The sequence below is a fragment of the Megalobrama amblycephala genome, linkage group LG3 (genome assembly GCF_018812025.1).
Source record: "Megalobrama amblycephala isolate DHTTF-2021 linkage group LG3, ASM1881202v1, whole genome shotgun sequence".
Classification (NCBI taxonomy): domain Eukaryota; kingdom Metazoa; phylum Chordata; class Actinopteri; order Cypriniformes; family Xenocyprididae; genus Megalobrama; species Megalobrama amblycephala.
In genome coordinates this window covers 2,816,998-2,889,086 of record NC_063046.1, presented here as the reverse complement: position 1 = coordinate 2,889,086, position 72,089 = coordinate 2,816,998, and the positions used below count along the sequence as shown (strand labels likewise).

The 72,089-nt window shown below is 40.7% G+C and overlaps 2 protein-coding genes and 1 long non-coding RNA gene across 11 annotated transcripts; 1 reads left to right on the top strand and 2 right to left on the bottom strand.

Moving 5' to 3' along the window:
• Positions 1-13,642: 13,642 nt before the first annotated feature.
• On the bottom strand, positions 13,643-43,516 carry LOC125264290 (adenylate cyclase type 4-like). Of its 8 annotated transcripts, none has more exons than XM_048183514.1 (28): positions 40,577-40,662; positions 40,346-40,470; positions 36,431-36,579; positions 35,814-36,319; positions 34,683-34,880; positions 33,232-33,393; positions 32,947-33,096; positions 25,543-25,688; positions 24,319-24,430; positions 24,119-24,246; positions 23,829-23,987; positions 23,586-23,739; positions 20,967-21,152; positions 20,839-20,864; positions 20,551-20,610; positions 20,419-20,479; positions 20,237-20,334; positions 19,462-19,546; positions 19,158-19,295; positions 18,048-18,128; positions 17,755-17,933; positions 16,798-16,882; positions 16,302-16,460; positions 15,264-15,413; positions 15,079-15,186; positions 14,860-14,974; positions 14,594-14,718; positions 13,643-13,898 (listed from the first exon to the last, which is right to left on the bottom strand). In XM_048183514.1, exons 4-28 carry the CDS (start codon positions 36,291-36,293, stop codon positions 13,767-13,769), a joined length of 3,477 nt encoding a protein of 1,158 aa, XP_048039471.1. In that variant the 5' UTR covers positions 36,294-36,319; positions 36,431-36,579; positions 40,346-40,470; positions 40,577-40,662; the 3' UTR covers positions 13,643-13,766. The 8 variants fall into 8 exon arrangements, with proteins under 8 accessions (XP_048039471.1, XP_048039474.1, XP_048039473.1 ...); XM_048183517.1 differs by having other exon boundaries at positions 36,431-36,538; XM_048183516.1 differs by lacking the exons at positions 40,346-40,470; positions 40,577-40,662 and adding an exon at positions 43,388-43,516 and having other exon boundaries at positions 36,431-36,538.
• Positions 14,165-23,754, top strand: LOC125264313. Of its 2 annotated transcripts, none has more exons than XR_007184054.1 (3): positions 14,165-14,451; positions 14,609-15,215; positions 23,618-23,754. It is a non-coding gene; the product is annotated as an uncharacterized LOC125264313 (long non-coding RNA). The 2 variants fall into 2 exon arrangements; XR_007184053.1 differs by lacking the exon at positions 23,618-23,754 and having other exon boundaries at positions 14,175-14,451; positions 14,609-14,784; positions 14,909-15,084.
• A 13,999-nt stretch (positions 43,517-57,515) lies between the features above and the next one.
• On the bottom strand, positions 57,516-62,416 carry LOC125264304 (C-type mannose receptor 2-like). Its single transcript, XM_048183545.1, has 5 exons — positions 62,307-62,416; positions 62,196-62,234; positions 61,744-62,103; positions 58,159-58,503; positions 57,516-57,994 (listed from the first exon to the last, which is right to left on the bottom strand). Exons 2-5 carry the CDS (start codon positions 62,230-62,232, stop codon positions 57,633-57,635), a joined length of 1,104 nt encoding a protein of 367 aa, XP_048039502.1. The 5' UTR covers positions 62,233-62,234; positions 62,307-62,416; the 3' UTR covers positions 57,516-57,632.
• Positions 62,417-72,089: the final 9,673 nt, after the last annotated feature.

The following is a 72,089-nucleotide window of genomic DNA, read 5'->3' as shown; positions in this document are numbered from 1 at the left end:
ACTGGTTCCAATGGGTTATGCGAGCAGCGCATTTTGCAGAAAAAAGTTTATGGTATGTGTAAAAATGACTACCACCGAAAGAGAGGCTGAGCTCGGCTATAATGGAGAGATAGTCATTTAACTCTTTGCGTCTTGTGGGAAAGATGGCGCATATGATATCTGTTAGTCTACTGAAAGCAATGCAGAATTCTGAAAAGGTGAGTACTCGTTTGGTGGTGGGGATGGAGTCTTTAAGGTGTATGGTTAAGGGGCCGCATTCGAAAGAACGATGGGATTCATTGATAGGAACTGATGTAAGAAGAGAAGGAAGATCTATATCTGCACCTGCTAGGATTAGTGAGCGAAGTTGAGAAGACACTGGAGGAGGTTCCTGGGCTACCGCATGAGGAGGAGGTGGAAGATGTTCCGCTGACGCAAGGGAATGAGATGGCCAGCGAGCTGGGGCTGTAGACGTAGAGGGCTGAGGGTCTTGATTAGTATGAGTTGCAGCAGGTGGAAAAGAGTGGAAAATAGGAAGAGATATAGGTGGGACTGACTGCGGAGGCATCCTCACGCTGTGGTCGTCACCAGAAGAAAAAGGAAAAGGGAGAGGGGGCGGAACATTCAGTGGAGGCAGCCTCACACTGGATTCCACACCTTTTTGAGAATTAGGAAGGAAAGACAGAACAGAAGAGAAAGGAATTAAATGAGAAGGTATTTCTGTGTCATGCTTGGAGGATCTTGAACCTGAAAATAAAACTTGAGGGTTATTTGGAGCCGGAGCCGCTGGAGAACTGTGTTCAGCAGCCGCTGTTGCTGGCCGGGACGAGACGGGAGCGAACGAGGAAGTACGAGCGGTCGGATTAGCGCGCTCGTGCTGGTGGCGAGTTTGGCGACTACTCTGCTGCCGCGGGGAAGAACAGATAGTTGAGATGCGATGAATTTTGTTTTTAGGATTTTTTGATTGAAGTTCGGGCTGGCTGGGAGAATTTTGGGAACTCGTCAGAAGCTCGTATAGTTGGATCTTTGATGATCTGCGTGGGAAATGGACACCGGAATTAGCCAGTGCTTGACGGAGGCTGTTTACAGTCCATTTTGAAATAGGGGGGATTAACGGAACGTCCTGGCGAGTAGTTTGAGATAAAGAAAGAGGAGGAGGAGGAGGAGAAGGAGAACTGGAGACGGAGGAAGATGACGGTCTTGATGGAGGAGGAGAGAGCGGTCTTCTTGAGCGCGGCTTGTACGAGCGCTGGAGCTGACGTCCTGTGCGATTCGGCAGTGGATCACAATCCAATGTGGAACGACCTGGTTTGGGTTGGAGATGAAGAGCGGGTGTCTCTGGGACGCTGGAGAATTCATCGTCTGACGGTAATAGCTGGAGTTCGGACATGTTTCGATAACGGACGCATCCGGATGATATCGAAACAACTGATGCCAGAGCAGGGTGAGTAGCTGCTTATATGCTCTGGATGTAATTGAAAGATTAGGGTTCCCTCCTCTTGAGATTATGTTTGAGTTTCACTAATTGAAAGATTAGATGGGTTCACTCCTCCCGAAATTACGTTGTGAACTTCACTTATTTATGGTAACTTGTAAGACACATTACTGTACTTACTAATTGTGTTAATATGCTTAAGCTTATTATTACAAAGGTTAAAGAGCTGGTAATTCCTATGTAATGTTTATGTACAAGGGTGCACTTTATTTTACAGTCCTATTTCCATGTACTTATTATGAACGTACTAGTGAATATACCAGTTAGTTAATGTGTAAGTTACACCTGGTAAGAGCTGGTAATTCCTATGTAATGTTTATGTACAAGGGTTCACTTTATTTTACAGTCCTATTTCCATGTACTTACTCTGAATGTACTAGTGACTATACCAGTTAATTACCAGTATACCAGTTAATGTGTAAGTTACACCTGGTAAGAGCATATGTAGCTTTCAAAGACACAAAACATAAATTTTTGTAAATGAAAATGATAATTTTATTAAAACGATATTTTGAGCTGCTAATCCTACACCTACCTTTAAAGTAACCCATAAACATTTATTAAAACTCCATACCATTTTAAATAAAAGAATGACAGACAAACAAGCGTAATCACAAATGATGATGAATTGCAGTCGCAGTCCTCTCTGGCGTTAAATAATAGCTTTTTACAGAGTAGAATATGATGAATCCGGCTTCTCTACGTGAAGGCGCGCACTCATTCAAATGTCAATCCACTGAAACACGGCATGTCGCAATCTGTGACGAAGCAGGTGAGAGCCAATGAGCGTTTGATATCAGTGCCGTAAACCATGTCGTAACGCTTCTCGAGGGTGGCGCTCATAGACATATAATAAACATTTATTTAATTTAAGGGCTCACTTTATTTTACAGTCCTATTTCCATGTACTTATTATGAACGTACTAGTGAATATACCAGTTAGTTAATGCGTAAATTACACATTACTTAGGGTGGGGTATGAGCATGGTACAAGATACTTCTTGAGTACTGGATGATATACTTTTGCGGTTCAACTTGCCTAATCTTTACAGGACAATAATTCACTTAATAGGGGTATTTTGATGACATACATACAGATCAGTAACACTACTGTACTTGGTATACTCAGTTGTCATGTGTCAAAAGCCTTGCTTAAAAGGTCTACTTGATAAGTATTAACACTATGAAGTGCTGTATAGTTACTGCAGTGTATCATTTTGGTAAGCACATTTGTTTCACAGTAGTTAAATAAGTGTCTGTTATTTGTGTCCACACTTGTCCGTGAGTACAACATAGTTACCATGTATATACCACTAGTAAGTACAGTAATGTGTCTTACTAGTTACCACACATAAGTGCCTGTTATTACCCACACTTGTCTGTAAGTACAAAATATTCACCATGCACGTACTATTAGTAAGTACAGTAATGTGTCTGTTAGTTACCATATACAGACACTATAAGTAAGCACCTGTTATAACCCAACACTTGTCTATAGGTACAAAGTAGTTACCATGTATGTACCATTGGAAAGTACAGCAGTGTTTCTTATTAGTTTCCATGTACATACATGTCAGGTAAGTACCTTGTGTTACCACTCTTTTACCTGTATGTACAGCATAATTGCTACATATGTACCAGGAAAGTACACGTACTGTAAAATAAAGTGCTACCAGTATTTTTTTCTCCTTCCTCAAACCATTCGGCCCTTGACCTCACATAGGCTCCTTTGGCTAAATCCGAATACAGGTTATCTATTTCTAGACTGAGTTTATGTATTTTAGTATTTTCATCTTCTGACAGAGAGTTTTTTTTTAATTAAAGTGTTAAGTTCTTCTGTTATCTCTGTAATTTTTTTGAATTTGTTTTTCTTTAACTCTTTGCCCCTTCTCATAGCAGTTTCTCTGATCTTAAATTTAAATAGCTCCCACTGTTGTATACAACTTAAATTTTTGTTTTCAAAAATTTTTGCTAACTATTTAACCTGTTCCACAAAATAATTCTCAGAGAGCAGAGAGTTGTTTAATTTCCAGTATCCTCGATTCACATTACCTTTATCCATACTTCCATCAAAGGAAATCGATATCAATTTGTGATAGAGGTGCACAAGTTATTTTTGTGTCAGATACATACTGAATTAAATTATGAGGAATTAGCCAATAATCTATTCTTGATTTTAAAGACAGAGAGGAATTATTCCATGTGTAATCACAACAGTTAGGGTTTAAATACCTCCACACATCAATAACTTGTAACTTGTCAGTTATAAAAGAAAACAAGTCTGAGATTTGTGAACTGGTGTTTTTGGGTGGAAAGCGGTCAGCTGAATCATCTGGAGCGTCATTAAAGTCACCACCTATAATTATATATCCTTCCTTGTACTTCTTTTTTAGGTCTGTTAATTTTCCGCAAATAACTTAGGGTTATAGGATTAGTTTCGAGTTGACAAAACCAAACCACTCCAATCCGGCTTTGTTGGTACCATGATGCTGATCATCAACTTTCTCTGTCAACTCAGGCTTTGATCCTGAGTTTGTGGAGCACGTGCACATGAATCCGTGACATCAGTGGCAAACAGCCAATCACATGCCTTGCAACAGAAATAAACTGTGAAATAAAATTCACTTCTCGCGAGAGAGCCAGTGCGATTCAAAACTCTTGCTGAAAATGAAGAATTTAAACGCATTTACACTAATGGAAAATACTTGTCTGTGAAAGAGGACAAACAAAAGAAATGATCTTTCTCTATCAGTGCAAGTGAAAGTTGTGAAGTTAGTTTATATAGTTGATAATATATAGTGATAGAGACTCAAACATACAAGGTCACGTAGTAATTTTTAAAGAGTATATTTACTCCTTATTTAGGCCTATATTACATATGATCTATATATATTAATATCCATTGAAAATAAGTGCTTAATAACTACTGTTACACTAAACTTGCGTCTGTGTAATGGATTAATAAAAATATAGATCATATAATTATACAAATCATATAAATTATATTATCATTAAAACCAGACAATTTCACTGTTAAATATTTGTTTTTAATATATAATGACCTTTAATTTAGAGGAAGAGAAACTGGGGGAGTGACTTTATTGCATTGGATGTGTCAGTGTCACTTAGCTTACATCTGATTGGTCCAATCCCAGAGCATAACCTGCCCCGGAGCAGGTTAGCTGTGGAGCGTAAGTTACCATGGCGATGAACACCGCTAAAAGTCAAGTTACTTTCATGGTACCTAAAGCCCAGGATTGGCGCAAACTAATCTGAAACTTCTCTGGCTAGCCAGCTAATCCAGCTTCATGGTACAGGCCCCAGGATTATTGTTGGGAACCCCTGGTTTAAATGACTGTTTCAAAACGAATGCAGTAGCAGTAGGGTTGAGACCCTACTGAGCTATGAAAATATTTTCTTTTTAATAAACAAATTTAGCTGTGAGATACATAACACTAGTGCATTAACATGCAGCAAAAAGTTTGAACCATATTATAGGGCCTTTAAAATTAAGATTACAAAATAAAAGTTAAAAGTATTAAGAATGAGAATATAGATGGATATTGAGATATCTTTAATACTTTTAGAATTACAGGCACACAAACTTAGTATTTATAGTACTATTTATGGCACTCAGACAGGAATGTTCAGTTGTGTTGATAGAAAAAATACAATATACATTTTTTCTTTCAACATTATTTGTTCTTCAGAAAAATAATTGAGAATGTACCAATTTACTCATGGAGGCACATTCAGATCCCTCTCTCTGGAAATGAACCATATTTGGCCTTAAAAATTAAGAAAAGAAAAGTTTAAGAATTAGAATCTAAAAGGATATTAGATATCTGTAATATGAGTTACAGAAATGCAAACTTTGAACGAAAAACACAAGAAGTGCTTTTTGCCATTTTTGAACTTTTGGCATATAATGCAACAAAGATTGCTAACATCAACAGATTTAACTAACAGGCCTACCAGTCTCTGTCTAAAAATAAAATAATGATGTTGTTCTAAAGTAATTTTACTCCCCTGTAATCTGACTCCAAATCTGACTCCAAAATATTTGATTACTCAGTAAATATACATCCATTACACTTAATACTTTGGCTTTCTTCTTCATTTATGTTTGTCTCTCCTCCAGAAAAAGTAAATTGAAATTTGAGCAGGGAAAGTTTCTGAAATGTGGATGATGATGAAATTACCCAAACATGTATATGTCTGAGAACCTTTTATACATATTTTATACACACTTAACTGCAGATACTGAAATGACATACACTGTGTGGTACAGTACAAATATTCTGAGTGTCCCTTATTTTCCTATAAAGAACCACTATTGTCCCTTATTTTCCTTTCCAGAAGTTGGCTAAGAAGTCTAAACAGATAATGAATGTGAGAGAGATCGACTGAGTGTATATGCGTTTACCTGAATCTGTCCTTCAGGCCGAGACAAATATATTTGTGAAAAAAAGTCATCATGTCCAAGGAAAGCAAAATCTCTGTCTTGCATCGACGCATTGCTGGTCAGCTGAACCTTCTAAAATGGTGCTCAAAGTTAAAATGATTTCAACAGCTTGTTTCATTACATCGCTCTATGAATGAATTGGCTTTTTTGTATGTGTAGTTGAATGAATGGTTTAAATATGGAGCTAGTATTATGACAATAATGTGGTTTATCGCCTCACTGCGAACACTGCATTCAGGCAAAAAACAAAACAAAAAACACTAAAACAGCCACTGAAGTTGTTTTAAGAACACAGTAAAATGTACTCGGTTACGTACGTAACCTCGGTTCCCTGAGATACGGGAACGAGTACTGCGTATGGGGAAAAGCTCCTTTTTCCTCCTCGCTGAAGCCTTTTTCAATAGCGCAGTGTAACTACACGTCTATTGGCTCAAAGGAATGAAACTCTTTGAACCAATGACGGCGCGGTGTAGTCGCGCGAGCCTATGGCAAAACAGCGCGCCAACAAGCCCGCCAAAACGGGCGTGGCTTATAGCTATATAAGCCGGTGTTTCGCCATGGAATTCAGTTTAAACTCGACTGAAGCGACGACACTGAGCCGCAGTGTCGAGGCACGGCATAAAACGCAGTATTCGTTCCCGTATCTCAGGGAACCGAGGTTACGTACGTAACCGAGTACGTTCCCTTTCGATACTCTCACTCATACTGCGTATGGGGAACGAATACAATCACGCCGTGCCACGACAGGGAACGACAAAAAACATATCATGGGTGCGAGGGGGCCCAGAGGATACGTGAGGGGCCAAGGCCGTCGAACCCTAGGTACACAGGAGCAGGGAGACCCCTGAGGAGGCGTGACGACGGGGCTCGAAGAGGCCGTCGTATCACACCGAAAGGAACCGAGCATGTAAGGTCGGGATGTCCAAGTTGTAAAACCTGACAAAAGTGGACGACGAGGACCAGCCGGCCGCCTCACAGATGTCTTTGAGAGAAACGCCACTAGACCACGCCCAGGATGAGGCCATGCCTCCAGTGGAATGGGCTCTTACTCTCATGGGGCAGTCCAGGCCCATAGAGGAGTAATATAGAGCAATCGCGTCGACTATCCAACGCGAGAGGCGTTGCTTTGAGACCGGAGACCCCTTGGTGCGGCCACCAAAGCAGACAAAGAGCTGGTCCGATTGCCTGAACGGCTCGGACCGCTCAGTATAGACCCTCAATGCCCTGACAGGGCAGAGCAATTGCACCTCTCGCTCATCCAAAGAAGGAGGTAGCGCCGAGAGGGAAATGATCTGTGCTCTGAACGGGGTCGAGAGCACCTTGGGGATATAGCCATGTCTGGGTTTCAGAACGACCTTAGAGTCGTTGGGCCCGAACTCAAGGCATGCAGGGCTCACAGAGAGGGCCTGCAGGTTGCCGACACGCTTAACCAATGCTAGTGCGAGTAGCAGAGTGGTTTTGAGCATTAAGGGCCGGAGATCAGCTGACCGCAGTGGCTCAAAGGGCGGACTTTTGAGGGCTGCAAGGACAGTGGAGAGGTCCCAAGAGGGAACGGTAAGTGGTCTAGGGGGGTTAAGACGCCTAGCACCTCTTAGGAAACGAACAATGAGTCAGCGATAGGGGCGTGAAACGCTCCAATGGCTTCAACGTAGACCTTGAGCGTGGAAGGGGTGAGACCTCTGTCCAGCCGTTCTTGGAGGAAAGACAGTATCTGAGATATGTCACTCTCCACAGGGTCGACGCTGCGCGTTGAGCACCAGTCAACGAAGACCGACCATCTCTGAGCATAGAGACGCCTGGTAGATGGAGCTCTAGCTTGAGAAATGGTGTGCAGAATGTTCCCGGGGAGACTTATCGGCTCCCATTGAGGGACCACAGGTGCAGAGCCCATAGCTCGGGCTGGGGGTGCCAGATCATCCTGTTTGCCTGAGAGAGGAGGTCTCGTCTCAGGGGGATTGGCCATGGGGCTCTCGTGGAGAGCCTGAACAGCTCCGAGGACCAGATTTGGGTCCTCCAGAATGGGGCCACCAGGAGGACTCTGTGTCTGTCTTCCCTGATCCGTCTGATGACACAAGGAATCATCGCGATCGGGGGAAAGGCATAAAGGAGGAGCCTGGGCCAGTCGTGGGCCAGCGCATACATTTCATTTGAAAAGAAGGTTGGGCAGTGAGAGCTGTCTTCTGAGGCAAAGAGGTCTACCTCTGCCTTCCCGAAGATCTCCCATATCTTTTGTACCGTCTGGGGATGGAGCATCCACTCGTCTGAGGGGACATTGCTCCGTGACAGCATGTCTGCCCCTAGGTTCGATTTCCCAGGTATGTGCGTCGCTCTGAGCGACCGTAGCCTGGGCGCTGCCCATTCGAGGAGGCGCTTTGTCAGGGCACAAAGGCGGCTGGACGACAGGCCTCCCTGGTGGTTTATATATGACACGACCGTCATGCTGTCCGATTGGACCAGGACGTGGTGTCCTTTCAGGAACTTCTGGAACGCGGCCAGGACGCGTTCTACTGCCAGCATCTCGAGGCAGTTGATGTGCAGATGGCTCTGCTCGTGGGTCCACGAGCCGAAGGCCGGTCTGCCCTCGAAAACGGCTCCCCAACCCGTGTTGGAGGCGTCTGTCGAGAGCACCTTCCTTCTTGACACCGCCTGAAGGGGAACTCCACGCTTGAACCAGCTGGGGTTTGTCCAAGGTCTCAGAGCTGTGACACAGGCCTGATTGACCCTGACTAAGAAGCGGCCATGCCGCCAAGCATGCAGTGGAACCCTGAGTTTCAGCCAGTATTGCAGAGGTATTGATAGGCCACACCCTCGAAGGCGAATCTCAAGAATCGCCTGTGGTGGGGGGCTATCTGGATGTGAAAGTATGCGTCTTTCAGGTCCAGTGAGAAGAACCAGTCCTCGGGGTGGATCTGCGCAAGGATCTGCTTCAATGTTAGCATTCTGAACTTCCGTCTCATGAGGGAGAGGTTCAGAAGCCTGAGATCTAAGATGGGTCTGAGACCGCCATCTTTCTTGGGGACAACAAAGTAGCGGCTGTAGAAGCCCGACTCACTCTCTGCGGGGGGAACAATTTCTATGGCTCCCTTCTGTAACAGAGACGTCACTTCTGCACGGAGGACATGCGCGTCGTCCGCTTTGACTGAAGTGGTGACCACACCGCTGAAGCGCGGGGGCCTTCGGGCGAACTGCAGGGAGTAGCCGCGGGATATGGTCCCGATGACCCACTGTGACACTCCGGGGATGGCTTGCCAGGCCTCGACCCGTGTGACCAGGGGCTGAATAGCGTCCGGTGACAGACCGCTGTGCAGGGGTCTTTGCACCGTCGTTACAGGATGAGGAAATTTGCTCTCTTTTTGGGAATTTAAAAATATTGGGTTCGCTGTTAAAACGGCGGTTTGTGTGGGCGCAACCTCTGTGGGCCCAGGTCACGTAACCCGATGATTCCCGACACCCGGAACTAAGCGAGGTGGCGGGGAATGCGTGCGAGAGAGCTTTTGGGGTGGTCCGGCCGTGGCGAGACCTGACCCCATCCTCTTTCTTCCTACTTGATCAGGAAGACGCCGGAGGCGTCGGGTCCAGCACTATCCTAAGCCGGGGACCCTGGCATCTCGGGAGTGTGGAGCGCTTCGCAGGGCGGGCCCGCTGGCGCTGCTCCTTAGGTGGCGCTGCTTGAGATGCGGAAGGGGCGGGTTTGCTCTGGAGCTGGGTCGGCGCAGGTTTGGACCGACTTGCAGCGGATGAAGAGCTGGAGCACTTTGGCAAGAAATGTCGCATTGCTTGGGACGATTTCTGCACAGCGGAGAAGCGCTCGGTGAACCCTTCCACAGCTGGCCCGAAGAGACCTGAGGGTGAGACAGGGGCGTCCAAGAAGGCCATCTTGTCTGCTTCCTTGATCTCTGTGAGGTTGAGCCAGAGATGGCGCTCCAAAATGACCAGGTTGGCCATGGACCTTCCTATGGCTTGGGCCGTGGTCTTCGTGGCGCGCAGGGCCAGGTCAGTGGCGCTGCGTAGGTCACGGAAGGCTGGCGTGTCGATTACAGACTCGTCCAGGGTACGGAGGAGTTTGGCCTGGAAGACTTGAAGGATGGCCATCGTGTGGAGCGCTGATGCAGCTTGTCCCGCTGAGGAGTACGCTCGGCCGGCAATGGCGGAGGTCGTACGGCAGGGCTTTTAGGGAAGGGCCCTCTTGCTTTTCCAGCCCACGGCCGCGGGCGGGCAGAGGTGAGCGGCCACGGCCTCGTCCAGCGGCGGCATCTGCTCGTAGCCCTTCTCACGTGAGCCGTCAACCGAGGTGAGAGCCGCGGGTGAAGAAGTGCGAAGGCGGGCGGAGTATGGAGCGCGCTATGACTTTGTGAGCTCCGCGTGGACCTCAGGAAAGAAGGGCGCAGATCGCTGGCGAGGGGTCTGGCGGGGCCCCGGCAGATACCACTCGTCCAGCCTACTGCGAGTCGGCTCCTCAGGTGCAGCCCATTCTAGGTCGAGCTCCTCAACGGCCTTGGAGAGGATGCGGATTAATTCGCCGTCCGTTCCTGGCCTGGAGTCAATGGGCTCTAGTGACGGCAGGGGGGCGGGCTCCTCCCCGCCAACCCACTCCTCCGCTTCAGACGCTGCGAGCGACATGGAGTCGTCGAGCTGCTCATCCTCTGAGCCGCCGAAGGAGACGAGGTCGCTCGCTTCTGCTGAGGGACGCTGCTCCGGGGCGTGCAAAAAGGACGGGGGACGGCTCTCTTGCGGGAGAGGGAGAGGTAGGCGGGCGCTGGGCCGGCGTAAGCTCCCCCAACTCCGAGCGCTGAGCTCCTCTGCCTCGCTGTCTCTTCCTGGCCGGCTCGCGGGAGGAAGAAGACGGGAAGGCGCGGGAGGCGGAGCCGCTTTCAGGGAAGAAAGCGATCCGAGCGCGGAGAGAAGCGAGACTCATGCACTCGCAGTGCGGGCATGAAGTCTCGGTGAGCGCGGCTTCTGCATGGGGCTTGCCCAGACATCCGACGCACTCACCGTGGCCGTCGTCTTCCTGCAGAGGGGCTCTGCAGGTGCCACAAGCTTGGCACGGCATTATAACAACGCCACCGCCGTTAAAACGGCGCTTGGGTGGGCTCTTTTAGAGCGGTATAGACCGCGGAAGAAGCTCTTTTAGCAGCGGCGGAGAACCACTTGAAGGCGCTTTAAAAGCTCGCCGGATGGCAGCAGGAGACTCGCTGAGAGCGAAACCGGAAGCTCGCGGCAGGCGGTCGAGACCGGTCTTCAGCTGTCCTCTGCGAAGCCTCTTCTACGGCGGAGAGAGAGCTCGTTCCAGCGGTGAAGGCGATCAGCAGGAATCCAGCGAAGCGTAGTCGTCGCTGAAGGAGAGAGAACTGAATTCCATGGCGAAACACCGGCTTATATAGCCATAAGCCACGCCCGTTTTGGCGGGCTTGTTGGCGCGCTGTTTCGCCATAGGCTCGCGCGACTACGCCGCACCGTCATTGGTTCAAAGAGTTTCATTCCTTTGAGCCAATAGACGTGCAGTAACACTGCGCTATTGAAAAAGGCTTCAGCGAGGAGGAAAAAGGAGCTTTTCCCCATACGCAGTATGAGTGAGAGTATCGAAAGGGAACAAACACACATCACACAGTTTTAACCAGCATGCAAGTTCGCCAGGTCAATCCTACCAAAGTGGTCAAGGGGCCATGTCCGGTCACCACAATAACCAATCGGTTGTCAGGTTGGAAACAGCCATCAATATTACAAAAAAAGAGACATACAAAACAACAACCTCACAGCAAACCATGCAAAATGAAGAATATAATAACAAAAAATCCTTAAATCAATCAATCAGCTTGATTGTTATTTAGTTATCATTATATCATATTTACAATCAAATAACACTACTGAACTGTTAACCGTTGTCCTCTATTGTTTTCTAGAATAGTATTGTCTATATCAGCGGTTCTCAAACTTTTTGGGGCCAGGGACCCCTTAGATAGGAGAAACTTTTCCAAGGACCACATCATAAAAGTGATTTGCTGCAGTTTGTACTATTGTAATAAAAAAAACATGTTTAATTAATTTAAATTATACAACATATACAATTTATTAATGATTTATTAAAAGTTTAACAAAAAAATGTTAGCTATATGAAATCCATTTGATCTTTTTTTTTCTTCCAATTTTATGGTGTAATGAAATTTTAATAATCAAGAAGCATGTCTAATCAATTGAATTTATAAAACTAGAAATTTGTTGTCTTTGAACTTTTATGGATTTAAGATTTTTTACAAATTTATTATCCCAAAAGGTAGTTATGTAATCAAGGCAAGAAACATTACAAATTTAAAAATTCAGATTTTTGTTTCAGGAATTGGAATTGTTAAAAATAACAATTTAACATTAACAATACATTTTATTGTTGGCAAACAGTGCTGCACAACATGTTTACTTTTAAAATTAAAGCACTGAAGAAAAACTGTGATTATTCCTTAAAAAACTAAAGTATTATTATTAATTGTAGATATCTTGAATTGAATTTTTGCTTAGCCAAAACTAAAGAGATTTCTTTAATTGGAATTCTTCCTAGTCAAATCTCAAAGATATCTGCAAATCAATTATGGAACTTGGAAACTGTTGTCATCTGCCATTTTGTCTTAGAATTGTATAATAAAGGTCCTGCATCTTTGGGTCATTTTAAACTGCTTTATAATGCAGTAATTCAAAAGTGTGATGTGGATTAAATTGTGTTACACTTCATTCCCAAACAAATTCATATAAAATCAATAAGGATATATAGGCTACGTCTCATGTCTGGTGCAACATCATTTTAATTCTGATGCTATAATTGTAAAAGAACTATTCAATGCATTAGCGCTCATCACTCACAACAGCAGAATATCACCATCACATATTCTTGCTATACAACACTTCCACCTTGTGGGCTATTATATTAATGACAACGTAATATAATAATCAATGTCTTTAGTGTTTTTGAAAGATCTCATGCAGATCTCTTCAGTGCAACAACAGATGGACTTGTTACTTATTTCTTAATCCTTCAACTACATAATTATTTAAATTATAAAACTTAAGGCAAAGACTGTTTAAACCACTTTAGCGTATTAGTTTGTCCATTATTAAAGCAGACAGGTTAAGCTGCTTTTCATCTTTCTTGAGCAATGCACTTTTTTTTCTGAAAACTATTGCATTTCTTAAAAGACAAGCGAACAACAGTCAAAAGCCCAACTAAATCATTATTTTCAATAAAACATCAAGATCTAAACCTCTGACTGACAGAAATATAGTTAAACTGGTTAGTAATATGTGAAGTTGGTAATGCTGTTTGTGGAGTTGTTTAATCTTCCTCTGCTGACAAATATTTTTTTTTAAGTGTCACCTTTGAATTTAGCCCTTTTCTAGTCAGCTCAGACACATGGATGGGTAAAGTTAAAACACAACAAAGCACACTTTTCACATTAAACATAAAACATTTATATACATATTAACAAACATTAATAAATAAGTGCACAAGTGAAAGAAAATACATGTATTCAATATAAAACTAAACTCAAAACCTTGGAAATTTATTGTATTTACATTTTACACTATTTAAAAAAAAAATAACCATTATGGTAAGCTTCAAAAAGAGAAGGAAAAACTTGAAAAAAAAAAAAAAAAAAACAACAACAAAATTGTTAACTTTACTCTTCCTTCATTTTAAAAGTACTTGAGTGAAATTTAAGTGCTGATCAGTTCATGTAGGGCCACCACTAACATTCACAGTGTTTCAACTCAATCTGACGGCACTTTGTTGTAACGTGTCAGATTCACGTTTCAAGCGTTTGGTTGCAGTGATCAGTGTTATCAGGACTTCAGCATTTGCTCTGTGTCAATGAAGAAGGTGGTAAGTTGACCTTTGCCCTTAACGTTGACCACTCCTCTCTGAGTGACACTATAGCCCAGCATTTGAGCCACCTGTGCCGTTTCCTCCGTCACCTGAGAAGACAACAAACATGATTTTGGGAAGTCGTGTTTATGACGTCAGGTATGTTCATGTATTACAATGCTAACATATTTTGTATTTTACTTTTATTGTAAATAAAAAGTAAGAAAATTATAAAAGAATGGCTGTTTTCTAATATTTTTTTTTAGTAAAAACTGTATAGGGTCACTAGTGACCCAGGGAATGTAATAGTGTAAGTAGGCAAACATTTTTTTCTGCACAACAATAATTGAATCGCTAATGACTCAATTCACATTTATTCCTCTAGGTGGCAGTGTCTGATACACAATGATGACATGATTGCTCAGCGATTTACTGCAGAGCAACTATCTTATCGCAATCATTAGTGTTATGGTGGATCTGGTGAAGAAGCTGTCAGCGATCAGAACATCAATTTTGAAGATGTTGAAAATAATAGTTTTGAGAATATGGTTGAGATCACAAATATAAGCCAGATACTGAATATACTGGGAAATGAGCTCTAACGAGGACAGTGATGATGGAAGAAAAGCATCTGCTCAAATTGAGCCCTTTGAGTTCTAAAAGGTAACGAAATATGCTTATTTTATTTATTTACTTTATAGAGATCCATTCGTATTGGATCACTAAAGGCTCGAATATGTAATAATGATTGGCATTCAAGGGTTAAATTACAACAAGACAGATTTATATGTTGATATTCTGACACCTGTATTTTGTCCAGGACTCCAGTGCTGTCCATCCTGCTGGCCACATTAACCGTGTTTCCCCAGATGTCATACTGCGGTTTGTGAGCGCCGATGACGCCTGCGATCACGGGGCCGTGGTTTATCCCTGAACAAAACACAACGCCAATCTGTGACTCACATTGAGAACAATCAACCATTTCACCAGTCAAAAGTTTGTAATAATTAGGATTTTAGCAGCAAATCAGCATATTAGAATGATTTCTGAAGGATCATGTGACATTGTTACCGATCCTCAGTTTGAAGCTGTTGAATGAGTGCATGTTGATGTTTTCCAGCCTGCCCATCAGAGCGATGGCGAAGTCCAGCATGCAGCGGATGTGACTGTATGACCTGTCACAGGCCTATAGATGGACAAACTGATGAAAACTCGCATCTCGCCACATATTTACATATTCAAAACATGCCCTTTAAAACACATGCATGCACGTATATGCTCGCAGCTTACTAGTTGTTCCTCTGTTTTCGCAGGATTGGTCAGTCCGGCAGCCGCCATGTAGGTGCTGCCGATGGTCTTGATCTTCTCAACCGCACTGAATTTTGGCTTGTTAAGGAGCTGTGAGAGAAGAACAGATTATGAGACAGGTGGGTTGAAGAGATAAACAGATAAACAGACATCAGATGAACATCCACCTCGTCAAAGTCTGAAATGATCTCGTTCAGGAAGCGAAGACACTCCAGTCCGTTGTTGTTGACACTGCTCTCGTTGTAAAACTCTTTGTAGAACTGCGGCACGGATGCAAATATGACGCACACACACTCACACGACTTACTGTACAAGTCCTGAAACACACACAAACACACAACCACAAACAGTTACTTCATAAAAATTTTTTCTTTAAATTAAAGCATTTATTGAACATTCAGACAAAATATGAAAGAAAAACATTTGCATATGTGTGTTTTTTTGTAGAGTATCATATTTGATACATGCTTTTATGGTTCATATAGTCTGATATAGTGAAAATATGGAAGAAAAAACAGTTTTTATTCAGAGGCCCAAACTGAGCAAAAATATGCTGATATTTATATGGACAAAACGTGATGAAATTCTGATGCTTGTAATGTAAATCAATGAAGTCTCAGCAGATATTTACATAAAATGCATTTAAATATGTATATCTGCCAATAATATGTTTTAGTAAGATGATATTTAAATGCTTAGTTTTATGATCAAAGCTCTGTAGTTTTGCAATGCAATACAATGATGATTGAGAGATGAACAAATCTTCCTCAAAAGCCTGATTATCTTATTTAATACTCATGATTTTTCTAATAAATGATGTCTGGATAATCAAGTAAATCTGCTTCAGCCAAGTTGAAATATTACTAACAATATCAAAGTTATTCTTACATTTACTTGATAAAAATCAGTGCAGATTTCTCAGAAGAAAGACACATGAAGCACAAGCTGAAGGACATTTGTACAATTATACCAAAAGACTTTTACTTGATAAAAAAGCCTAAACTATCAATCTGATGACTGAGGGACTGTAGTAGATTGTGTGTGACAGCAAGGATTTGATAAGACATTCATGTATTAAATATGATATAGTATTCTTTATGGGGTTAACATCCGTCCACTCAGGGGTTAATATCAGGTGTAAATTGGCTCTGTTGCCTCTAGTGGGCAGCAGTGGAGCACCAGGACTTCATCTGTCAGTGTGTTACCTGGTTTGGGACGTCTTTGCCGATGAAAAAGTCTGTGACGTGTCCGGGCAGCAGATTCTGCAGGAGGAGTTTGTTGACATTCTTGGTCGTCTCCATTTCCTCCGTCTCTTTTTTGAAACATTTCTCTAGCAGGAACTCTGTCCGAGAGCCCAACTCATCCTGAATCACATGAATTATACACACAGATTCCTCACGTGAGCAGGGCTATTATAGTCAACTGAAGCTGAAATCATAAAAACTTTAGATAAAATAAACTAACTGAAATAGGTAAAAAATTAAGTTTTGATTTTTAAGTTTTAAGTTTTAGGTTTTCATTTAGTTTAAACTCATATACTAAAATAACTTATATTATTTCTATAATAATATGACAAAAACTACTCAGTTTAGAGAAGCAGATAGCCATTTGTAGTGGATTACTTTTATAAAACTTATAACCAAATACGTGTACACACACGTGCACACAAACGTGCACACACATGTACACACAATCTCTTACCTGTCGCACAAGAATAAGGGAAGTCAAATAGAAAATGACCAGCCAAATTCCAGACATGATCTTGGGCTCCTTAAGAACACCCGGTCTAAAACATACACAAATATCACAATAAATAATAATTCTACCCAATTTATTAAAATTGTACAACAATCACAGTTTAGAGTTATAATGCAAAATAATTATACAAACAGTATCTGAACCTGGACTGTAAAACACACTCAATATTGACTCTGTTTTCCTTCTTATTTCATGTTCCTGCTCGTATTATGAATGATTCATCAGTGACATTATAATAAAGAAAAAATGTTTGTCTTCATAATCTTTATTAATATCCTGACATCACTAATCCTTCATATTTTTCAACCGCCTGTAATAAAGATACACTTTACACCTCATTAATAAATTAAGTCACACCTAAATATTTCTCATTGAGTATTCGATTTGTATTCGATTCGATTTCTTGTTGACTATACAACTGAATGTAACACGAAATTAATACATAATCAGCGGCCAATTTCAACACATTCTAAACTAAGTTCATGATTAACTGCGTTTATTCTAACTATGCATGTGACTAATTGTGATTTATTATTTGAATTAGATCATTATAAATTGTTATTATAATTATTAAATATTAATTTTTATTCTACAGTACAGTAGTACTAACAATAGTAATATTTCTGTCTTAATTATAATTAATCAAAAATAATAATTGTAGGTTTATATCATTATTAAAATTATAAAGTATAATAATAATTATCATAATATAAAATGTTGTAATATTCAATAATATAATAAAACAACAACAGCACAATTAATCAAACTAAAATTGAAATCATTGTAAATTGTTATAATTTTTTTAATTCACATTCTTTTTTTTTATTTTACAGTACAACTGTATTATTTCAATAGTAATATATTTCTGTATTTTTTATACAAATTGTGTTTGTTTCTTACGTGCTGTTGCCACTGTAGAGCTGTTTGACATAGCAGTCGGATCGTGGCGCATATACGTGCAGGAAGAGCGCCAGATAAACCACCACCGCCAGCGTCAAGAGGAAGACTTTAACAGACACGCACACGCGCACGAACACAATCACGCCCAGCATCGCCAACAGACAGCAATACAGATAGTACTGCAAACACGAGAGAGAGTCAGAATATTCCTACACATTAACATATCATCAATATAACATCAACACTCATATAAATTATTATATCTATTGATCATTTATAATGGTAAAGCTTACCGGGACAGTGTAGAGATTGAGATTGTTCAATTCGGTTGCATTGTGGGAAACATTTAAGCAGTTATCGCCTGGTATAAAAACCTACAAAACAAACAAACAAGCTAAAGAGGTTGTACAGACAGACATAAAAAGGCAGTGGATCATTTGTGTGTGCATGTGCTGACATTTATTTTCTTTTAATAAGCAATAAATTTGTGTTGTTAACTCTGATTGTCACACCAGATAGAACAAGAAGAAATTAAGCTGTAGTTCTTCAGTGAAGTTCAAAACAAGTTAGGTATATTTTGATAAACTAATTGATAAAAAATATTTAACTAATACATATCACTATACTTCCTCATTTGATTGATTACATTAAGAATTGCAAACGATTTTTGTTTTCTGAAATTGTATGTTTAAAAATGCAATGAGTCATTATCTAATTAAATATGCATTAATTTGCATACATTTCCAGAACATAAATCTGAACATTGGATAAAGCCAGATTCAAAATTCTTGTTTGATTTTGTTGACACATTAGAGTTAAAGGTTTTTACTGAAGGGATTTTGGATTTCTCTTTTTATCACACCATAAATCAGAAAATACTGTCAACAGACAGAAAAAATACATTCTCACCATGTTTTTAGGAATAAAATGTTCTATAATTCAGGTTGAATGATATATGGACAAACCCCACAGTAAAAACCTTCAGAATATAGATATGAATAAAACTCTAAATTTTGGTGCATGTAAGTTTTACTGAAGTGGAGAAAAAACTAATTTAAAGATATGTACTGTAACTGAAATCTAGAGACGCAAATAGAAAAAATGCAATAAAATAAACACTTAAATGTGTATTTTAGAGGTTTATCCTTACACTAGTTTGAAATGAAACACATAGAAGCAAAAACTGACCAGTGCATGAAAAAACAATGGTTTTGCCTGTAGTGTTAAATTCTTAATTTTCCACGCTTATGATTCTATTGTAAATAAATAAATTACAAACATCTTTATTGCAGTGTAAAGATGGCTGCTTTGACTCTTTTGTCTTGTGTCAAACAGTCCTGTAGGTTCTGGGCTTAGCATCAGAGCTCATGTTTGTGCAGGTATTTCTCACTTTGTTGACTCACTATGTTCAGCACTGCCATGAGCAGTGTGATGAGCAGACACAGAATCACCAGCAGCAGCCGCAGCGCCGCCCTGGTGGCCACACTTTCAAACAGCGACGGCACCCAACGAATGCTGGGGGGAAACTTTGAGCTCCAGCGCTGACACACACACACACACACACACACACACACACACACAGTGAAATTTTAAAAAAGCCCCAAATTTGACATACTTAACAATAAATTTATCATAAAAAGCCACATTAGTCAATCTCTAATCTGAATTTTCTCAAAATACACAGATATATAAGACATGCAGTCGTACCTTCAGGAATCTAGTGAGGACCACCAGCACAATCAGTATTTGCACAGGGAAAGTGGCACCATACGACACCGCAAGCGCAAAGTTTCTGTGCATACACAAAGAGAACAAAAGATTCCTGTTGTGTGTTCATGCAAGAAAACTCAAACTTTTCTTAACTTGAGGAAATAAATAACAGGCTTCTGCAATCTGACCCTCGCCAAAAATTAGTGATCAGAAATCTGCCATTCTGGATCAAGACAGGTCCCAAATTATGTCATTTCTGGAATATATATTTAACAAGAAGAAATGTAATGAATGGCGAACTAATTGCAAGGTGAAAAGTGTACCAAACATTTTTTGTCAGCTAAAATATCTTGTCTTCCGAGATTTAAAGTTTAATCATTTAAAATAATATTAATTCATTCATATTTCAATAATCTAACAACACATTCACATGTACACGGTTCTCTTATGTCGGTTAATAGTCACATGGCATGCAGGTAAAGAAATAAAATGTATTTCAATTCCTCCTAATAAGTGTTTATTTTAAAATCAATTATTTCAATTTTACATTTTAATTTAAAATTTTGAATTTTTTAATATTTAAATTAACATAATTTTATTTAATTTATTTTATGTACTATTAGCTTTTTAGTAACTCCCAAACCCAAGTTTGGGAAACCCTGCTGTAGAATAACATAAACTGGTAAATCGTTCACAACAAGGAACATGTATTAAAGTAAATAGAGTGAAATTTATTTTCCTATAAATTATTATCGTTATGTACGACACTCACTTTTGCGAGGTCAACATCTGAACCACAAACACAGAGATGAAGATGAAGGCCAAACATCCGACAGAGTGATGAAGGCCCTGGACTTCACTCAACGAATACTGACACACAAACACAGACGGTTAGAAAATAAGAGTGCATGGAAAAACGACAACATGCTTTTAAATATAAAAAAATAGTCACACCTCTTTCTCCAGCTGAATATTATTAAAGAATAACGTCACCCAGTTCAGCTTCGCTCTTCTCCTGAACAATGAAAAGAATTGTTTATGATTGATTCCCTGTAAAGATCAAATATAAGTGAATCCTTCGCTTACCTTTCGTTTTCCAGAGGGTCTAATGAGTCTGTCAGTCCATTTTCCAGAACTTGTGATGATCTGAGAACACAAACAAAAATTAAGCATTCTCAAAATTGAGTATTAAAAAGAGGCATTTATGTGGTTCATTATGTTAAGTGAAAGTAACCATTAACGTGAACTCTGATCTCCTATTTGAGCTCTATTTTAGCTGAACGTTGGTACCTGGTCCAAACATATTAATTATGTTATAAAGTCGCAAACTACTTTCATATCCCTGAAACAAATGAATAAACCTTTTATTTTCACCTGTGAGTGTTCACCTCCGAGAGATCCTGTTGATGAGAAAGTAAACGGATGTCCAGAATTAATATGTGCCGTTGAACTTATTCAAAGTGACTGAGTGTAAATGGACAATGATAATGATTGACACTGACTCTAGCTGGCTGTGGTTGGTTGATGCCGCTGTCAGCAGTGGGCGGAGCTGCGAGCGAGGCCTCTGGTTGGTTGAGTCCATAAAAGGGTTTGACAGTTTTCCAGGACTGCAGGTACTGCGACATCCGCACCGACGCCCGGAGCTTGTGCCGGTCTGTCAGTCTGTTGTTCACCTTCAGCTCATTAGTCTGAGAGACACACGGAGAACAAAACAATCATGCTCTTTTCTTTTACGTTGGAAGAAATATAGTTTTACTTATCAAAGATGCGTTAAATTAAACACAAGTGACAGTAAAGACATGTATAATGTGTATTTCTATTTCAAATAAATGCTGTTCTTTTGAACTTTCTATTCATCAAAGAATCATGAAAAATAAAATGATGAATTAATATGAGAACCTTCCAGAATCTTTTATTTTAAATGATTTATTTATTAATGGAAGTAATCATTAATGTCAACATACAAGAGATTTATTTTAATTGTAGTAAACTTGGAAAGTCAAAAATACTGCTACTTCAGTAGTAAGTCACTACTATCGTTTGTAAACCATTAGTTAGTAGTCATTCAGTCATTTTTTAAACTCTAGTAACTAGGGATGTAAAAAAAAAAAAAATTCTCAATGAATTTCCCGGTGTTAAATTAACACAGTGTTCATATGAGAACCACCAGCAGGGTGTTAAAGTAACACTGAAGCAGTGTTAGAGTTAATTAGATACTTAAGTGATTAATTTTGTTAATTTTTTTAGATACCTGATGATAATGAGCAGAATGACTGGAGGAAAGAGAAACACAAGAACTAAAACTGACTATTGTGACATTCTTCACTCTGAAATGCATCCTGGGAGCCACGATAGTATAAAACTCATGACTCCCAGCATGAAGTTTGTCACCATTGTTGAGATTCATATACTTATTCTGTCTGTGTGTATCTAAAACAATCCCACAATGTATTTAAAAATCAAAATTCAGATCTGTACCAACAAAATAATGTTGGTGAAAATATATCAATTAGGGCTGTCAAAATAACACGTTAATTTCGATTAATTAATCTGAGAAAAAATAACGCGTTAAAAAAAATAATGCAGATTAATCCATTCAACCTGGAGCCGTTCTAGCCACCATTCGACTGTAAAATGAAGGAGGGAGACGACTGCTGTGCTGACGGACAGAACGAGCAGAGCTCCTCCCTCGTGCGCGCGAGAAAGTAAGCACCGTCTTTGCACTCGCTCTACCTCGCACATAATAATCTAAATCAACTGACACAATGCTAAAAGTTCGTAAGACCAAATCCATGTTTCACGAGGTGCATTCGGAGAATGTTTTTCCTGAATAACCGCTGGGTGTGAATAGTGCTCAAAAGAACGTCACCTCATCTTCTCTGACAGGCGCCCTGCACGTGCAGCTGACATAAACCACACTTTCAGTAAACAAAAAGAAAATCCTATCCAGTGGTGAAGTGTTTTCTGTGTTGACAAATCTTTTGCAATGTCCTAATAACAGTCGCGATTCGCACGCAACGCGTCAACGTCCGCTAATGTCCGATTCTCGACCTCATGACTCATTTGAACAGATTCATTTTAATGAATCATGACAACAACTGATCTGTCCACACAGTCTATAATGAATCATTTACTCGAACAGCTCTGAAAAGAGAACATAAGTGTGCTACCTATAAAATCAGTTAGTTTAGACTGGAGTGAGGTGAAGCCAGAACAAAGCAAGTTGTTGTTAGCTAGGTGCATTCAATTGGATATGGTAGAAAATTATATTATTAGTTAATATAACTAATGCTACTTTTTAATACTTTTCAGGTTTTGCAAAAAAGCATCTTCTCTTACAAAGCTATATAATCACTTTTTTTTTTTTTTTTTTTTGCAAAGAGGGCAAGAAAGAATTACAGTGAGAGTGACGGGTACTTTATTGTCAGTATCGGGCTCGCAGATCACATGGGTAGGGCACTTTTTACTGTTTGTGTGGATGACCATGTCTGTCACCACCGAAGACCATTTTTGACCCAGGAAAAACCCTGCATTGATTCATTTGAATTGAAATATTTAATTCTTTCACAGCAAAAATTATGTATGCGATTAATTTAGATTAATTAATCACAGAGTATGTAATTAATTAGATTAAAAATTTTAATCAATCAACAGCCCTAATATCAATATCAAATAACTACTTTTGATCAGTTATGAGATTAATCAATCACTTTTCTTTACAATTATTGAAATTTTATGATCTGATCATCTTTGTTTCTAGCTTCCATTGCAAGAAATTATGTGTTTTAGCAACCACTGTTACAAAAACCACAAACTGACATAAAAAGTGAAGTCAAACTCCCCAATAAAGGAAACACTGATCACCATAATGGTGACAACATGTACAATAAAACATCAACAACTAAACATCTGTCAATTATTAAAAGGAACTGTAGACAAATTACAGAAATAAAGCCAGTTTGGTTTGTAATAAGAGAGATTTGATACAGTACTTTAGTACTGACTCAATACTAAGGCTAGCAGACCATTAGTTAATAGTCAATCGGTCAGTAAACAAACAATCCATCAAGTAACCAACAGATAATTTATCCACAGAGTCAAAAATCATTATTGATAATTACCTCTGGTGTTTTACTCCACTGTTCTGTATTAGGATCAATGACCAGGAATGTCCTCCTTCCCTTCAAACTGGAATTCCGGCTTCCGCCGTCTCCATCCTCTACCTGGTATTTCCCACCCAGATGACCCAGCGTCTCCTCAGTGATGTGGACTCTCCTGTGAGGGACGATCACGCACCATAATCATCACTGATATTACTAGGATAGTCAGGAGTGAGAGGAAAAGGGTAAATGTGTGATAGATACCCAGGCACTCCTCCAGACTCCATTTGATTGGCTAGAGTCACGTCATCTGACCAGACGTCATACTGCCACTTCTGAAGGCCGATCACGCCGCACAGGACGTTACCCGTGTGCACGCCGACACGCATGTTGATGTTCACGTCCGTCGCCTCCCTCAGCTTACTGCAAGGGTCAAAGGTCAAATAATCTCACTTCTCACAAGTAACTCAAATAAAATTAAAAAATATAATTTTATGTCAGGTAGTTGCTTGGGAAAACACTGTTTTTTGGACTGTACTGCGTTCGGGACTCACTTTATGGCGGTGCACATGTCCAGGCCCATCTGAACGCAGTTGCGCGCGTGATGAGGGATCGCGTCAGGAAGACCCGACACACAGTAATAACAGTCGCCCAGGATTTTAATACGCAAACAGTCATTCTTCTGCAGAGAGCGAGAGGGAAATCAGAGAAGAGTCAAACACGAGAGAAAATCCAATGACGGAGATCTCCTCACCTTGGCGATGTCGTCGAACCTGCCGAAGAGTTTATTGAGAACGGCGACGAGCTCCTCAGGTGTGCAGGTGCTGGACAGGTGCGTGAAGCCCACGATGTCGGCATACAGGATACTGCAGAATTATAAGCGTGTGTGTTCGATTAAAGCTTTTTTATTCACATATGGTTTTGATCCATTTCAAATGTTGACTACTGTAGTTGATGATAAAATTAATAACAAAAAAAATAAATAAATAAATAAATAAAAACTTTAATAAAAACAAACAATTTGATAATAATAGTGAAAATAAAAGGTAACACTTTATAATAACTCACACTAAGTAACTAATTCTATATGTCTAAATAATAAGATGCATAAATGTACATTTAAATATTTTATTAATCATGTACTTACACTTCCTAAATGATCTTATGAACCACTGACAACTCCTAAATAACTGGTTTGTGAATAATGTAATACATAATTTAGTAATGATAAATTTATCATTAATAAAGTATGGAAATACAATTATTAAACTCATTATAGATATGCTTATAAATCAAGAATAAAGCATTTATAGCTGTATTTATAAACGCTTACTAATGTCTATTGATGTTTTATAAATGATGAATTGACTATTTATAATATAATATTTTATAATATTTTATTTGGTAACACTTATAATTTTATTTAGTAACACTTTATAATAACTCAGCTTAACTAATGCTTCATAGCGTGAGTTATTATAAAGTGTTACCAAATAAAATATTATTATTATCAGTAATAAAAAAACTAATGAAAATACAAACACAACAAGATTATTAAAATTTTAACTAAAGTTAAAACAAAAATAATACAATATAAAAATAAAGTAATTAAAAATTTAAAAATAATATAATTAAAAAATACAAATATTCAAAATATTAATAAAAACTAATAGTATCTCAGTTACAAAATAACAGTGAAACAAAGAAGATGATTTTTGGATTGTACTGCATACTCATTAAAATCATAATTATTCCAGTCTTTTGATTTGTAGTGTGTGTGTGTGTGTGTCTAGAAATGAGCCATGAATCAGACACAACTTCCCTTCCTATTCATCCTCAAAGACACAAATTATTCCAAATTGAGTTAATAAAGTTTGGCTTTCGTTGAGGGATTGAGTTTAGCTTCATATAAACACAACAGAAGTCTATGATACGTCCTCGTTTACATAAAGTATTGTGTGATTGTGTGCCGTCCCACCTGACGTCTTTGTGCTGTCGGATGTAAAGACTGTGGAAATTGGGTCGATTCTCCTCGGCGGAACATTTAGCAGACAGACGCTTGACGATTTCGGTCTTCAGCTCCATGGCGATGTATCGAGGCAGGACCGACAGCAGGAGATGCTCCTGAACACATGGGTGAACCGTAAAACTGCTTAAAGACTTTCTTATCAAGAATTAAATACATTCTCTTTAAGCAAACACGTCACAAGAGACTATTATGTTTAGTTTAGTTTAATTAAATAAACTGCATTTGATATAATTCATTAGTGTAAACGTAGGCTGTTTACTATGGAAACTTGTTTCCGCCACGGAATAAAAAATAAAAATTACTTTTTTTCTTAAAATTGTGAGATATAAACTCGCAATTGCAAAAAAAAAAAAAAAAAAAAAAAAAAAATCATCGCACTTTACTTACTTTAGTGCCCGCCCACTTTTTCAGCTGCACTGTTTCCGGAAGTGTTTTTTCCATTCATTTCTCCCATAGGGATTTCAAAAAAGTCTTTTCAAAAAAGTAAAGAATTAAACCAATCAGCTACATGGAAAATAATAACACTGCAAACTTTGATTTGAAGCAAAAAAGTATGTGAAAAAATCGAACAAAGTTACGAGACCATGAACTACAATCCCATGAAGCACTGTGAATGACATAATCGAATTTATTGCAAAATATGCATATATATATATAATACAAATATTTAAGTATTTTGAGAGCGTAGAGAGATCGACTTGATTGCGTCATTCGCAATGCTTCATGGGAGTGGGTGGGGCTAACAAAATTTTGCTTGTATTTAACTTGTTTTGACTCTCTGATTGGTGGGATTATCTACACAGCATCATGGGTAATGTAGTTCCCTTTCAGTCGGTCACGTTCGACGTACGTCAGTAGTGACCGACGAATTGGGATATCGCTTAGAGAGCCCTATCAGCTTCGTGTAAACTAAAACAAGCCAATGGAATTGGCGTGCGATATTTGCATAATGCGCACCGCCCCCGACAGGTGTATATAAATAGGAAGCGGATGCAATCGCACTCCGTCTTTCGCTTCGGAGCCATTCAGTGGTGTCCTGTTTAAGAAGACTGTTTGTGTGAACTAAACTGCCTCGAAGAGGATTCACAGCAAGCCGTGTGTGCCGGTGTAACGGTGCTACAGCGAGGTCGCGAGCTCCCGAGGATCCGAGCTATAGCTCTCAACTGCTGTTTTCACAGCACACGCCTAGAGTGAAAGTGTGTGTGTTGCGATTTGGGCCGGTTCCTCGGTGTGTCCAGGGAGTGGTGTACCTGGCACATCGCGTCACTCCCTGTGTGCTTCGGCACGAACGAGTTGACTGTTTTCCCCTTCTAAAAGAGCTTTACAGACGAACCCTGACAGTATGTCATTTCGTCTGTGCGTTAATGGGTGCGGTCGTTCCCTGGTCCCTGCTGATGGGCACAATCGTTGCATCTCGTGTTTGGGCATTCAGCACGCTGAAGCAGCTTTTGTGAATGGTTCATGTTCCCATTGCGGGAACATGACTATCGCGGTGCTGAGGTCGAGACTCTCCTTCCTGAAGTCTCAGGAAGCGGGGGCCCCCTCCCCTGTGCCCCGTTCGACCGTTTTTTCCGGCCCGGGCCGGAATGACGGTTCGGCGGTGTATAGGAAGGGTGACCTGAGGCTTACGGTCAGGGCTTCCCCGCCGAGCGGAAACGCTCCTCGGGCCCCTGCCGCCTCATCAGCACCGCAACCCATCGTGCCACCATTGGTTTCCGCTGGGCCCTCTACGGACTGTCCAGCCGTTACCTTTGGTGTGCCGGCGGCGGATCGGATGTCGACTGCTGCATCGGAAGGTGAGCCTGAGTCCTCGGGGGAGGAAGATCCGGACGCGCTGCCGCCCGGGACGGTAGCGTTGCCCGAGTCGGATCCCGAGCTCACGGCTGTGCTCTCCCGGGCCGCCTTGTGCGTCGGGCTTGAGTGGAACCCTCCACCCTGTCCCGGCCCATCTCGGTTGGACGATTGGTACTTGGGGGGGGGTCGCGCTGGTCAAATCCAGCGTCCCGCCCCAATGCCTTTCTTCCCGGAAGTACACGATGAGGTGACCAGGTCTTGGCAAGCTCCGTATGGGGCTCGTACAGGGCCTGGTCCCTCGTCCGCCTTCACCTCCCTGGACGGCGGGGAAGCCAGGGGATACGCGAAGATCCCGCCAGTCGAGCGGTCTGTTGCGATGCAGTTGTGTCCAACGGCCGCTGGCTGGCGCGGTGAGCCGCGTCTCCCGTCCCAGGCCTGTGAATTCTCAGCCGGTCTGACTGAGAAAGCTTACAGTGCCTGTGGGCAGGCTGCCTCTGCCCTGCACGCGATGGCCCTTTTGCAGGTCTATCAGGCAAAAGCGCTGTCGCAGATGCCCCAGGAAGGTCCTGACCAACAGCTGCTTGGGGAGCTGCGCGCTGCCACTGACCTTGCCCTCCGGGCAACGAAGGTGACAGCGCGTTCTGTTGGCCAGGCGATGTCTACTCTGGTAGTCCAGCAACGCCACCTCTGGCTGACCTTGGCAGACATGAGGGAGACCGACAAACATCGGTTCCTGGATTCCCCCGTGTCTCCGGTCGGCCTTTTCGGCGACGCGGTGGAGAGCTGTGCCCAACAGTTCTCCGCTGCACAGAAGCAGGCTGAGGCTATCAGACATGTCATGCCACGGCGGTCCGCTGCTGCCTCCACCCAGCCGCCCGTGGCTCAGCCTCAGCCCGCTCGTCGCCGAGGGCGCCCGCCTGCGTCTTCCTCCGCCCCTGCTAAGTCGGCAAAGCAGCAGCCTACACCAGCCAAACAGCAGGGTGCTGGTCGCGGACGTGGTGCCCAGCCCGTCTCTGTCAACCCAGGTGGCAAGCGGTCGGGGAAAACTCGGCCCTGAGACGGGCGACCTGGAGCGGAAGGTTCCTGCCCTTTGGGAGAGTATTCCATCTGCTCTCCCACCCCCGGAGGAGGGCCGGGGGGATTTTGTGGCGGCTGTCCATCTACCGCCGCTGGCTCTCCGGAGTCCAGCGGTACCCACTTTGCCACAAAAAGAGCAGTTTCCTCAAACTCCAGGTCACAACTAGGTGTGTCTGCCAGTGTGTCAGGCCCCGCCTCGCCGCTGGCAGCTCCCTCCCCATTCGCCAGCCGGCGGCAGTGTGATGGCGCAGACCGCGTCCCGTGCGCCGTCTCCCATGCACACTGCTGCCTCGCAGAGTCCGACCCCACTCCGGGCCGCTCCCAAGCCGTCCGAGTCGGGTCCCTCTCTGCCTTGCTGCCCCACCCCCGGTGCGTCTGTGGTGCCTTTGGTCCCGCTGGCTCAGTGTCTGGAAGCGTGGATAGCGCTCCCCAGCCTGTCCAGTTGGCTCATTCGTACTATCAGACTCGGCTATGCGATTCAGTTCGCCCGGCGTCCCCCGGTCTTCAGGGCTGTCCACTTCACTCAGGTGTCGTTGGACAGTGCACCTGTTCTCCGGGCGGAGATTGCTGTCCTCCTGGCGAAGGATACAATCGAGCCGGTCCCTCCAGCCGATATGAAGTCGGGGTTCTACTGCCCCTACTTCATTGTACCGAAAAAGGGCGGTGGGCTACGGCCAATCCTGGACCGTCCCCAGGATTGGTTTGCAGCAATAGACCTGAAGGACGCGTACTTTCATGTCTCGATTCTGCCTCGACACAGATCCTTCCTCCGGTCTGCGTTCGAGGGTCGGGCATGTCAGTACAAAGTCCTACCCGACATGGTTTTAGCTCCCAGCCGGTTGGGTCTTCAGGTCAACTGGGACAAGAGCAAACTTGCCCCCGGGCAGAGGATCTCTTGTCTCGGTCTCGAGCTAGACTCGGTCGCACGGACTGCGCGTCTCACCGAGGCGCGCGTCCAGTCGGTGTTGAACTGCCTGAGCTCGCTCAAGTGCAGGACAGCGGCTCCACTGAAAGATTTTCAGAGGCTCCTGGGGCATATGGCATCTGCAGCCGCGGTAACGCCGCTCGGATTGCTTCATATGAGACCGCTTCAACACTGGCTCCGCGGCCGGGTCCCGAGATGGGCGTGGCAGTGCGGCACGCTCCGTGTTCCCGTGACACCGAGCTGCCGTCGCACCCTTGTCCGGTGGTCGGACCCTTCGTTCCTGCGGGCCGGAGTACCCCTCGAACGAGTGTCCAGGCACGCTGTGGTCTCCACAGATGCCTCTGCCACGGGATAGGGGGCCACGTACAACGGGCATGCAGTGACAGGTCTTTGGACGGGGCCTCAGCTGCATTGGCATATCAATTGCCTCGAGTTGCTAGCGGTTCGTCTTGCGCTGGCCCGCTTCAAGAAGCTGTTGTCAGACAAGCACGTTCTAGTCCGCTCACACAGCTCTGCGGCCGTTGCGTACATCGACCGTCAAGGTGGTCTACGCTTCCGTCGCATGTCGCAACTCGCCCGCCATCTCTTGTTGTGGAGTCAGAAGGATCTGAGGTCCCTTCGGGCCACTCGTGTCTCAGGTGTGCTGACAACCGTGCAGCCGACGAGCTCTCACGGCAGCCTCCACTTGCGGGCGAGTGGCGGCTCCACCCCCAGGCGGTCCAGCTGATTTGGCAGCATTTCGGCGAGGCCCAGGTAGACCTGTTTGCCTCCCCGGAAACTGCCCTCTGCCAGTGGTTTTATGCCCTGACCGGCGGCACGCTCGGCACGGATGCCCTGGCACACAGCTGGCCCCCGGGTCTGCGCAAATATGCGTTTCCCCCAGTGAGCCTTCTCGCACAACTCATGTGCAAGGTCAGGGAGGACGGGGAGCAGGTTCTGTTAGTGGCTCCGTACTGGCCCACTCGGACCTGGTTCTCAGACCTCATTCTCCTCGCGACAGCCCCTCCCTGGCCGATTCCTCTGAGGAAGGACCTCCTGACTCAGAGACGGGGCACCCTGTGGCACCCGCGTCCCGATCTGTGGAACCTCCACGTGTGGTCCCTGGACGGGATGCGGAGGTTCTGAGTGATCTCCCGCAAGCGGTCGTAGACACCATCACTTCCGCTAGAGCTCCTTCCACTAGGAGTCTCTACGCGCTGAAGTGGAACCTGTTCGTCGAATGGTGCGCCTCTCGCCGAGAGGACCCCCGATCATGCTCGGTCAGATCTGTGCTTTCCTTCCTGCAAGAAGGGTTGGAGCGAAGGCTGTCTCCCTCCACCCTGAAGGTGTATGTTGCCGCTATCGCTGCACATCACCACGCAGTTGAGGGTAAGTCCCTGGGGAGACACGATCTGATCGTCAGGTTCCTGAGGGGGGCGAGGAGACTAAATCCTCCTCGCCCTTCCTCCGTACCCTCTTGGGATCTGACCCTGGTTCTCACAGCTCTCCGGGGTCATCTCTTTGAGCCTTTGCGATCAGTCGACCTGAAGGTTATGTCCCTAAAATCTGTCCTTCTGGTCGCATTGGCTTCCCTGAAGAGGGTAGGGGACCTGCATGCGTTTTCGGTCGACGAAGCGTGCCTAGAGTTCGGGCCCGGTGATTCTCACGTCATCCTGAGACCCCGGCCTGGATACGTGCCCAAGGTTCCTACCACTCCCTTCAGAGATCAGGTAGTGAACCTGCAAGCGCTGCCCTCGGAGGAGGCAGACCCAGCCCTAGCTTTGCTCTGTCCCGTCCGCGCTCTGCGCGTTTACGTGGATAGAACGCGAAGCTTCAGGACCTCAGATCAGCTCTTCATCTGTTACGGAGGCCAGCAGAAGGGAAAGGCTGTCTCCAAGCAGAGGATGGCCCACTGGATAGTGGATGCCATCGCCTTGGCGTATGAATCCCAAGGTGTGCCTTGCCCACTCGGGTTGAGAGCCCACTCCACCAGAGGGGTGGCCTCTTCCTGGGCGCTGGCTCATGGCGCCTCGCTGACAGATATCTGTAGAGCTGCGGGCTGGGCGACACCAAACACGTTCGCTAGGTTTTATAGCCTACGTGTAGAGCCGGTATCTTCACGTGTACTCGCATCCACTAGTCGGTAGACGTGTTGTACCCACTCTAAGTGTCGGCTTGCAATGCCATTCCCGCCACTGGCCGGATACGTGCATACTTCTCTCCAGTCGTGTTCCCCGCTTGGCGAACCCTGTCGAGCTCCTCCGCCTCCCCCTTCGGCTCGGACATTGCGGAGTGTCTGATGCCAGGCCTACATCCGTCGCTGACGCTGTCTGTTGGCTGGGGCCCATATGTCGTGACCCCTCTACGTGAGCGGTCCCATATGTGTATTTTCCACGGTTTAAAACTCCCTACGGGCCGAGTCCGTGTCTTTCCCTTAGCAGAGCCAGCTCTGCTGTCACCTGTCAGATGAGTCTCCCCCTACCAGGTGGAGCCATCCCAGGGACTCCATATGCGTACTGCCCCCCGGGCCAGTCCATGTGTGTATTTCCCACGTAAACTCCTCCCCCATTGGGTAGGTAGTGGTCTCCGCAGCGTCCCTTACGGGTTCGCTTCCCCAGTGTAGTCTAGTTTACTTAGTGGGTATTGGTTAGACAGCAGTAGACTCTCTCGGTGTAAGCTCGCCCCCTTCACCGCCAGCCGGTGCTATGGGCGGCTGAGCTTGCGCTGGGCACTGGAAGGGGTTTCGTAACTGTGGCGCTTTAGTTGGGATCCCAATTCGTCGGTCACTACTGACGTACGTCGAACGTGACCGACTGAAAGGGAACGTCTCGGTTACGTATGTAACCCTCGTTCCCTGAAGGAGGGAACGGAGACGTACGTCCCGTCGCCACAGTTTCTGTACCCTCGCTGTAGCGCGGACACCAGTTGTCTCCTCAGCGAAAAACAGAGTGCGATTGCATCCGCTTCCTATTTATATACACCTGTCGGGGGCGGTGCGCATTATGCAAATATCGCACGCCAATTCCATTGGCTTGTTTTAGTTTACACGAAGCTGATAGGGCTCTCTAAGCGATATCCCAATTCGTCGGTCACTACTGACGTACGTCTCCGTTCCCTCCTTCAGGGAACGAGGGTTACATACGTAACCGAGACGTTTTTCACCACAAATTCCACTGTTAAACATGATTATTTTTTTTAAAAAAAAGTGAAATAACGCAGAATGATGAATTTATACGTCATCGTTAAAAATCTATTTCCCGATGGAGAAAATTAATGGAGTTTTTACTTCCGGAATGGACTGTTGCACTCTATTACCTTTTTTATTTTTTATTCCGTGGCAGAAACAAGCTTACATAGTTTACATAGTTTAAAAATAGTTTGATAAAATTAATGACAAAATTAATTTAAAATGTCAAAAATAAAATCAAATAAAAACTAAATAAAAAAATTGAAAATAATAAAAATGATTATTAAGTGTTATCATTATTATTATTATTAAGTGTGTTAACTTAGCAACATGCTCTCTGTGAACTCAAAATTACTTGAACGTTTCAAATCACACATATGTGAATCCGTACCTGATCGCGTTTCTGTTTGGCCTGCGTGGAACGGTTTTTGCTGAAATCTTCTCGTTTCCTGCTGGACTTTCTGTGAGCGTGCTCAGTGTGCCACAGGTGAAACACGCCCACACAGTTGACACACATGAACAGCACTGCATTCGCCACCAACTGAGACACACAGAAGGAGGTTTTGAATACGTGTGGTGACAGGAAAATCAGCCGGTGGCCTCTGCTGCACAGGTTTTGCATATAACATTTCCTCTGACCGCCATGAAGCGTTCAGGTGAGTGTGTGAGTGTTTACCTGCACGGCGAGATCACGTGTCTCTGGGCTGGTGACGGACACATATGCACTGATGACGACGATGTGACAAACACTCGCTCCGATGCCAAAGCTCAGAGCCCATGAGAGCCGGAGAGGAAGAACCGTATAAACGGACAATGACAGTAAGAGGAAGAACGCGACCTGAAGAAGAAAAACAGCAGGTGTAAAGGCCAAAATCTGTATTTTTCAGATATACGGAGGGGTTATTGTTACTAACTAACTATTAAAACTAAAACCACAAAAAGGTATTTTTGTTACTTGAAATATAAAAAAACAAATAAAAATGAATAAAACTACATAGACGTAAAAAAACAACAAAAAAATGACAAAAAGACAACAAAATTACTAAAACTTTATTTAAAATATTAATAACATAACAGATATTAATAAACTAATAAAAATGACAAAACACACAACAAAATACTACAGTTTTAACTCAAATTATAATATAAATAGAATATATATAAATAAAAACAAATTAAGATATTAATGAAAACTACTGTATATAAATATTAAAACAAACAAAAACTAATAAAAATGACAAAAAACAAAAAATAAATACTACAATTTTAATTAAATCAGAAAATATAGCAGATAATATCTAAATAAAGCTAATTTAGGATATTAATAAAAACTATTCAGACATTAAAAAAACTAAAACTAATAAAAAATTACAAAAGAACACAACAAAAGAGCGACAATTTTAACTAAAATTGAAATAAAAACAGAAAATTAATATAAAATCAAAAAACTCATTTAAAATATTAATAAAAACCATATAAACAAAACAAAAACTAATAAAAATGACAAAAAAACTAATTTAGGATATTAATAAAAACTAAAACTAATAAAAAATTACAAAAGAACAACAAAAGAGCTACAATTTTAACTAAAATTTAAATAAAAACAGAAAATTTGTATAAAATCTAAAAACTAATTTAAAATATTAATAAAAACCATATAAACAAAACAAAAACTAATAATAATTACAAAACGCACAACAAATTGACTACAATTTTAACAAATTAAAATGGAAAATATATAAATAAAAACTAATTTAAGATGTTAATAAAAACAATATAGACATTGAAAAGCTAAAAAGAATAAAAATTACAAAAGCGTACAACAAAATAAAAAATAAGTACGGAAAATATAAATAAAAAATAATTTAAAATATAACTAAAAACTATATAGACTAAAAAAACTAATAAAAATGACAAAAAGCACACAACAAAATTACTAAAACTTTAATTAAAGTTAAAATGTTTTACATAAAGCATGTATAGTGTGCAAGTCATATGGACTACTTTTGGTCCTTTTGCTTGACCGTCCTGTTACTATTATGTAACCTAAAATACATAATAAGTGTACATCTTACTGATCTTCTGATGTATTAAACATCATCAGTGTCACAGACAGAAAGCACTGACCTGCTCCCAGGCGGTGACGACGCCTCCGGTGAAGATGAACACGAAGGCCACGATGAAGAGCAGAGACCAGATGAAGAGCGCGAGTGGCGTTTCTCCCCGCCGAACCACTGGCAAACACGGCAGACACACCAGAAGAGACACGCAGACACACACCACCACACACACCACTGCGAACGCCGCCACATGAGCGCTGAGGCTCTGAACGAGTGAGAGAAACACGTTTGACAAAAACACACACCTGCTGGAAATACGTCTGTTAAAGGGTTAGTTCACCCAAAAAATTAAAATTAACCCATGATTTACTCACCCTCAAGCAATCCTAGGTGTATATGACTTTCATCTTTCAGCCGAACACAATCGGAGATATATTCAAATAATATCGTGGCTCTTCCAAGCTTTATAATGGGAGTGAATGGGGGTTGAGATTTTGAAGCCCAAAAAAGTGCATCCATCCATCATAAAAATAATCCACACGGCTCCAAAGGGTTAATAAAGGCCTTCTGAAGTGAAGCGATGGGTTTTTGTAAGACAAATATCCATTTTTATAACTTTATAAACTAGAATCACTGGTTTCCGTCAATGTCCGTCCGTGACTCGAGTTCTGGCAGAAGAGTGACCTCTGACCCGACGATATAAACTCGCAATTTTGAGTTATAAAGTCAGAATTGCGGCATATAAAGTCGCAACTGCAAGAAAACAGTTTAGATCCCGCAATTCCCACTTTATAACTCAAAATTGCGAGTTTATATCGTCGGGTCGGAGGTCACTTTTCCACGGGAACTCAACTTGCGGACGAAAGCCAGTGATTCTAGTTTATAAAGTTAGAAATATGGATATTTGTCTTACAAAAACACATCGCTTGTCTTCATAAGGCCTTTATTAACCCTCTGGAGCCGTGTGGATTTCTTTCATGATGAATGGATGCACTTTTTTGGGCTTCAAAATCTCGCCCCCCATTCACTACCATTATAAAGCTTGGAAGAGCCACGATATTATTTGAATATATCTCCGATTGTGTTCGGCTGAAAGATGAAAGTTATATTCACTTAGGATGGCTTGACAGTGAGTACATTATGGGGTAATTTTCATTTTTGGGTGAACCAACCCTTTAATCAATCAGTCGGCTCTTACCCTGCCGGTGGAGGGGATGATGATGATGATGGTCACGCAGAAGAGAATAGCCAGCACTAGACCAGACACCATGAGCGGCGTCTCCTCCAGACAGCGCAGAAACACCATCCGCACCGCGTGGAAACAGCAGCACACGTCTCCGCAGCACTTCCGCCGGGATCTGTGGGGTTCATCGTCTGGAGAAGCCACTAGGAACTGCTGAGAGCTATGAGAAAACTCAACGGTGGCATTGGAAGTCCTGGAGGTCTCAGATATGGTTGCCAAACTGACTCTCCTGTCAGCGACGTCAGGTTCGGTCCATTCTGAGATGTTTTGAGAAGTGCTTTTGCTATGTGCGTTTGTGGGGCTTTCCTCATTCAGATTGTGAGAGTTGCTGAGACGGTTCTCATCCCTGCACGACATGCGAGGTTTCAGGGGTTCGGGGACGTTCTCGAGCTTGGCCACACCCACTTCGATGAAAGTCTTTGCGTTGTCCAGCATTACGGTTGATGCTTTTATTTGTGCTTCTATTAACGCAGCAAGACACCAAGTGCCTGATTATTTCTTCATTGCGCACACTCAATACATAGAAATAAATAATGTCTGCATCTGCTAACAAACAAGGGGGTAAAACTTACATCGTCCAAATCAAATGGCAGTTGTTTCCCAGATTAATGTTTTCAGAGGTTTTCAAAAGGTACTTGTAGGTCTCTTGAAGTGAATCCATGTAAGGAAGCTCCGATCATCTGTGTGAAGAGTTGCAGATTTGTTAGCCATTAGATCTGCGCTTGAAGAACACAATGATAAAGAAGATCATTAGGTCAAACCGCTGACACTTCAAATCAATAAACAGAATAATGGGATTCAACAGTCTAGTAATTGAGATCTAAAAAAACTAACAAACAATTTGTTAGTCTTCAATTTTCACTAAACGTTTTATCTTAAAATATTTTAGTGTTTGACAAGCTACAGTAAATGTACAGTAAAAGTTGCATGGAAATCAGTCGGGGGGTCACAAAAGTTAAAAAATGTGTACAGCCTTTCCAAAACACATCAGTGATTTAAAATTTTGCATGCATATTCATGAGTCTTAATAAAACATATCCACCAAATTTCAAGAAGAAATACATAATTTAACTAGAGTTTCAGGCAGTTAAAAATCGAACTGTGGTCAGATTGACCCAAATATTTTTATGTTCAAAATTAGCTGCACAGACACAAAACTACTACTTGTTGTGAGGTGCAAATAATAGGTATAAATAGAATCCATAATTATTTGTACTTGTGTAAGTACTCTTTATTGCTATTTGTACCTTTTTGTTATGTCTGGTTCTCAAACCCATGTGAGGTTAAAATGGGTTTCTTACACTTATTTTCAGTGCTGCAACAGTCTAGTAATTGAAATCCAAAAACAAAACAAAACAAATACTAAACAAACAAAAACATCTTTTGACAATTTTTGTTTGACTGTAAAGACCAGTCTTTGGTTTTGAGTAAACTTTGAGTATTATTATTATTTTTTTTTATCTTCAAATATTTTAGGTTTTCTGTTTTCCACCTGACCCTGATTTTTTCAAAGTGTTAATTTTTGGCAAATTGCATGAAAACCAATGGAGGGGTCAAAATGACCCCAACACAAAAGTTTAGCTGCATCAGAGATTTGTAGAAGTAAAGAAAATGTGTACAGCCTTTCCAAAGCACATCAGTAATTCAAAATTTTGCATGCATATTCATGAGCCTAAATCAAATACAACGATCAGGCATAACATTATGAGCACCTTCCTAATATTGTGTTGGCTCTGACCCGTCGAGGCATGGACTCCTCTAGACCCCTGAAGGTGTGCTGTGGGATCTGCACCAAGATGTTAGCAGCAGATCCTTTAAGTCCTGTAAGTTGTGAGGTGGATCCTCCATGGATTGGACTGGTTTGTTCAGCACATCCTACAGATGCTCCATTGGATTGAGATCTGGCAAATTTGGAGGCCAAGTCAACACCTCAAACTCGTTGTTGTGCTCCTCAAACCATTCCTGAACCATTTCTGCTTTGTGTCAGGAGCATTATCCTGCTGAAAGAGCCACAGCCACCAGGGAATACCGTTTCCATGAAAGGCTGTACATGGTCTTCAACAATGCTTAGGTAGGTGGTACGTGTCAGAGTAACATCCACATGGATGGCAGGACCCAAGGTTTCCTAGCAAAACATTGCCCAAAGCATCACACTGCCTCCGCCGGCTTACCTTCTTCCCATAGTGCATCCTGGTGCCATGTGTTCCCCATGTAAGCGACGCACACGTACCCGGCCATCCACATCTGTGATTCATCAGACCAGGCCACCTTCTTCCATTGCTCCGTGGTCCAGTTCTGATGCTCACGTGTCCACTGTTGGCTCTTTGGGCGGTGGACAGGGGTCAGCATGGGCACCCTGACTGGTCTGCAGCTATGCAGCTCCATACGCAACAAACTGATGCTCTTCTGACACCTTTCTATCAGAACCAGCATTAACTTCTGGAGCAGTTTGAGCTACAGGAGCTCGTCTGTTGGATCGGACCACACGGGCCAGCCTTCAATGAGCCTGTTTCCGGTTCACCACTGTTCCTTCCTTGGAGCACTTTTGATAGATACTGACCACTGCAGACCGGGAACACCCCACAAGAGCTGCAGTTTTGGAGATGCTCTGACCCAGTCGTCTAGACATCACAATTTGGTCCTTGTCAAACTCACTCAAATCCTTACGCTTGCCCATTTTATATAATGTTATGCCTGATCGGTGTATATTCATCAACTTTCAAGAAGAAATAAATAGTGTAACCAGTGTCTCAGGCAGTTGAAACTTAGAGGTCAAATTGAACCCAACACAACTGGAGGCTTTAAAAGAACCATTTTTCTTATTCTGAAGAATATTTTAGTAATCTGAAGAGCCTTTTGTGCAGTTTCTCTCTCTCTCTCTTACACACACACACACCCTCATCAACTACACTAAAGAACCTTTATTTATAAGAGTGTGATAGAAACGTCTTTGTGCTAGTTTTACGTCACTAAAAATAACAGCTGTACGTGACGACAGGCTGTGGAGAGGACAGGTTTACAGTGAAATACAATGAGAAACATGCCATTTCACAGCCAGATCAGGACAAGAGTCTCAGATAAACTTGAACTCCTTTGTATTTCTTACTGTCTATACCTTGAATGCACTGTATGTTATACTCCAAACGGTCAAACACACAAAATACATGCAAATACACTCATTTCCCTAAAGTACTGAGAGGCAGAGGAGTATTTATAGTATCTACCTTGAACACAACAAGCAAACACAAACCTACATATGTCACATTCAAAGCGAATTTAAGTGAACAGGATTAACTGGATACAGCGAATATTTGTTGCACACACACCTGTTTAACCAAATGTCTGTTGCATAAAGCAGAAACGCCAAATTACACACACACACACACACACCTGTGTCTTTGAAGCAGAACACTGCATTGATTCTCTTCCATTATAAACAGTTCTCCTAACCAACTTTCAGCTTCACAGCAGTTCATTTCACATTCAAAATGCAGTAAAACTACCAAAACAAGCCCAAATCAACTCATTCTTTCATAACACTGGTAAAGGTTTCACCCAACAAACACACTTTATCACTCATAAAATAACAACCCTAAAACACTAACAACAGGAGCATTATGCAATGTTTTCTTTTGTAAAAGAATTTTCTTAAAAGAATGACGCTCGCTACTGTATATGAATCAATGTTTGCATTACAGTACACAATTATTCCTAAGTTTTCCGCTTTTGTATGGATGATGATGAAACTGTAAATGAATCAAAAGTAACAGTAAAAACATTTATAATGTTACAAAAGATTCTAATTCAAATAAATGTTGTTCTTTTGAACTTTCTGTTCATCAAAGAATCCTGAAAAATAAAATGTATCACGGTTTCCACAAAAATATGACTGTTTTCAACATTGATAATAATCATAAATGTTTCTTGAGCATCACATCAGCATATCAGAATGATTTCTGAAAGATCATGTGACACAGAAGACTGGAGTAATGATGCTGAAAATTCAGCTTTGATCACAGGAATAAATTACATTTTAAAATATATTCACATAGAAAACAGCAGATTTACATTATAAAAATATTTCAATTTTTTTCTGTATTTTTGATCAAAATAATGCAGCCTTGGTGAGCAGAAGAGACTCTTTCAAATACATTTCTCTGAAAAACAAATCTTACTATATCATGCAATTTTGCTTCTCAACTAAATTGATCATGTTTAAGGATTTCAAGATTTATTTATTTTATTTTATTTTATAAAATGCTGATTAAGAAAATTATGTTTTTACACAAAATCCCTCTGACCCTCAATGAGAGCTACAAACAGTGAGTGCGTCTATCTCTGATCTGGGATCAGATGACTTCTCCTTCTCAATCTCTTTTGAAACAGTGAGTCACAAAAAGTCACAAAGCCTCTCACAATACTGTATGAGTCAATGATTAACAAAAGGCTGCATTTACCATTATTATTATCACTGAATCAATTCTTACCTACACACATCGTATTAAAAGAAAGCTCCAGCCGGGGCTTGTCCAGACCTCCCTAAAAACGGTAAACGGTGGGTAGGTTTCGTCCTGGTGTGTATTTACTGCACTTCTACAACTCTCTGATGCATCTAAAGAATGAGGTGAAATAAAACCCTGAACTGAAATGATCACAAGACCGACACAAACACGCTTCAAGTAGGAATAACAGTGAGAAAAGAGGAAATAACGTATTACCTATGAAAGTTTCATTGTGACAAACGTTGTTGTCTCCGTTTCGCTCTGGATCTGTCATAAAGCCTTTGACTGCATTCATTTGCATATCTGGCCTTTTCATATGACACTGTTTTCCATAAACTCGTCCCTTATTTTCCCAGAAACTCACAGTGAAGGGCATTATGGCTGTTGCTTTATCCCACTGTTTTATTTGTCTGGTGCATTGTTTTTACATTTGCATGTATTTATTTGGCAAAAACAACTTTTAGTGCATCAAACAATTAAAAAAACCCCTAATGCATAAACACCCGCAGAAAGTAGTTGAAAAACTGATATAAAAATACATTAGTGTTAAATTTTGTTAAAATTTAATAATAATAGTGTTAAACTTTTAACCATGAAATGTGTTGGTCAAATTAACTAGCTAACTACAATCGTTATGTTCTGGGTATAATTGGATTCAATACAATTCACCAAAAATTACACTATGAAAAACAAACAAACAAAACTAGATTTAAACAGTAAACCTTTAACATTAATACCTCTCAAACATTACCAAAACATAACTTTTTTCATACAACTATTTTTTAACTTTTTTTTCAAAACTTAAATATTATAAAAGTATTTTAAATATTTATTTTTTTATTTTAATTTACTTTTTGTGTGTGTGTGTGTGTGTGTGCTTTTCTATAGCTCAAACAGTGAAGCGTGATGCTAGCAACACCAAGATCATGGGTTCGATTCCCAGCAAAATTCGAACTGATAAAAAAATTAAACCTTCAACACCGCGTATATTTCTTCAAATCAAAGCCTCTGCCAAAGGCATGAATCATTTACGATAAATGTAAATACACCTAAACACCTCATTCTCTAGCGGCCGTCAGTGCGCAGTGGTTTACCTGCACAACTCTCGATATCTGACCACTGTTACACATGCAATGCGAGTGGATGTCTGTTCATCACAGCTGACGCGCAACAAAATGCTTCATGAATAATAAAGCGCAGTTGATGAACGAACAACAAGGAAGCACAACGTACAGTACACAAGAGGAAATACAAACAAGAGTTTGTTGTTAATCACAAACAGCACAGCAGCTCCAGACACTCAAACACAGTGTTACTCACATGTGAAGCGGGATCAAAGCACCCTCCACATCTATTTTCAGGCCTTCCCGCTTAGCTTTCTCCAATCCTGGAAAGCTTTTCTAATATTAATGTGGGTCCTAAAGCGCTTGCCCAGTCATAAACCTTCATTCCAGTGATATTCTTTTGAGCTCTTTTGTATTGTGTCCCTTTCTGCAGTTTTTCTCAAATCTCCCTCTTGCTGATTCTGTCTCCTCGACCGTCATATGCCCCCTAATGGTGATTGGTTACACGCTTGTTGTTGGTGTCAACTAACGTCCAATCAGTGTTTTTTAAAAACGACTTACCCCACCTTTAATTGGTTTACAGAAAGTGTCCGTTCTATATACCGTGAATAACTGTAATAGATCTAACGGTACATTTAATGTAATTTTACAGTAAAATACCATTAAATTTTTTTCCCCAGTTTTTGGAAGGGAAAAGTTCTTGTATAATTTACAGTAAAAAACAGTTTCTTCTTAGTTTTTTTTTTCTAATTGGTTATATAAATTAAGGTTTTATGTTACATCTAATTTTGTTAAATTAGAAAACTTAAAAATGTTACTGTACTTTTACAGTAAATTTCTGGCACAGCTGCCTTTTTTTATCATGAATTTAACAGATTTATTTGTAACAGTGTATAAATGTATTATTATGGATCTTTGTATTGCCTTTAACCACAAAACTAGTTGGTCGAATTGACCAGCTAACATCACAATCATAACAGGAATGTCGCACACACACCTCACACCACCTCAGAAACTCCGCAGGCAAGTTCATGACCTCAAACGAGAAAAACGTCCTAGCATTTTCAACAACTCAAAAATGTGTTTGCTGTTCAAACTGAAATAATAAACACCCCTATTGTCCTGGTCTGTTTATGTTGTGTCTGGATGTTGCATCCCTGAGAATCAAACCCATGACCTTGGCATTGATTTTACTCGCAGTTAATCTGACTGAAATTTGAACAGTCTGGTTTCTGTGAAGACAGATAAAGCACCTGGAGCTCGATTCTGTCCAGCTTTAATAAGCTTAATCGGACTGCAGCTGGCATCGGTGTGGTGCACTTGCTCAGAAAGACTAACAAAGGACGTTTTATCACATTTATGAACAAAATTCTTCAGTAACGTAAATAGAATGTTCATTCAAAGTTATCTGGTCTTCAATAATGTTCTATTTAGAATGTTCAGAGAACATACAAATGTAACATTCCCATAATGTTTGCAAAATGATACAACAGAATGGTTTAAAAACTGGGCATTTTGAAAGTTCAGAGAAGAATTAGAAATAACATTTTCCTAATTTAATATGAACACTAGCGAACCATGTTTTTGTCAGCTGGGGAAGTGAAGCAGAGCTTCAAATATTTGAATAACATGTAAAAATACTTACGACTGGCAAACAAATCAGAAAGAAAAATCTCTATTTTAAACTCTAGTTTCGTGTGTGGCTGCCTTCCAGTTCAGCTGGGGTGTAACAGAAGAACATGACTGAGCAAAACAAAGCATCCTTATCCGGCATGTTCTCATGTGACAGAATAGTTATTACTCAGTTTTCTCATTGTAAAACTGTTACATCACAATTTCATCACAATTTTAATTAAAGATGTATATGAGTAACTGTCCTGTTCTCAACATATCAAACAAAGCATTTAAACACATGTATAAAACACTCTTTTATGCCCATAAAAACAGACTAAAGTGAACGTACCTCCATTCTGTCAGCTTCCCTCCGATCTTTCCCTCCGTCACTCAAGTTCTCGAAATAGTTTGCGGTTCCATTTTTTTGTTCGCTTGAACTGGACAAACCGGTTCAACAGCATGACTGACGGTACAGAGCCGAACCCAGAGGAACTCTGTCATATCTCATCATAACGTCCTGCTGGCTTTATTTTTTAAGCGTTATATTCATAATCTTTTATCAATGATTATATAGGATGGTAACACTGTGATAACAGTAATATGCACACCAAGTCAAAATGAAATGGACAGTTTTAGAAATATAGGTTTACATATGTGCACAAAATGGTAAAAATGGCAATTACTTTCCTGAAAATGTTTCCTATTGCTTTTCATTTTGATGTATATGAACATATTCACATAAACATTCTCACATCTTCCAAAACTTTTGACTTTCTTTCTTCTGTGGAACATAAAATAAGATATTTTGAAGAATGTTCATAACTAAAGAGATTCCAATCCCACTTATTTCCATTGTATGGACACAACAAATACAAAGGTAGTCAATAGGAACCAAAAAAAAAAAAAAAATGGTTACCAAGATTTTTCAAAATCTTGTTTGTTTGTTTGTTCCACAGAAGAAGAAAATCATATAGGTATGACATTGGAATGACATTAGGGTGTGTAAATTATGACAGAATTTAATTTTTGTGTGAAGCAGCGCTAATAAAGCTAGATGCACTAATGTACCATTTGTTTCATTTTTTTTTTTTTTGATTTTGCTTCAACAAAAAATTACTTCTGCATTTGATACTTCAACCTGTCCATCCTCAGCATGCTTTCTCTGTCCTGAAAACTGATACGTCCTTTTCATCATGGTGGAGTCTGATCGGTGTCCAGGTGAAGGACTGAGTGAAGGACAAAGGAGTGGAGAAACAAGACAGCATCAATCATTAATGTCTCGTCTAGTTGTTCACAGCCCTCAGTGACTTTCTGTCAGAGGCATCACTCCCTCTAGTGTTTGAACTATGACATCGACGTTTGGCTACACATTAAAAGACATGATTTTCTCATCCTAATAATCTAATAATCAAAAGAACCATATTCCACTATAAAGAACCTTTGAAAGATTCCATTGATGTAAAGATTCTAAATGGAACCATTTAAGTTAAAAAGTCTACAGTTAAGTAAAAAAAATTAAGTTCAGTAAAAATGTCAACAATAGAAATAATCAAATTCATAACCAAATTTAAATAAAATATCAAAATATGTCTCTTTGAGCTTACATGTTTAGCTTACTATGGTAAATGTAGGCAGGGCAGGCATATAGTTACTCTATTATATATGAAAAATCAACTTCACCACACACAACACTGTGACTGTTTGTAAATAAGTAAAATGTATTGTTTTACTTCACTGTTACTTGTGACGTCCCTCAGCCTACCCCTAATGCTATTGGTGCAGAATGTGGGGGTTCCTGATTGGTTCCAACACATTAATTGATAATTATCAATAGAATATAAAAATGGTTGTGTATTATTGGAGGATAGACACTCTCTGGGGAACATTTCTCAGGAGTGGCTCATTTTTGTGTTTGCCTTATACTTGTAGCTTCATTTCTTTATCTTTTTTGTTTCTGCTATACCAGAATATTTTTGGTGCGCCAAAAAAACAAAATAACGACTTATATAGTGATGATCGATTTCAAAACACTGCTTCAGGAAGCTTCGGAGCGTTATGAATCGGTGTGTCGAATCATGATTCGGAGCGCCAAAGTCACGTGATTTCAGCAGTTTTGGCGCTCCGAATCATGATTCGACACAGTTTTGGCACACCAAAAATATTCTGGTGGCTTTATAATATTAATATTGAACCACTGTACTCACATGAACTGATTTAAATATGTTTTTAGTACATTAATGGATCTTGAGAGAGGAAATGTCATTGCTGGCTATGCAGGCTCACTGAGCCATCGGATTTCAACTAAAATATCTTAATTTGTGTTCTGAAGATTAATGAAGGTCTTATGGGTGTGGAACGGCATGAGGGAGAGTAATAAATGAAAACATTTTCATTTTTGGGTGAACTAACCCTTTAACCTTGGTTAAATATTGAATGGGAATGGAAAGTTAAGTGAATTTGAATCACCGCTCATAACATTTGCATGAGGGGTGAAGATTTTCGCAATGGGTTTAAGTTGGTCATGTGGATTTTTGACCAACAGAAAGCTGCTTGAAAGTGAGCTGGCCTTCATAAATCGCTACAGTACTGATGGTGTGTTCAAGTCCTCCTGGGAAGTCGTTTTTATGATGGCATGTGTGTTCAAATCACTTTCGTCTAAGATGGCGAAAGTTTCCTGTCCTTGAAAAGAGCAGTTTGAGTATTTGTGCATCTGTGTGATCATTTGTTGGTGTGTCGTAATGAGGACTGATTTGATCTTTGTGCTGTTTTCACAGAATTTCTAATGTATTCTTATTTCACAACTAAAAAAACCACACACACAAATCCATTCCTGTAACTTCAAACTTCACCACCAGAGGTCACTATATTATTGTGTTGTTATGAATCATTGTTCAATATTTACTCCAGTTGTTTCTTTCAGATATTCTTTTTTTTATTTTATTTACACATTAAAATGCTTCCTGTTATCACAGTTTAATCAGTCCTTCCAGGATTGTAGTTTAAAGTGCTTGCAAAGAAACACAAAATCAATTTTACTGACGCACAATAATCGATGAACTGTTGTTGCAGTGTTTCACTTTCATCTCTTTTCTGCTCTGACCTTCTCTGAACAATCGTACACTTTTGTATAATTCTGATTCAGCAGGCTGTTATTTTCTGTCACTTTTCAAAGCTCTTTTCACTCATTATGGATCATGTGTCATCTGCCCATTTTCCTAAAATTTTATCTAAAAAAAAAGTTTTTGATGTTTGCATGAGTGAAAACAACACGCGTCTGTGAGCAGAAGCTGAAGAAGTTCATCATTCCGCCAGTTTTCTCCATAATCAGTGTTTTAATCAGATAATATCAAAGATTAAAAACAAAAAACACTGCACTAAAATGTAAGCTTCTTTGACATTAAGACAGACACAGACATCAAGAATCAGTGTATGAATCTCAATAACGCAATGCATTCTGGGTGCATCACACAAAACTCATCCATGGCACCCAGAATGCATTGCGGCATGAAGAATGTCACCATTGTTGATTCATAAGCTGATTCTTGAAGTTTGTGTGAGTCTTATTGTAAAAGGAATTTAAATTTAATTGAATCTCATTGTGAATCACCTTGAAACGAATCGTTCTGAATTTGCAAAAATCACTCTTGAATCGAATTGAAAACCCATGAATCATGAATAAAATCTTTCTACCCAAAGATTCACTGTTAGATCAAAATCTCAATAATAGAATATTTGTAATTCCAGTCATCAGTTTAGAAACAGGCGCCTCAACCCCTGTGATGTGCGGCAGCAGCAGCGCGAGATCTCGGGAGAATGACCAAGCAGACACAGATCATGTGTGGTACAAAGCATTCTCAGATTTATTCAGGAAGAAGGGTCATATTTATAGACATAGGTTAAACAACAATCTCCAGGATGGCTTAAGCATCCAATCATATGACTTAAGATTCAAACCTTACCATGTATGGCATTTCAAGAAAAATAATAACAAATAAGAAAATGTATGTGCATAAATGTGTGTGTGTCTTCAACTTCTGGTTGTGTGTGAGAGTGTCAGTGTGTCCAACACTGCAAAAAATGCTGTTCTTACTTAGAGTTTTTGTCTTGTTTCTAGTCAAAATATCTTAAAGTTCTTAAATCAAGAAGCATTTTCTTGACAAGTAAAAATTATTTTCTTGTTTTCAGGAAAAATAAGTCAAAATTAAGTAAATTTTTCCTTAAAACAAGCAAAATAATCTGCCAATGGGGTAAGCAAAACCTTCTTATTTCAAACCAAGAATAAGCTATATAGTCTTGTTTTCAGTTTGGACTAAGATTATTTTGCTTACCCCATTGGCAGATTATTTTGCTTGTTTTTTGTCTTTAAGATATTTTGACTAGAAACAAGACAAAAACTCTAAGTAAGAACAGCATTTTTTGCAGTGAAGGACTGCTACTTCTTGTTTTGTCTAGGTAGGTACATGAGCTGCACAATGGAAAAATCCCAAGACACAGAGAAAGTCAGAAAGTGAAGCCCAAGAAATAAGAAAATATTTAACAATGGCCACTTTAAATCATTTATGATTTAGTGCTTCCCTTTAAAGAAAATTGATCAATCTGTTTTTCAAATAATAGCAAGCAAAATCTAAACACATAATCATAATCTAATACTGTGATTTATGGATTATTCCAAGACTTGTCTTAATCATTCCCAGTAAGGATTGTAATATGCATGGAGCCAAACATAAAAGTAGTAAAATCATTAGTAGAACAGGAAACAACAAATTAAAGTATGTCACCCAGTTAGAGAACCATTGTCTCATCCCTTTACCCCAGTCATATGCTTCAGGTGGATCAACAATTATGGTTTTCATGTGATTTATCAAGTCAAGAATATTGTTGTAGTAATCTGGAATGGAAAAACAGCATGACAAATTCAACATTTTGCATAGTCCTCCGGCCTTAGCTGTTAAAAGGTCTAAGGTCATTCTGTTCTGAATTACAGCACTTCTTATCGCTCTCATTTCATCATTTAACAGAGTGATAGAATCAGCAGTGTCATTCTTCATTTGTTCTAACATCAAAGCCAGTTCATTTATCTTTTGCAAGGCAGCAACCACTCCCCCAAAGGGGAACATTCCCCAACCTGCACTCGTCGCTTGTGATGTCCATGGATCTGCAAGGATGTATCCTCTGTATGTAGGCATTTCTCTCTTCTGTCTGGACAAAGGGTGTGAACTTGGTAATTCAACAAAATGAATTCCTGGTGCTACTATAGCAGGATAGCAGCATCCACTCCAGGCAAAGTCCTTGGGAAAAGTAGTAACTCCTTTACCACCGCACACCCAGTATAGAGTTGTCTTATCTGATGTAAACAGTTCACTGAATGGGCAGTACCCAGAGACATTCATCTCTCTGATTGAACATTTCAGTCCATTTTTGGTTCGTGTGACGTCAATCGTCATTTTGCAGACTGAATTTCCCATTTTGTGTTTACCATTCTGACTACACACACAAGTGTCCCCCATCTCCCATTGCACCCTAACTTCTTCTAGGTCAGTTCGCCTTGTTGAAGGTTCACATTCATTTGAAACAGTCACAGCTCCATTATTCCGATTCCATAGCTGAGGTCCTCCTCTATGCCAGTCTCCTAATGCTAAAATCTTTATGATGGTGATTGGCAGGGTGCAAGTCTGATTACTTTTTACATCGTTCATCTTGATTGTCTTGGCAGCATTGTAAGTTAGGGGGGACAACAGACCAGATGCTGTGGATGGCATGACAAATCAAACAGTCCTTGTTGTCCATGTTCTCCGCCATGGCAGCAGACAGAGCACAGGCAGTGTTCCCGGAGCATTTCTTTAAATGGGTGGTGTTGTATCCTGTCCAGCTTTGCCCTCTGATGGCAATTAACAAAATCGTGGTCAAAGTTATTGTTACAAGTCCCATTGTGCAAAGTTGTTAGGGGATTTTTTCTCCAACACTGCCTGTCACTGAACTGCTTTCTCCTTCCGTGATCCTTGAAGTTGTTGGTCCAGATTAACTAATCAGATCGCATATGGACGTAACGCTGCGTGTTTCAGCTCCTTTCCAGCCATATGTTTACTCTCCTAGTTAATCTGAACGTCCCCCATGGCACGGGGCAGCCTTCAGTCTACTCGCATGTATCCACTGCGGCTGCAGGTCAGTCAACACTCCTGTCCTCGTCACTGCAATCACTGTGGCTGGCCCCAGATATTTTGGCTCTCCTCAAAAAGATAATGCAAAAGATGTGCTGCACGGGGTGTAAATTCAATCTCGGTGCTCTTTGGATACGAGGGAAAGCTGTATACTTGTAATCATAGGTAATCCAAGGCACTCGGATCAAGCGAAGAATATTGTTAAAAAGCCTTTATTTCATCTTGGCTATTACTTAAAAACAGGTGAGACACACAAGTAGCACACCTACGCATTGCGGCTATTGTCTTCGTCAGGGTGTGAACAACAAACACATTGAGAGTTCATCTTGAGCAGCAGTTAATTAGTCCAATAACAAACACCTGGTTATGCTGCTTCAGGTAGACAAGAGTGAAGGAATTTTAAAGATTACATATTTTTTACCAAACACTGTGTACACCATAATTAAAATAAATAAGAAGAAAAAAAAAAAAGAAAAAAAAACCCATGAATATCACAATGCTAATGGCATCACAAATCAAGTAACACAATTTTTACAAAGATCATTCAAACATATTACAAAAAAGGTACAAAGTCTAATTCCCCATTTAAACCTGGAAATGTAGTTGCTTTTAACGTATAAATCCAGAAAGACTCTCTTTGTAAAAGCTTATTAACTCTATCACCTCCTCTTATATATGGAATTACGTTTGTTCCAAAAATAATGAACGTAACTTTTTTAAAAAAAACTAATAAAAATATAAATTGAAACTGAATAAAATGTCTTTGAAACTTAAATAAATAAATCGCAGGCAAAATGTTTGACTTTGTTTTTAATACACTGCATGTTTTGCTAACAGTTTCTTTTATTTCTTTCACTGATCTTTACTTACAAAAGCATTTCCAGAGTTTTCATTTATGCTTCTGAAGTTTTCGTTTACGATCCCAGAGTTTACGTTCATCTTTCTGACACAAATCTCTCGCGGGGGCGGGGCCTGCAGTGGTGTGTTCTCATTGGCTTACTGAGTTTTTGATTGACAGCTTCTTCTTGACCTGGAAGTGAAGACGTCAGCGTTGTGTTTACAATTACATGTGTCGAGGTGAGCGTCTGTAAGCGGCTTCTTATTTCATTTAAAGATATGAGTTTTGTTTTTGAATTTTATCTGTACTATTTATCTGCGGCTTCTACTTTGTCACATAAACTTTTAGGAGCGTGAGAGATCAAACGCGAGAGAAAATGAATGTCTTGAGGTTTAATTGTACATTAAAGGTTATAATACTGAAAATATTGCATAATGTCCAATGTTTTCGGAGAATATTTGATTATTTCTGATGATTCTTCTCTATTGTTGGGTCTGATTAGGTTGTGCTGTTACAGTTTAAAGAGAATACTAGTATCATATACATGTATATATTCAGCCGTCAAGAAAGTCTCACTCCAACCAGGTAATCAAGGTTGGCAACCATGGCCATCACTCTACCCATTGTTAGCATATGCACATACACCATCACAATTAATGATCACTCAATTCTGAAGGATTCAAACAATATGAAAATAACAGTCGTGGCTTGCTGTAAGACGGTATAGACCTCAAAGGGCATTTCAGTACAAAGAATGATCTTGTTGCCATTTTTTATCATTCTAATAATTTTATTTACTTAACATTATCATCTAACATATAAAAGTAGATTTTTTTTAACAATCATCGACAGTTTCAATTGTGACTTTTATATATTTATATATATATATATATATATATATATATATATATATATATATATATATATATATATATATATATATATATATATATATAACAGTTGAATAAATGTAAATGAAAATATGAATCAATTCAAATAAATTTAAATTCTTTATTGTCACTACAGCATACACACAAGTATAAAAGTGAAAGTGTTGGATGGAATTATGTTGTGAAAGGAACGACCAGAATCCACAAAACACTAACTGCATATTCATGTAATCCACAGTATTCTCATGATATACAGTACATTACTATAAAAATGCACAAGCACCTATTATAGAATACATGTGTAAAATTCATTTTATTACCATTTTTTAAACTATAGTGAATAAACTTAATGAATGGAATGAAATGTTCATGTTGTCTGAATACATTTTTGGTTTGACTGTATGACTTTCTCCACATAAGCACAAATATCTTTAAGAAAATAGTCCATCTCTGTGTCCATCTCATAAGTGGACTGTAACCCATACATGTATGATGGTTGGTGGGAAACGATTGTTAATAATTAAAACAGTTTAAATTATTAGTATTTTTCTCATCTATTGTTTCACTTCAGAAGACATTGATTCATCCACTGGGGTCGCATGGATTAATGTGTCTTTAGGACTCGAAGACATGTATTATTTTCCTAAAAATCCTAATTCATGTTTATCTGTAGAAAGAAAGTAATACGCTTCTTGGACGGCATGAGGGTGAGTAAAATATATGAGAATTTTTTTTGGGTGAACTATCACTTTAACATTCATATGTTGTTGGTATGCTAATCCAAGATCAGTATGGACTAATAAGAATAAAGTACAACCTCTTGTGTGTTTGTGAACTGTGTCTTGTTTTAATCTAGAGCTCCAAAAAAATTAAAATATTTGCATAATATCAGGTGTCTGAAGATCAAGATCCCAGTCAGTCAAAGGTGATGTGTCTGAACAAAATAAGATTCTTGTCTGATGGGGACAGTGGATCTCTGGGGCTACCACTCCCTCCTCTGGGTCAGCATCAGAATGTTAATGGAAAAGTTGCTCCACTCCCTGGAAAATAAGAAATCAGATGTATTATAATCTAACAATACAAACTGCTTTGAATTCCCACATAACAAATTATGCAGACTTAAAATATTTATTTCAAACAAATTATATATAATTTCAGCCATAATTACTTTCATGTATTAGGTTTTGCATTTAGCCATACAGTAGGGCCTACTGTGCAAAAGTCTTAGCTTTGTTGTTTTAGCAATGTTTTAATGACCATCCATGTGAACAAAATGGATTCTATAAGCAAAAATCAGTATTTAATGTGACCTCCTAGACTTCCAGTTTTTTCAAAGAAGAAACTTGTGATCAGATTTTGAAAGTTTTCTTGGCCTTCCAGTCATTTTCCATTCCATTTAGGTTTGAGAGAGCCAGGTTCTCACTATTACTCAAGTGTAAGGAGAGGTCACTAAATACTTGCCACTTTAGCCTGTAGAAGTCTTTTTTTCCTGTTTTTTAATAATGCTTACAAATTTAAAGTATTTCCTGGTCATATTCTAATAAGAAGACTGAAAAAAAAAATTATATGGTCACTATACCATTGCTAAAACAACATCTAATGGTGTCCTAAGACTTTTGCACAGTACTTTATATGTATTATTATTAAAGATACCTTTTCCCCTTTAAATATGATCTAATCCAAGGCTGTATGTACAGTACATAACCAGATCCTGTAATGTTGTTAAATCAACACAACACTGCTGTATAAAGTGGGCTCTAAATGAGCTCTAAAATACATCTCCATCTGAAAAAGCAAGTAATGTTACTTATATTTAGTGATGTGACGTTTGACACCGAGGCTTCGAAGCTTGTATCAAAAAAACGAAACATCTCACAGTGAAGCACTGTATCGGAGCTTGATTCGTTTTGCCATAACCACGTGATCGGTGACGTCCGAAGCTTCGTTTTCGCACACAACCACGTGACTGCTTCGTATTCTGATTCACATAACGTGAACCCTTGCGCAGATGTGAAGTATAATTTGCTTTTTAGCTAAAAATATGCCATAATACCAATAAATATTTACATGTGTTCAGTTTGTATTTATTCCCAGTTCATACTTCATTCTATGACAATCATTTATTTTTATAATATATGCCGAAGCTTGCCTTTGTCCCCCCAAATTTTATTCAGACTCATTTATTCAAATTGTGTAAGTGAAATGACACGTGAAAGACTTTTTTTTTATGTATAATAATAATTTACATTGTTTTAAACGCTTTCATAGCTTAAACTGATGTATTACATGAAACTCCAAAAATAGCTGCGTCGTCTGGGACGCAAAGGCAGTTTTTTTCCACCTTTTGACCACAAGATGTCGTTAGTGTGCACCGTGTTGAAAAGCTTCGAGTAATGAACCTTTTTACGATACACTTGAGGGGAAAGCCTCGGTGCTTCACAAAGCTTCATTTCGCCATCACTACTTATATTGTTTTTGTAAACGTAAAAAATACTGACTTACCGTGAGTATCCAGATAACGACGATGATTGATGATAATGATAATTATATCATTCGTCTGTGCTAGGCCTAAGAAATCATCTCACCATAGTAGCAGCAGCTACAGATAAAATAATAAAAACTCCTATCTTTACATCACTAAAATGAAATAAGAAGCCGCTTACAGACGCTCACCTCGACACATGTAATTGTAAACACAACGCTGACGTCTTCACTTCCAGGTCAAGAAGAAGCTGTCAATCAAAAACTCAGTAAGCCAATGAGAACACACCACTGCAGGCCCCGCCCCCGCGAGAGATTTGTGTCAGAAAGACGAACGAAAACTCTGGGATCGTAAACGAAAACTTCAGAAGCATAAATGAAAACGCTGGAAATGCTTTTGTAAGTAAAGATCAGTGAAAGAAAGAAAAGAAACTGTTAGCAAAACATGCAGTGTATTAAAAACAAAGTCAAACATTTTGCCTGCGATTTATTTTTTTAAGTTTCAAAGACATTTTATTCAGTTTCAATTTATATTTTTATTAGTTTTTTTGAAAAGTTACGTTCATTATTTTTGGAACAAACGTAATTCCATACTTATAGACCTAGGAACATGTTCTATACCGATTATCTTCAAAGTACTTGGGCTACCATGATTTTTGCTCTCCTATTTTGACTGGCTTCAGACTTCTTATCAGCACCTGCTGGTTAGGCACAAACTTGTGTGTTGGTTTCTCTGAGGGGAGAGGAAGAGTTTGTGAAACATCACCATTAATAGAATTCAATTTTTCGACCAGCTCTGTGACATAGTCATCCAGGATCACCTCCATTTCACCTAAAGAAGAAACGCCAGCGCGGCCTTTGACCCATGGTGTCGGGAAAGGCCTACCTATCAGAATTTCAAAAGGAGACATTTTAGTAGTGGAGGATGGTGTCATTCGTATTTCAGCTAAAACAGCTGGTAATACAGTCATCCAATTTTTTCCCGTCTCTAAACACGCTTTAGTTAATCGATCTTTGATCGTTCTGTTAAATCTTTCAACAACTGCGGACGATCTTGGATTCTACGGTATGTTAAAATGCCAATCAATAGCTAAAGTTTTAGCCAATAATTGTGTTACCTTTGATGCAAAAGGTGTTCCATTATCACTTTCAATTACACTTGGTATTCCAAATCTGGGTATAATTTCTTTGCACAAAATCTTAACCACCGTTTTTGCATTCTCCCTCGCACATGGGAAAGCTTCTGGCCACTTTGTGAATCTGTCAACAATCACAAGCAAATATTTACAATTTTTAACAGGTGGCATATGTGTCAAATCTATTTGCAAATGTTGAAATGGAGCCTCTGGAAATGGTAAAGCTGAATGACTTACAGGTCGATGGATGTTACTTTTTGCGCAGATAAAGCACGAATCTAACACCAATTTGGTTGTCTTGTGTACATCTGCAATGCAATACAAAGCATTAATTGCTTGGGCTGTCTTTGCAGCACTTGTGTGTGAGAGACCATGATAGTGACGTATAAGCAGCACAAGTGTTGACTTTGGCAAGGCCACTTTCCCTTCAGAGTCTCTGATAATTCCCTGTTTATCTGGCTGACAGCCTTTTGAGGCCCGGTATTGTAAGTCAGCCTCTGTTGGTTGGCTCTGTAATATTTTGACATCAATATCAGGCAAATTAGTCACGTGTGCCATCATAGCAACTTCCCCAAATTCAATTGCCCTTTTGCATGTTTTTTTAGCAGCCTCTTTAGCAGCTGTATCAGCCAATTGATTACCTCTTATTTCCTCTGAATCACCTGCTGCATGTCCCCTCACCTTGACTATGGCCACTTTGTTCGGCAACTGCACTGCATTAATTAAGTCACCTATCAAATCAGAATGCGCTATTGGTTTTCCATTTGCTGTCTTAAAATTTCTTTGTTTCCATGTGTTGGCAAAGTCATGGACTGTACGCATACTTAGAATCAGTATAAATTGTGACAATTTTATCTTTTGAAAGTTCACAAGCTCTCGTTAGTGCCACTAGTTCCGCTGCCTGTGCTGATGTGTATGGTAATGATTCTGCTTCTACCACTTCATCGGGGAGTCTAACAACTGCATAGCCACATAAATATACACTATCTGATGGTTTAGAACATGAACCGTCAACATATAGACTATCCCCCTCTTCTAGGGCCATATCTAACAGATCGGTCCTACAAGCAGTTTCAGTTTCAATTGTTTTCAAACAATCATGTACCTCATCAGTGCTGTCAGTGGTTTGGTCAGCAGTACCAAGCAACTCTCTCAAAGCAATGACAGCCGTGTGTGGCACAGATGTTGGCTTAATCATTGAATTTGTAGTTGCACTGTGCCGTCATGTGTATTAAAATTATGTAAAATTGCATTTACCTGATGTGAGGTGTGTAACGTCAGTGGATGTGTACTGTTTTTTCAGCATCTCATACCATCAGGGCAGCAGCAGCCACTGCTCGAAGGCAGACCTTGTGTAATGTTGTCTAATGTTTTGGAAAAATACGCTAAAGGGTGATAACTTGTACCGTGTTCCTGGGCCAGTATCCCGGACGAGCCCCCAAACTGTTAGATCAAAATCTCAATAATAGGTAGAATATTTGTAATTCCAGTCATCAGTTAAGAAACAGGTGCCTCAACCCCTGTGATGTGCGGCAGCAGCAGCGCGAGATCTCGGGAGAATGACCAAGCAGACACAGATCAAGTGTGGTACAAAGCATTCTCAGATTTATTCAGGAAGAAGGGTCATATTTATAGACATAGGTTAAACAACAATCTCCAGGATGGCTTGAGCATCCAATCATACGACTTAAGAATCAAACCTTACCATGTATGGCATTTCAAGAAAAATAATAACAAATAAGAAAATGTATGTGCGTAAATGTGTGTGTGTGTTCAACTTCTGGTTGTGTGTGAGAGTGTCAGTGTGTCCAAGGACTGCTACTTCTTGTTTTGTCTAGGTAGGTACATGAGCTGCACAATGGAAAAATCCCAAGACACAGAGAAAGTCAGAAAGTGAAGCCCAAGAAATAAGAAAATATTTAACATTCACACAACTAATTTATTCCAGGAAGCTGAAATTTGGATTTTTGTAAGTGACAACATATCCTAAATATAAAACAAACACATATAAATTTAACATATTTAATTGACAGTTCATTGTGACATCACTTCAATTTTCCCTTTCTAATAAATCAGATTTCATTCTGCTGAGACACAAATAATATTATTCTTAAGATCTGCTGCTCACAGAATCACATTCAACCAGTTATTGCTATAGATAATATTAGTGAAACCATAAAAACACATTAACACACCAGATATGCAAAGAGATCCTAAAAGACACATATATTGTATTAGTATTTTAGACATCAAAAAATATTAAACATTAATGTTAGAAAAATTTGATAAGATCACATTGTCATGATCATTAACATACAGAAATAAAACAAAAACTTTTAAAACACAATTAATAGATTCACTCAGAAATTACTAAAGAACAAATCAAACAAGTAAATAAGAAAAATAATGAAGAATGAAAACAGTGAATGTAAGTAAACACACAAACATTCACACGTCTTTTCACTCTTAAAGGATTAGTTCACATCAGAATTAAAATTTCCTGATAATTTACTCACCCCCATGTCATCCAAGATGTTCATGTCTTTCTTTCTTCAGTTGAAAATAAATTAAGGTTTTTGATGAAAACATTCCAGGATTTTTCTCCTTATAGCGGACTTCAATGGAGCCCAAACGGTTGAAGGTCAAAATTACAGTTTCAGTGCAGCTTCAAAGAGCTTTAAATGATACCAGACGAGCAATAAGAGTCTTATCTAGTGAAACAATCGGTCATTGTCTAAAAAAAAAATGTAAATGTATATGCTTTATATAAACAAATGATCACCTTCAAAGAACTTCTGCCAAAACCGCACTTTTGTATTCTTCAGAAAGTTTACGCCTTCCCTATTCTACTTACGGAAGAAATGAATCTGCTGCTGCATTCGTTCTGTAAGTAGAATATGGAAGGCGTAAACTTTTTGAAGAATACAAAAGTGCGGTTTTGGCAGAAGTTCTTTGAAGGTGATCATTTGTTTATATAAAGCATATACATTTACATTTTTTTTCGACTGAAGAAAGAAAGACATGCACATCTTGGATGACATGGGGGTGAGTAAATTATCAGGAAAATTGTATTTGAAAGTGAACTAATCCTTTAATATCTGCTGCAGATGAAGTTGAGTTTGTGAGATTCAGGAAGGCTGATCCAGCGCTGATCTCCTCCAGACTGAACTGCTCCTTTTCTCTTCTCGAGGTTGCAGTTTTCCGGTTCTACTCCGTTCCCTGGAGCCCAGTTCTGATAGCACACGATCTCTCCGCTCAACCAGAGCCACATGTTCATAAGGCAGTAGTTGTGTAAACCCAACCACACCGCCTCAGTAGACGCCTGTTTAATCACATTCATCACACGACGCTGAATCTCCTCTGAATGAACCGAGACCAGATCCACATTATTCTGTCTGCAGTATCTCAGAGCTTCAGACCACGTCAGCTTCTCTTTGATCAGAATCAGTTTATCTGGACACAAAACAAACCACAAGCAGAAACTAGAGAGAGACTGATCAAAAACAACATGCAGAACAAACACTGTGGAGGAATTTGTCATGTCAGACATGTAGTGTGAACTTTAAGATATCTGGAGGTGATGGATGGATTGTGTGTGTTTGTGAGGATCTGCTCACCTTCATGACACACAAAAGGAAACTGGTAGTTGCAAAAGTAGTCATTCCATTGTCCCTGAGTGTTCGGATAAATCTCTGCACAGTTTTGATTTTCTCCAACATTATTAGGTTGACTAGCATTCCAGTATCTGAATGAGGAGTTACTCTGATCTGACCACTGCCATGAGTCTCTGAACAGACCGATCCAGACATCACCAGATATGTGATGATCAGTGATGAACTTCTGAAGCTGTTGATTCTCATTCTGGTTCCTCACACTGACCAGATCAATGTGTTTCTGTCTGCAGTAACTCTGAGCTTCTCTCCAATTCTTCATCTGATTGACAAAGACGAGTCCTGTGTTCACTTTAAGAAAAACAAATGGAAACAGATTCATGAATCAGTTTGTTCATTATTCTTATGCTGCTTTATGGTTTTGTTACGTTCCACGTGTGTTGTGTACACTTTTACGCTCTTCTGTCCTCCTATTTCCTCTCTTACTGGCTGCTTCGGCTGCCAATCTTCATTTCTGACGTCATGATGCCCTGCCCATCTGCTGATGTGCCAGCTGTATTTAAGGACTTGATTTGACCGTGTGTTCATGAGTCTCTTGTTTGTCCTGAGCAGTTAAACTGATCTCTGTTCTTCAGAAAAAACCTCCAGCTCCTGCAGATTCATCAGTTTTCAAGCATTTTTGCATATTTGAACCCTTTCCAGCAGTGACTGTATGATTTTGAGATCCGTCTTTTCACACTGAGGACAACTGAGGGACTCAAACACAACTATTAAAAAAGGTTCAAACATTCACTGATGCTCCAGAAGAAAACATGATGCATTAAAAGCTGGGGGGTGAAAACTTTTGAACAGGATGAAGATGTCACAATATTTCTTATTATATTTCAATATTACTGCCCTTTGGAACCAACAGAAGATACTCACATATTTCCCGGCAGAAAAATTAAGCACAATTTACCTTGATATTTTACTTCAAAAGTTTTCACCCCCCGGCTCTTAATGCATCGTGTTTCCTTCTGGAGCATCAGTGAATGTTTGAACCTTTTTTAATAGTTGTGTTTGAGTCCCTCAGTTGTCCTCAGTGTGAAAAGATGAATCTCAAAATCATTCAGTCACTGCTGGAAAGGGTTCAAATATGCAGAAAATGCTTGAAAACTGATGAATCTGCAGGATCTGGAGGATTTTTCTGAAGAACAGAGCTCAGTTTAACTGCTCAGGACAAACAAGAGACTCATGAACAACCATCACAAAACACACAAACAGTCGATCATCAGGTAACCACACACAGTATTGAGAATCAATGGTTCACATACTTATGAATGGGGTTATTTTAATAAATTCAGCTATTGTTTTTTCTTGTGAACTAAATGTAAACATCTTTTATGTAAAATATCTTACTCAGGACAGTACTAAATAAAAAATAACATGCATTTTGTATGATCTCACTTATTTTATTAAAATTATTCACATTTTCACAGATTCTGCAAGTGGTTCACATACTTTTTCATGCCACTGTATATATACTGTTAATGTTTAATGTTCAGTTATGTTTGACATTGAAAGAGTTTCTGTTATTTTGAAGTTTTGATCATTGTTCAGAAGAGAAGAGCTTATGGTTCGGTTGTGAACAACAGCATGAATTAATACTATGAATCATGTTGTTTTGATCAATGATCAATATCTTTGCTAATGTAAGTACAGTAACAAGTTTGTTTCTACTTGTTCTGTGCAGCATTCAGTCTTTTAATTGAACAACACGACTCAAAGTCAAATACAAACAGATTTACATTCACTCAAAATCAAACAAAACTAAGAGTCAAATTAAAATAAAGAAGCACATTTCACTAAAAATATTAAAATCATTGTATCATAGTAGAGTCCATTAAAGAAATCAAGCTATAAAAACTACTCAAAAATATCATGTGTAATATTGTTATCATATTTTTTGTTTAAGTAGATCACACATAACAATTTTTACAGTAACACAATAAAATCACACTGACAAGATCTGAGCTTTGTTCTCACAACAAAAGTTTTGTTCCTAAATATCAAGATGGAGCAATGTTAAAATTATGTTAAAATGTTATGCATTCATTAATTTATTGTCATTTATGCTGGTCAAAAAATGGTTTTATATTTTTGAATTTATCATTTACAGTATAAAGTATAAAGAAAATATAATTCTCTAAGCTCTCTAATGTCAGATTCCCACAGTTATCAACAACAAAAGATCAACATTTGCTCAATATCAGTTTATTTTCTCAGAAGTTGAAAGTGGACAAACATCCACAGTCCTCTATATTTATGACTACGGTAAAAAGTAGCAGAATTTAGTATTGCATTAACATTTTGTACAATTGTAAGACTTTGTTTTCCTGTTCAGACAAAAACTGAGATCAAGCGCCCTGCAATAAACCCCACCACCACACACACACACACACACACACACACACACACACACACACACACACACACACACACACACACACACACACACCTTCCCTTCCCCCTGACTCAAGTCACTGAAAGTTCTCCAGGAAGGCATATTCTGTAACTTGTGTATCTATTGTTTTTTCTTTCATGTTTGGTATCATTTTAAATGTCTCAGTGCGATTGGTAATATGGTCTCAATTTCACTGCAGTCACTGGTATTATGAAGAAGATTGAAAACTAAGGACAGTTCTGTCCTCCTTTTGGGCATTGAAACACCCACTCCTCTCCCCCAAAACAGGTGTTGGTGTAATAAATATTTATAACTCTTTTGTTCTGGTCCTGGTATAAAAGGTAAAGTGCAAAGCAGTCATGGTAGATCTTCTGTAGCCAGAGACCCCCCCATACATAGATGGACAAGTGTCTTCAAACACTAATCCACCACTGTGTGCATGTGCATTTCCACTGATGTTATGCATTTATTATTTCTGAATTGGCTTCTAATTGTCCAACTACGTAATTGGCATGATACATTTTAACTTGACAAATAAAATGATATATTTGTTTCACTCTGGATTCTCCTGAAATTATGACCAGTAGACCTGCGTCAGGATAGATTAAAACTAAAGGTTCAATGAAAGGAGCATGTTGCACATCATGGGACTTTTTGATCTATCAACTGGCTTAGCAAGTTGCAGTACCGTGACTAAGAAAACTGTGTTTTTGTATGAACAAGCATGTGGCGCTTCGACTCAAATGCATTAGTAAACTCTGCACCCTCTGACTAAGATCAGAACTGGCGAGTTTGTGATCGTGAAAGGCACTCAACGGCCGAAGTGACTTTTCTAAGTGGGTCTGTAATGAACGAATCATTGAAAATATGAGATACCCAGAATAGTCAAATATCTAAATTAATACATAACAAATGATTAATTTCTAAATGTAAACACAACCTAAGAGTAATAATCATTTGAAATTGGAGTCAGATTAAACGAGTGAAATTAAGTGAACTTAACAGAGGCGCTGAAAAGACATACACGCGTTAACCTTCGCCCAGGCCGTCGGATTCCGTTTTTGGGCCGATGGGGGGTTCCTTACACAATATACTGTGTATTTTTCTATAAATGAATGTTTGTTGTCATTGTAGGGAGCTGAACTTACTGTTGTTAGATGAACTGCAGATGAAAGTGAAGCTGTTACTACATGTGCAATCTCCCCATTGTCCATTCATCATCACAGCACACCTCTCTTCTCCATTATCAGGTTGTGTAGGAGCCCAGTTCAGATAGAGCGCAGGATCACCTGAAGACCACTGCCATTTACCAACACCCGTCCTCTGCAGCCCAATCCAGATACGTTCATTATTCACACTCTTCCTCAGCTCGTTCATGTCGTTCATGTTGTCAACGGTGGCCAGATCTGTGTAATTCTCTCTGCAGTATCTCTGAGCTTCAGTCCAGGTCTTGTTCACGTTTATAAAGTGATACTGACGCTGAACACATTCAGATACGGAGCAGAGAGCTGTGAAAGAGAGGGTTTGATTTAATGCTTTTCATAACAGAGTCAAACCTGATGAAACTATAAACCATCAATAAAACAACAAACACACTCACCAATGAGAAGAAGAATGAAATATAGAGTTTGCTCCATTTCTGAGGAAGAAACACACTGAAAAACTCAAAGTCTAGTTGTGTTTGAAGAATGAACATGTGAGTTGTTCTTACTTTAGAGGTCGTGTGTTTCTGTCCTGAGTCTGATGTTTCTGTCTGCAGCTTTAAACAGTGTGATCATTATATCTGCTCTCATCCCTCATTCGTCATCACATCATTTGTGTATTTCTCTGAATACCTCTATATTCACTTTCCCTATATTTGTGTATTTGTCCAACTCTTTCCCTTTATTTGCATCTTGACGTCTATGTCAGTCAGTATCAGTCTATATGAATATGGACCTTTATTAAAACATTTACATATTAACATTCATAATTTATATTTTAACAACTAAAAAGCTGTTTTAATGTTATTGCTGGACTGTATAGCTCGTGTCACATCCCCGTTTGGTTTGACATATATGTTTACCTCTTTCCCCTTTTTTGCATATAGAAAGGGAGAAAAACTTTTTTTGCTCTTCTATTTCTTCTGAGCGCAGAGACCCCTAATGGTGGTGAGGAGACATTCACAACAGAGACAAGATCAAGACTCAGCCTGCATTAAAGGGATAGTTCACCCAAAAATGAAAATATTGTCATCAATTACTCACCCTCAAGTGTTTCCAAATCTGTTTATTATTTCTTTTGAACACAAAAGAAGATATTTTAAAGAATATGAGTATCTAGACAGTTGATGGAAGGTTGTTGGACTCTCATTATCCCACTGAAATAATAACATCATCTTCTGCTGCTGCTGTTTCAGTCTTATTTCCTCTAAATACTTGATTGTGATTGGCTGGAATGCAGACATTAAAACATTGTTACATTTTTTAGAATTCATCTCTTTGTGAAAATTCTTATTTTGTTTAATTTCGGACTCCTGCTGTTTTACTGTTTCTTTGAACACATTTGCATGTAATTCTCATCACTCATTTTCTTATGCCCACACCACATTTAAATATTCAGGATGGACAATATTTACATCTCTGACGTGAAACAGAAGGAGAAACAGTGAGTGTTATTGTTCTAGTCATATTTCATCTATTTTTTATTTCAACAACAGGAAAGATACACTATAACCGTGTCTCATTTCAGAGGCTGTGTCCTCAAAGTCCATGAAGGTCGAAGCGAGCATTGTTAAATGAAACGTGTAGCGTCTGTCAATCAGGCACACAAAATTACTCATTATATTTAAGGAATTACCCATAAACTTACTCTATCAAAGCTCTGTGAACCCATCCCCCTAAAATGCATCCCAAACGTAGCTAAACTACAGGAAGAACTAGGTGTCCTGTTACAGATACATGGACCTTTTACGATCAGGAAGAATTTTGCCGAGACTAGTGACTCATTCTTTCTGAGAAGGACAAATAAACACATGACAGATATACGCCCTTCAATGTTGTCTCTGGCAAAGGATTCCTCCAAGTGGCCCAAACACTAATAAACATCGGAGTTAAGTACGGTGCAGTTGATGCTGATGCTGTCATATCACATCGCCACATTCATTTACACGGTATACTGATACACTAGGAAGCTAGGGAGCTGTTTGAGACGCAGGGATAGTTTGTAGGGGTCTTCCTCGTCTACTTACTTCCTCTTCGTCGTCTTGGTATCAATGTGTGCTGTTTTACACTTGAGCAGCACCAAGTCGTGTTTTACTGTAACTTCAGCAGCTCCAGGCATGTGAACAAAAGCGCCACTCTCATTGGTCTGCCAATTTTTAACGCGGCGCGTCAAACCAGAAAAATGAACCCGAGGCGTTTTTTTAAAAAATGGCGCTTTTACGCCTCACGTTTTTCACGTCGGTGTGCACACTCACATTGGCACCCTTTGTTTAGTCACGAGACGTTAAACGTCGGCGATAATCGCACGTGATATTCGTCCCAGTGTGTTCAGGCCTTGAGGACCAAACAAACTTAACAGAACCTTTCAGCAGATTAGTTAATGGGCACACAACAGACGAAAAATTTTGACTAAAAGCCTGATAATACCCAGCCATACCCAGAAAGCACATTAATTCTTTTTTCATAGAAGGAACAGGGAATATTTCAATAGCACACACTTTTTCTTGCAACGGGCAGATGCTACCTTGTCCCACCTCCCATCTCGGATAGACCACAGTTGCTTTCGCAAATTCACATTTGGTCAAATTTACCGTAAGATGAGCTTCAGCCAAATGGGAAAACAAAGTGTGAACTCGCTCCAGATGCTGTTCCCAGGTATCGCTATAAATAATTATATCATCAAAATTTACTGAGCAGCCCGCAAGTCCCCACACAACTTGGTTCATCAGTCTTTGAAATGTTGCCAGTGCGTTTCTTAATCTGAAACTTATAACGGAGTAGGAATATAATCCAGAAGATGTTATTGTTACGCCTGTCTGTTTCCCCCTGCTGGCTCTGCTAAACAGTGCAGACGTTAGTTGAGCAACAGGTCCATTTCATTTGAAATCAACCCTCTGATATGGCATTGGTATAAAATATCTGTGCGCCTTAGAGTAAAGTCTATCTCAATTTTTCTCTCTTTTTATATATATATATTTTTCTTATTACTTCTTTCCTTTATTGATTGTTTGTGTCAGAGTATATGCATATTTAGTTACCACACACACGTTTTTTCCACCTAGATGTTGGTTTTCTTTTGATTGTTTAATAGTTGTTTTCTTGTTCTGTAAATGAATTGGTCTATTGATTGAACAGTTTGTTGTCCTATTTTATGTGTAGCGTCTGTACAAATCAGTCACACAATTATTCATTATATTTAATGAATTACCCATAAACTCACTCTATCCCCTAAACTGCAACCAGCATCCCAAATGTAGCTAGCACACAGGCAGAACTAGGTGTCCTGTTACAGATACATGGTACTTTTAAGATCAGAAAGAATGTTGTAGAGACTAGTGACTCATTCTTTCTGAGAAGGACAAATAAACACTCTTAATCCTATGCATTCTCTATATAACCACTTGGGAAATGTATAAACATGTATCCAATTTTCCCATCTCATGACTTTCCTTTTATTGGCTTTATTCTATGTATTCATTTTCTATTTTGAACTAGTTTGGTATTAATGTTCAAGAGTTGCAAATGTATATATAACTGAAATTACATTGGTAGCATGTTTGGTATCTACGGACTCCAACTTTCGTTTCCTATTTGATAATTTATGTTACATGTTACTAACTCTGTGACACATTAGTATTATAAGAATCTAGAGGGTTCTTCTCTCATTCATCCAATCCAGTGTCTTATGCTAATATCCTGCCAAAGTCACAAAGACTCCTAAACTTCCCTCCGAGGGGGCAACTCCTTATTGGCTCAGACACCTTAAGAGTAGGGTGACCATATGCGCCATTCTCCCAGGTTTACGCGTTTCTCCAAGTTTATGCGTCCTGTCCAGGATTTCTAAGTTGCATAAAATGTCCCAGTTTTGGTTTTGTTTTCATATTTGCGGAAGGTAACGACTGAAAAATAATTTGACCAATAGCATGCATTATACATAATCAACCGATCGTGGCTTGCAAGAAGGCTGGATCTACAGAGAACGGTCAAAGCATTGCAAATACGACAACATTTTAATGCATTGCATGAAGAATGTCAATAAGAACAGTGGCTTGCACAGACCTCCGTGTAGAAATCGCGTTCCTAAATCGCGTTCCGGGGGCACATCGATATGACCACTTTCACAATTAAAGTGGCAAGGGCTCAAGCCATTTTAGGCAATTTAGAAATCCTGGACAGGACCCGTCCTGGGAGAATGGCGCATATGGTCACCCTACTTAAGAGGGTGTGACATCTTCACCCCTTATATTCACTGATCACAAGATCAAACTCTTCCTCTTCCTTTCTTCTCTTTTACTGACAAATGCTGATGTCAAGATGATGCTGTAAGAAGCTAGAAGCTTCTAAGGAACCCCAAGCTTGTGCCAGGCTTTGGCCCAGACCTTCCATTTACCAAAGATCCTCTGAATCCAACTGGTTCTCTTTCATCAAGACAATATCAGCAAATATTCAACGGGAGCCTCCACAAATTGCAACAGTTTTAATTCAACTTGGAGAGACATGCAAGTGTCAAACTTAGTCTCAATATCTGATACATTGAGTATCCTTACCCCTTTTAAAGAAGGGCCTGTTAAAACTAAACTGATGGTTTGCTAAAGGCTGTTGATCTGCTGAATTTCAAACAATACTATAACTTCTAGCTTCCTGTACTCTGCTTTAGCTCTCTCTTTCCCTTTGTAAACTGTATGCATGTATGTGTGTGAATGTTAGAGTAGTTAAGTGTTTAGTCTAGTTAATAAAGTCTTGTTCATGTCACATGTAAAGTTGTCCATGTTTTATGCTCATATACTGGAGTCCCTATTCATGCAGATCCTGACTACAGGCTCTTAGTAGTACTGTACAATAAGATTGTTATTTCCCATAACCTGGAAATGAACATTTCTTAGAATTAATAAACAATTAACACTGTGTGTTCATTGGACAACAGGTTAATTGATTGTAATATTAATTTTATTACATTAAGTTAATTTTATTAATTGATCCAAATATTTATAATTAATTATAACCAGTTATGATTAATTATTAATATTTCTTTTGAGCTAATTTGCTACATATGTTACGGTACATGCCGTAACAGCACCCGTTTAATTTTATTTTCTTTGTGGCTCAATTGAGTGAAGCGGCCGTGTGTTTTTGGCCTCTACAGAAACTAAGGATTATTTAAATTATTTGCTGGCTTAGGAATTTATTCTGTTGGATTGGAAACATTATTTATTTTTCCCTTGATGTTAACTGCTTATTTTTCATGTAAATGTCATTTTGAAAAAAGGAATCATACACTTGTGTTTTGACAGAAGCTTTATTGAAAAGAATACATCATATATATACATATATATAATTTATTTTTTCTCATTGATAACATTCAAGTAAATTCAAGTCTGATTTATTTTTATCACAGGCAAATCGGTGCAAATCGGTGCTCGTTCACGCGAGTGACAATCACGCAGTGTGAATGAGCAAAGACGTGATCTGATAGAATCGCAGACGAGTCGCCAACACCCGTGAGATATTTGGCATGCTAAATATCAGGACCTGTCGGCGATTCAAAATCCTGCAGTGTGAAAAGTGTTCTGACTGAAAACTACATCGGCGATGACCGACAGCCAATGAGAGACCAAGATACAGAGCAACGGGGAGTTCGGGGAGGAGTTATAGACCACAACATCAGCAAGCATGGCTTCGTTTCAGATAAACATTACAATTCTATCAAACAGAAACAAAGCACAAACATTTGCTTGACCATCTGCAACAGCAGCACATTGAAAAGTTATTTATTTACCTCCAACTCTCATTGCAGAACACACAATCCACAGTCTCCCCAACCATTTCCTCCTCCATATTTTTCTTTTCTTTTTCTTGTTTTCGCTGCAAATCAGCACACAGGCAATTCGTATTGCAAGCTTCTTGCGGGCTACCGTTTTTCTACCGTGTGTTTGGTTGTGAAATGTAGTTTGTGTGCCAGACAGAGTTGTCAGCGATTCTTCCTATTGTAAAGTCATGCAGTGTGAAACCTTAAGCACAGCAGCGACTGAATGCAGGCCAAGAAAGTCATGCAGTGTGAAAAGAACAGTGACCCCACTACTTTGAAAATCGTGCAGTCTGAACTCGGCTTTACTCGCCCTCGTGTGTTTGTTGTGTGTGTATGTGTGTGAGTGAATGATTGTGTGGGCGTCACTCATTATGGTCTGATTGTGATCTGTTGCCAGCCATGTCTTGTTATAAATGTGCGTGTCTTTATGTCGTCTTTGTCAGTTCGTTGCAGGCTGTCCTGGTGTCATGCTCTCTGTTTTTGTCTCTTCCTGGTTCTTGGATTCTGGACTATCGTCGTGTGCCCTGCTTTCTGGGTTGGATTATCCCTGGTTTCTGATACCCACTGCAGCCCTGCGCCACTCTGCTCGTAACCACGCCACACAGTCTCAACGGACTCATTGAGCTCGTGCTGCGGGTGGATGCCCACTTACAGGAAAGCGCGGCACAAAAGAGACCTGTAACGCGCTTCAAAGAACTGGAGGAGAGCGGAGCCAGCAGAGGTAACACTCCACCCGGTGAGACTGCAGTGGGTATCGGGGCATCACATCTGCCAGGCTCTGGTCGACTCGGGGGTGGAGGGCTGCATCATAGACCACGATTTGGCCACGGGGCTGCACATACCCATCCACCCCGTGGAACATGCCATATCTGTCATCGCCCTTAATGGACAGAAGTTACCCACCATCACACACGCCACTGACTCCTTAACCGTCATCACATCTGGTAATCACACAGAACAGTTGTCATTTTTCATCTCCAGATCTGCCCTTCATCCGGTCGTCTTGGGTCATCCGTGGTTACTGAAAAACAAGCCCAGGATCGAGTGGGGCCAGGGGTCCGTGGCGGAATGGAGCAACCAGTGTCATGCATCTTGTTTGTTGTCTGCTTGTTCTTCTGTGTCTCGTTCTGTGTTACAGGAGGAGTCGGTGAATCTGTCAAACGTGCCTGAGGAGTACCTCGACCTGAAGGAAGTGTTCAGTAAGTCCCGGGCTGCTTCTCTTCCTCCGCATCGTCCCTACGACTGTGCAATAGACTTAGTGCCAGGGTCTTCTCCGCCTAAAGGCAAGTTATATTCACTTTCTAATCCTGAAAGGGAGGTCATGGAGAAATACATTTCTGATTCTCTGGCAGCTGGGATCATCCGCCCTTCCTCGTCTCCCTCAGGGGCAGGGTTTTTTTTCGTGGGTAAGAAGGATGGGTCGCAGCGGCCATGATTACAGAGGACTGAACAACATCACGGTAAAGAATACTTATCCTTTGCCGTTGATGTCTTCTGCCTTTGAACGGCTGCAGGGCGCGTCTCTTTTCATGAAATTGGACCTGCGCAACGATTATCATTTGGTTCGCATTAGGGAGGGGGATGAGTGGAAAACGGCTTTTAACATCCCTAGAGGGCACTTTGAATACTTGGTTATGCCCTTCGGCCTTTCCAGCTCGCCCGCCGTGTTCCAAGCTCTCGTTAATGACGTGTTGAGAGACATGGTCGATCAGTTCATTTATGTCTACCTGGACGACATATTGATATTTTCTTCTTCTCTCCAGGAACATATGCAACATGTCAGACGAGTGCTCCAGAGGCTGTTAGAGAATGGGCTTTTTGTCAAGGCGGAGAAGTGCGTTTTTCATGCACAGTCAGTTCCATTTTTGGGTTATATCGTGTCGTCCGAGGGGGTGTGCATGGATCCTGACAAGGTTAAGGCTGTGGTGGATTGGCCAATCCCGGATTCCCGCAAGGCCCTGCAGAGGTTTTTGGGATTCGCCAATTTTTTACCGCCGTTTTATTCGCAATTTCAGCCAACTAGCCGCTCCTCTGACTGCCTTGACCTCCACCGTAACGGTGTTCAGGTGGTCGGATGCAGCCGATGCTGCATTTTCCAACCTCAAAAGCCGCTTTGTTTCAGCTCCCATTCTTGTCGCCCCTGATCCGTCACGTCAGTTTGTGGTGGAGGTTGATGCGTCAGAGGTGGGGGTAGGTCCAGTTCTATCCCAGCGTGCCGCCGTGGACGATAAGATGCATCCTTGCGCGTTTTCTCCCACCGTTTATCCGCTGCCGAACGCAATTACGACATTGGTAACAGGGAGCTGCTGGCAGTGAAATTAGCTTTGGAAGAGTGGCGCCACTGGTTGGAGGGTTCGGGGGTACCTTTCATCATCTGGACTGATCATAAGAACTTAGAGTACATCAGATCCGCTAAACGACTAAACTCTAGGCAGGCTCGTGGGCTCTGTTTTTCGGTCGTTTTGATTTTTCTCTATCTTATCATCCCGGGTCTAAAAACATCAAGCCCGATGCTTGTGTTTTTGATCGTTCCGAGCGCCCGTCCACTCCCGAGTGTATTTTACCTGAAAGACTCATTGTCTCTTCACTCACATGGGAGATCGAGTCGAAGGTCCGCACGGCCTTAGAAATGGTAACTCCTCCGCCCGGGTGACCGCTGAGTCGGTTATTTGTGCCAGAGGGGTTGCGTTCAGACGTTATCCGATGGGGGCATTATTCCAATCTGGCTTGTCATCCAGGGGTCAGTCATACCAAATTTTTGGTTAAGCAACGATTCTGGTAGCCCTGCATGGCTCGTGACGGAGGAGCTCCGGAGGCATAAAAGGAGGAGCGACGTCCGTGAAGGACGAGAGAGGACCAGGCCTGGACTTTATTTTATGTTTTATTATGTTTGTGTGGCCGGCAGACGTCCGCGAGGGTCTGCCGGCATTACTTTCGTTTTGTTCTTTGTTTATTTTGGTATTAAAGTTTTGTTCAACGTTCGCCGGTTCCCGCCTCCTTCTTCCCACATCTACTAACCTCGTTACATTGGTGCCGAAACCCGGGAGGAAGGAGGGACATGCTGTCGAAGAGCCCTCGCTGCTGAGGGGGATCGCGGTGCTGCGGAGTTCGGGCAGCGCGGGAGTGTGTGTAGACCGCGAGAGGCTGCCCGAGGCGGTGGTGCTGGAGCCTTGTGAAAGGTGGGACGGAGACCCGGATGCCGTGCTCCTGGGACGAGGTGGGGTGGCTGCCGTCCTGGACCTGGAGGGAGCGGAGGAGTCGCCGCCGTCTGCCGTGGGCCGGAGCCTGCTGCCGTCCGCCATGAAGGGGAGGAGCAGGGGACGGGGGACTCGCTGCCGGCTGCCCTCAGTCGGAGGAGCCATCGCCGGCCGCCAGGAGGCGGTCGAGGATCGGGCCGTCCACCGAGCGTCCAGTGCCACCGCATGGCACCGCGAGGAAGAGCCTCCCGGCTGGCTGAGGACCGGGCGGCAGTGTGTCTGGGAACCGGACCAAGAATTTTTTTTTTTTTCTCTTTTTCCTCTCTCCCCTCTCTCGTCCTGTCGCTCCCCTTGCTTCCGTCTCCTTTCTCTCGTCTCGTCTGTCCTTACCCCCAGGTGCTGCGGCCGCCGAGACAGGCCCCGGGGGGGAGTAGAGCGCAGTCTCGGGAGTACCCCCCGGCCTGCGAGGGGCGATGGGGGTATGTGGCGACCAGGGCGGGCGAGAGCCGTGAGGGAACGGCGCGAGGCCGGTGGCGCGAGTGTTAATGAGCTTCACCTGGGAGGCGCACCGGCCTTGCTTCCCTCACGGAGGAGCTCCGGAGGCATAAAAGGAGGAGCGACGTCCGTGAAGGACGAGAGAGGACCAGGCCTGGACTTTATTTTATGTTTTATTATGTTTGTGTGGCCGGCAGACGTCCGCGAGGGTCTGCCGGCATTACTTTCGTTTTGTTCTTTGTTTATTTTGGTATTAAAGTTTTGTTCAACGTTCGCCGGTTCCCGCCTCCTTCTTCCCACATCTACTAACCTCGTTACACTGTCATTAATCACATATTCCGTATTCATGCCCTCCCGGTAGATGTGGTTTCTGACAGGGGATCCCAATTTACCTCCAAATTCTGGAAGGAATTTTGTCGACTACTGGGAGCGACTGTTAGTTTGTCGTCTGGGTTCCATCCCCAGAGTAACGGGCAAGCTGAGAGAGCCAACCAGGATTTGGAGAGAAAGTTGCAATGTCGGGTAGCTCAGAATCCTTCCTCCTGGAGTCAGCAGCTTCCTTGGGTGGAGTACGCGCACAACTCGTTACCAGTGTCGGCTACGGGCCTGTTGCCTTTTCAGTGTAGTCTAGGTTACCAGCCACCTATCTTTCCTAGTCTGGAATCCGAAGTCGCGGTCCTCTCCGCTCACGCCTTCGTCCAGAGGTGGTGTCACACGTGGAGAAGAGCTCGGGAGACTCTTCTTCAGGTGGGAGCGCGGACCAAGGCTCAGGCCGATCGCCACCGGCTGAAGCC

Coding starts and splice junctions, on each gene's coding strand:
- LOC125264304 (XM_048183545.1), bottom strand. CDS start 62,232: ATGGAGCAAACTCTATATTTCATTCTTCTTCTCATTG. Junction 58,504..61,743: donor CTGCAGTTCATCTAACAACA/GTAAGTTCAGCT, acceptor TTTTTCTTAAAG/TGAACACAGGACTCGTCTTT. Junction 57,995..58,158: donor TCCTTTTGTGTGTCATGAAG/GTGAGCAGATCC, acceptor TTTTGTGTCCAG/ATAAACTGATTCTGATCAAA.
- LOC125264290 (XM_048183516.1), bottom strand. CDS start 36,293: ATGCTGGACAACGCAAAGACTTTCATCGAAGTGGGTGTGGCCAAGCTC. Junction 33,097..33,231: donor CACGTGATCTCGCCGTGCAG/GTAAACACTCAC, acceptor TGTGTGTCTCAG/TTGGTGGCGAATGCAGTGCT. Junction 17,934..18,047: donor TCAATCTCTACACTGTCCCG/GTAAGCTTTACC, acceptor TCGTGTTTGCAG/TACTATCTGTATTGCTGTCT.